The sequence below is a fragment of the Thalassophryne amazonica genome, chromosome 17 (assembly GCF_902500255.1).
Source record: "Thalassophryne amazonica chromosome 17, fThaAma1.1, whole genome shotgun sequence".
Taxonomy (NCBI): Eukaryota; Metazoa; Chordata; class Actinopteri; order Batrachoidiformes; family Batrachoididae; genus Thalassophryne; species Thalassophryne amazonica.
Genome location: NC_047119.1, coordinates 42581264 through 42641703, shown reverse-complemented (window position 1 = coordinate 42641703; position 60440 = coordinate 42581264). Strand labels below are relative to the sequence as shown.

Below are 60440 nucleotides of genomic sequence, written 5' to 3'. Positions count from 1 at the left end.
ACCTCCACCGCTCTCGCATGCTTCTCTGCCACTCCAGACTACCTCATACAATACCACAACATTTTCTCTTTCCACCCTGTCATCAGCCTTTCTCTAAATCCACAAACACACAACGCAACCCCTTCTGACCTCTATACTTCTCCATCAGAGCAATATTGCACATTGCATCTGTGCTGCTCTTTCTCTTCATGAAACCATATTGCTGCTCACAGATCTTCACCTGTTTTCTAGCTTAGCATGCTGTGGCTGATCAACTTTATACTTCTGTAGTTACTGCAACTATGCACATTACCCTTATTCTTAAAAATCAGGACCAGCACACTTTTTCTCCACTTCTCAAGCATCCTCTCATTTTCCAAGATTTTCTGAAGCAATATGATTAAAAACTCCTCTGCCATCTCTCCTAAACATGTCCATACCGCCACTGGAATGTCATCTGGGCCAGCTGCCTTTCCAGTATAGTTTTCCTTCTGACACATCTCCTACATGATACTTAACTCTGAACTTCAACAACTAGCTACTTTAATGGCTTGTCCTGGTTTAGAAGACAACAACAATGGTGTTTGAGGCTAATCAGCTTGCAGGAGTTAGTGATTTAAAAAAAAACAACGAAATAATTCGCCACATTTTCCGAAAATATTTGTATATTCGGGAATTGCTGTTGACTACAAATTGCTAAATACATCCAAACTAGCGGAAGGGAATTCATTAAAAAAAAAATCTGGCAACTTGGCAGTTGTTATGACGACACAGCTGACTCGATCCGTGATTTGTGAAAATGCTGTTTTGTGGTGTTGCGCCAAATTCTGTGACTCGTCAGATTCTGAGACCTGATAGTTTTTTTTAAATAGCTTTTTGTTTTTAAACTCATTTAAATTCGTTTGAAACACAGAATATTGTCTCACATAGGGGAAAAATTAAGTTTATTTACTCATTATTTTACTGTAAAATTTCATGCAGTTTCTGTGATGTTATGATCAAACGTTTGAACGTATAAATGAAATAAAAGGCCAAAACAAACGTCTGTAAATCTTTGTTAAACAAACAAACAAATCAATAAATGTTTTCGATACATAAACAGTCCTGAGAACTCTACAGTCATATGTCTAAAATATTAAGTCATTATTATACATCTGGAAGTTGTTAATATCATAACAGAGCAGTCATAATTAAAAGATACATTATGTTTGAATTATGTTCAGCAGTTTATTCTTTAAAGTACATCATAGTTAAGCACGGCTAAGTCATTGTTGTAAGTCCTACATTTTAGGATGTTAAAATATTTCCAAATAGCAAAATAAACCTCAGTATCTACCACAGTCTTTGAACAGTTGACCTCAAGTGACAAATTCCATCTATCTGTAGAGATCACAGATTGCGACGGTCACAGAATATGTTGTAACACTGGCGTGTGATTGGTTAAGCCTCTGCGCCCCGCGCCACTGGACCCGGAAGCTGCGTCTTGTGTGTTTGTGTCTGTGCACACATGTTGTGCTGCCGTGTTTGTGCGTGTGTTTTATGTTTTCATCGTCTAAAATGAGAATGTGCGTCAAACTGTTCGTGTTTTCTGCGGTGGTCGTCCTCACGGTTCTGCTGCTGCGTCACTGGATGGAAACCAAGGAATATGTTTTTAGCAAAGAAGACGTGATGAGAATCGCTAAACAGTACGCAGGTTAGTGTACCAGGTTAACTCGTGCACGGGTCAGCCTGGCAGAACTAAGTTGTACCGTTGCGTTTCTTCGACTTTTAAAGCTGCATACGGCACTTTAATAACTGCAGCTCAGTGTTCTGTCAAGTCGCACGCACACTGGCATTGCAGGGAAACACTTCAAAATAAAAGCAATTCCGCGAAGAAGGCGGCGAAAATTTTCATCAGTCTATAACAAACTGGTTTAACTAACCCATATACGAATTGTTTGTGCATTATATATTTTAAAAGCATGGAAATAATTTTTCCTCTGTAATGTTAAAAAATACTTATTTTCAAGATGTGCTCTTGTTTACCCCTGTCTTTATGATATTTAGGATTTATTGTGTTTGTTAAACAGTTTTTGCAAGGTAAGGGTGATGGCCAAGGCAGGGGTTGTGGCGAAGTGATTAGTGTACTTGGTTTCAGTGCGGAAGGTTCCTGGTTGAAACCCCACCCCTGCCACATTTCTCCATATAATGTGGAGTTGCTTCAGGAAGGGCATGCGGTGTAAACCTTGTGCCAAATCAACATCCAGACCTGTTGTTTTGAATTCTTGTTTCTTCCTTTGGAAAAACCTTGTAACTGTTAGAATGGCCTAAGCAGTGGTTCACCCCTCTGAGTCTGGTCTGCTTGAGGTTTCTTCCTTTTATAGAGGGTTTTCATGTGACGTATCGGTCACGTCATTTTGTGTCCCGCGCCCATTCTGGATTACGACGCGGTGGCCGCTGTAATATGCTACGTGCATTTGGCAAACAATTGCAGAAGCTTCAACGTCAGTGTGAAGAAGCCTCAGGGCACAGTGGCGCTGAGAGAGATCTGCCGCTAACAGAAATCCACTGCTACCAGAATTTTTTTTTATTTGGCAATAAAATTATATAAGAATACATAAAAATACTGCCGAGGATAACACAAGAAAGCTTCCAATATGGATGCTTATTTACATTGTGGTCCTCGAGCACCGAGCTGCTGATCCACAAGCTGCCCTTCTAGCGCCTGGTGAGAGAAATCGCTCAGGACTTCAAGACGACTTCCGCTTTGAGCTCCGCTGTGATGCTCTGCAGGAGGCCGGCGAGGCTGACCTGGTCGGCAGCTTCCTTGTTCACAATATCGCAGTGTGACACTGTCGGCCAGTTCACTAAATTCATTATCTGGTATAAAATACAGATCCACTGAACCAACTGCTACACATCTATCACGATAAATAGCTTTATCTCAAGGATTTAAAGCATCATAATAACCATACATTCTCACCATTTTTCTATCACGCGCCAACCTCCTTGTAATCCAGAATGGAGACGGCACCTGTCCTGCAGCAAATCGGCCACGTGATTGAAAACCCTCTATATTATCAGAGGGAGTTTTTCCTTGCCACCGTCACCTGTGTCCTTGCTCTAGATTAGTGGTGTCCAAAGTATTCCAGAAAGGGCCAAGAGAGTGCAGGTTTTCTTTGCACACACTGACTCCAGCAGGTGATTTCACTGATAAACTCATCCCATCTGCTCAAAGTGATGTTCATCAGTGAAATCACCTGCTGGAGTCAGTGGGTGCAAAGAAAACCTGCACTGTCTTGGCCCTTTCTGGAATACTTTGGACACCACTGCTTTAGGGGTTGTTAGAGGTTAGACCTTGCTTGTGTGAAGCCCCTTGAGGCAGCTTTATTGTGATTTGGTGCTATATAAATTAAATAAATAAATGAATGCAGACCCACCTTGGATCTGCTGTGGTGACCCCCGAGTGAATACAAGGGAGCAGCCAAAGGGACTTATTATCAAACAGTTTCTGCAAAAATCACAATTGTCCCAGGTTTGACTTGACGGGGCCTATTTCTGCGTACATATTAACTCTCTTTGATTTGCCATGGGTATAATTTATCTTGCGACCCAGTGTAAGATGAACACAAAAAACAAAGACAATAAAGTCTTGAAGAAATGTTTCTGTTTTCAGGTCAGGACCATGAACAGGCCTTCTCTAAAGTGGTGGTGGAACTCAGAAAGAGGTAAGATCATTAAAGAAATAAAACCTGTTTAAATCAGTAGGTGGTGAAGCTGAGTGAGGCCTCAGTGTCCAAGTTTGTGATGGTCCTGGATCAAGGCCCTTGTGTCTAGCTGGAATGCCTTTGTGTCATGAAGGATTACTAAGGGAGACTCAAATGAGAAGGATCACTGACACGGTGAGGGAACATCAGCGCCAACATTTTGTTCATGTGGTGTGTTTCTCTGTGATCCAGCCTGCAGGTGCCACCTGGCTGTGTGCACGCCCATGTTTCACCTGGCAGCCACAGACAGATTGTTAATTTTAGAGAGGTGAGGATGGATGGGTTGTCTGTCTGCTTGGTTGCCATCCAGAACTCAAGGTGGTTTCTGTAGTGTGATGGGTGCAGCAACATGTGGCACCAGCACAAGTCCAAAGCTGACATGAAAATGGTAACAATTTGTGGTGTTGTTTTTACGTAAAAGTCTTATTCGCTGGCTTCACTTCTGACCTTTTTTTTTTTTTCCATAATAAATATGGTTGCACCCCCTGAAGGCTGACATTTTGCCATGTAGTTCATAGTTTTGTATCACACACAAAAGTTTTTTCTTTCTTTTTTTTTTCCCCAGTGGCAGTGTTGGTTTGTTAGTCCAGTGTCCAAATGACTCAAAAACCATTCAGGTGATCACCTCAAATGTTGATCCATTGATCTGTCTTTTCAGGATAAAGATAAGGGCACGTAACCACAAAGCATTATAGACTAAATGTAGCTCTTAGTGATGTTTCTAAGAAATTTCTCAGAATTCAAGGAATTCTGAAACTTTTCTTAGAATTTTCCCTTAGTAAGATAAAAGTTATTCACAACGCATCTCTTAAGGCATAGGCCTTAAGAGAGCTCCTAAAGTGCCAAACTGTTAAGAGGAGGGATGAGGACTTTTTAAAAGCCTAAGAGTGTCTTAAAGAGACAAGACAGCAAAAAGACAAAGTATATTGAATGGCAGTGATTCAGTGATTTTGGGGGTGGGTTTATGCCGGGGTGTAGATCCAGGATTTTCGACAGTATGCACATTCTTGATTGAGAACAGCAGCTAATGCGGTGCTCTGTCTCAGGTATCCTGGACACATCTTGCCTGATGAGGACCTGCAGTGGGTGTTTGTGAACGCCGGAGGCTGGATGGGTTCAATGTGCGTCCTCCACGCTTCGCTCACAGAATACGTGCTGCTGTTTGGGACCGCCGTGGACACAGTGGGACACTCGGGTGATGTTTCGGAGATTAATAGATGTCCGATCTGATAATCTTTGTCGTCTTTTGGATCACAGCCTGGCTAAAGGGGTGGAGCCAGGACATCTTCAAATGATTTAACATTGTCTGATAGGTCATTTAATGAGCTCTGGTCCAGAATGATCAAGTTACAGTTTGTGGCAAGTCTCTATCAGGGAAGCAAGAATTTAGAAGGTGTTTTCTTTTGTTTTTTTTCCCCCCATAAATTACTGCTTAAACTACAAATTTTAAAGGACTTAAATCCTGACTCTCAAAGTCTGTGTACAAGAGAAATATTACATTATCTCAAGCTGCCTGTTACCAAAGTCATTGACTTAACATAACACTGGACTTGTCACAATTTGTGGCAGTGAAACTTTAAAAATTTATGTTTGTTTTAATGTGGCTCTTATTGCCCCCTGGTGGCTCTGCGGAAATTTTAACATTTGGCAGCCCTTCCTGGTTGTTTGAGGCATTTGAATGTTTCCTGTCTCTTTGCTGCAGGTCGTTACTGGGCTGAGATTTCAGACACCGTTATCTCCGGCACTTTCAGGCAGTGGAAGGAGGGGACAACAAAGAGTGAACTCTACTACCCCGGTAACGCCTTTAACCAGCATTACTGTTGTTTTCTACTCATGATGGTGTTCTCAGGAAAAAATGTCTTCTTTATAATCCAGTGATACATCACTCCACCTCCTAGATCTGGAAGATTTGTGTCCCGGTTTTAGCAGTACTAAGGGAGATAGCCTGAGACTAAGTCTTCATACTCACAATTTAGTCAAAGACAAAAAATGGCAGCGCTATGGGGACAGACAAGGCAAGTTACACCTGTCTAGCTGTAGTCCAAAGGTCTAAAATCTAGACCGCCCATTTGAGGGGGTTTAAGCCTGTGAGTCCTGTTCTAAGGCCAAGATGGCAGCGATTGTTGTGCTTCAAGACTTAGATAGGAGGCAACGCTAACTTCACAGTCACATTAGCTACAAATGACAGCGCCATGCAGTTAACTTCACCACTTGATTGACATTCTCCGGCATGCACGCTTACATCCGTAAGTTGTCTTGTAAATCACTTCAGAAGTGATGTCTGGTTACCAAAAACAGCATGTTTACATTTAAAAGTGTTTATATCACACAAAGTTTTGCAAATTATATGAGAAAGGTTAGATTTATACAGAATCGTGGCTGTTTTGGATCATTTTGTTTGCGCAAACAACCAGCTGATGTCACGCTGCTTATTCACTCTGATTGGCAGTCACCGTGTCACATTGCTTAGCATTTGCATAAAATAGACTTCTGGGGCCTTGTGTACGAAGACTTGCGTGGATTTCCTACTGAAACACGGCGTACACCAAAACTCAAACTGGTGTAAGCACAAAAATATTCAGATGTGTCAAAGTGTGCATACACATGAATCCAAGCACGTTCCGTTTGTAAATCCCACTGAGCCTGGAATTGAGCGCACCTCCACATGTACCAAGCTCCTCCCTTTCCACACTCCTATTTAAATATGCAAATTCATGTAAAAAGGCCCTTGGAGCTAGGAATTGGGCAGCGCAATCTCATGTGAGAGCGAGCATTAAAGGGTTAAAATATGACGGAATTATCCTACATATGGGGACAGTCCTCGTCTGTCCTCATCAGCAATATGGCACTTTTTCTGAGTTTTGGGGGAAATTACACGGTAAATGTAGTGAAAATACAAAGAAAAAGTGACGATGCTGTGGAAAGTGGACATGGGTGGCAGTTTGTTTATGACCCGGAGCTCAAACATGTCGAGGCGGTTGTGCAGACGAGAGATCACAGCTACTCTGTCAAGGTGTGTGGGCTAAAACTTACCGACACAGCCTCTCCCATTTGCCTTGTCTTTCTTCCCTTCTCCTCTGGGAACCAAAAATAAACTGCAGTTTTTGTGACTGCTTCGGCGATTGCAGCCAAAAACAAAAGAGTACGCCATTTTTCGATTAGAAGTAATGCTGTGTTTGTATTGCGCGACGGCAGGCTGTCCTCGGAAGTGGTCAAATCCTGCAGTATCACACGGGTTCAAACGAGACTGCGCTGTCCTATTCCCCTCCTTCAACATGAACACAGAAAAGAAATTATACCCAGTGTTACTGAGTGTGTACTACAGATGATGTGGAGACATGCATGGATAGTTTATTTGGTACCACAGAGCCGTATATAAGTACTACAGAGCGCACTCCAAATGCTGCCTACTAAAAGCAAATGTCCCTTCATGGAGAGCGACATGCCACTTTGTAACTGGGCAAAATATTGACGAAGTGCTGGATATGACATGTTTTCATATGCATTTTCAATGCAAATACGAGAGTGAACACACACAAGAAAAAATCTTGCAAAATATGTTAAAATATCTTTCTGACCTGGATATTGAGCCAGTAAAATTAATTTACATTAAATTGTGTTAGGAAATTAATATTAAAGTACCTTGACACTTACACATTCCGAAATCTTAGTGTTTGAAGTTACATGGATCCTGTCTGTTCCAGTTGCATTTAATTGAAGAATCTTGATTGACTTTTTCTAAATAATCTTGTTTTGTTCAGAACCCACAGATATTCAGTTTACTGCCGGAGAGAACGAAAGAAACAAAAATAAACCAGAAAATATTCACATTTAAGAAGCTGAAATCAGCGAATTGATTTTTTTTTTTTTTTTTTTTTTTTTTTTAATTCCACAAAACGATTGGTCAATTTTCAGAATAGTTCTTGATTAATTTTTGGCTCTATATGGCTGCTTTTTTTAATTGTATTTTTGTGCGCAGCGTGACGGCATCAGATCCATTTGCAATCTGAATGTTTATCTGAAACAAGTTTTATGCCACAGAATGAGACACAGGCGGCCTTGAACCCTGGCCATTCTGTCTGAGAGATAAGAGCGTGGACTGTTTGCCCCAACCTCACCAGATGTCTGTGTGAGTGTAAGGGTCAAAGTTCATCAATGCTGCAGTCAAAGCTGTATATCCACATGGATTATTCACACCTATTTGATTTCCCAACTCAAAGCCAGGCAGTTTGTGGTGAAAATTTGACTTAAAAAAAAATGTCCTGCAGTAGAATTCATGAAGAGTTGGAACCACTTGCAACATTTAGCCCTATGTCTTTTGTGGTATCTCCAATTTTCTGTACAAAACTCGGGGACACATTCCCAAAATAGTGTCAGAGGATCCATGTGGAGAACCTGTCATTTCTCTTGGTATTAGTTCTGAGGCAGTGATCCAACTGAGGAGGTGAGGTTCTGCTATCCTTGAATGCTGGTTTCCTTTTGTCCCTTTCCTGCAGGTGACACCATCACTCATGGAGCAGGGGAGGCCGCAGCCGTGCAGTGGAGCTCTGGGACGTGGATGGTGGAGTACGGCCGAGGTGTCATCCCGTCCACACTGGGCTTTGCCATGGCCGACACTCTGTTCAGCACACACGACTTTATCACAATGTTCTACACTGTCCGAGTCTATGTCAAGGCTCTGCTGCTGGAGGCTGCAACACTACTGACAGAGGCTGAAGTTTTCTGAGGCTCACATCTACGTACAAGGACATCAGACTGTATCGCCACAGGACATTTTGCCCTCGAAAACGAAGCCTGTGCTGAGCGACTCGGGCTTCAAATGTTTTTAACCTGAATGTGCAAAGTACCATTAAAAGTCCTGCCCCTCTGATTGGTTGCTCAGAGCTCTTTGTCCTGCTGGAAAGATTCACTCATTCATGTGAGGAGTCATATTTGTGCCTGGATGAATCATGGAGTGATTATGTCACTAGAACATTCATTTTTACCAATCTTGTTTAGGGTGTGAAGAAGACTGAGGCATACAAGGATCAGAATTAGATTAAGTAGAACTTTATTAATCCCTTAGGAAGACTCCCTCAGGGAAACTGAGGTTCCAGCAGCATTGTATAGCAGCACACAGAGTATCAAAAGTAAAAAAACAATTTGCAAATATAAATACCAGAATTACTGCTCACTGCTGGTTTACTGGCTACTACTGTTCCTCTCCTTTCCGTCCTCTGTCTTCCTGTTATTCCTCCTCCCCTTGAGTGAGGAGTTGTACAGTCTGATGGCCTGAGGGACAAAGGAATTTTTCAGTCTGTTGGTCCTGCACTTGGGAAGGACAGTCTGTGGCTGAAGAGGCTCCTCTGGTTGCTGATGATGGTGTGCAGAGGGTGACTGGCATCATCCATAATCTCCACCGGTTTGTCCAGTGTTCTCTGTCACTGTTACCAGAGAGTCCAGTTTCATGCCGAATATTTGTCTGCGCTTCAAGGCTTCACTTAAATATTGGCAGCAAAAGACATTTTTGAGGTACCTCAAAATTAAATCCATCGGGTGTGACAAAAAATTGTCGGACTACAGTGACGTCGTTTTATGACATTTTAGTGACGAACCATGTTTTCGAGAGCATAAGTCACATTTTATTTTGTATAAATCTTTTTATATTATTATTTTAGGATTTTGTGCATTGTTGTAGTTTCGTTTTTCTTTTATTATTGCCATTTATTCACAACTGTAAGTTGTGCTTGTTGGAAAAAATTGCATCCTAAAACCTCAAGAATTCTAAAACTCTCAATCTAAACTTTGATACAATAATACTGGAAGGTCAATTTATACATTTTTGACATTCATAAATTCCTTTATTACAGAATTTTTGGGTTTCAAGTAGGATATGTACCAGAAGCCCTGAAATGCTCATCGCCCGCTAGATGGCGAAAAAAGATGCTCAAATGTACAGCAAGGTCGTGACTGTTTGAGAGGTCCATTTGTTTGAGAAGTTACCTTTTTGATTGAAAATAAGATGACAAAAATCAATTACAATTGTGTCCCTGCTCTTATGGGCAACTTACCATATTTTCTAGAGAATAAGTCCCGTTTTTTAACAGGTTTGGGCCCTGCAACTTATACATAAAAAACAAAACAAAACATGCATTTCTTATTTATCATAATTGTAGTAACTATATCAGATTTTCAAAGGCATCAAAGCAATAAAATAAACTCTAATAATAAATGAATAAATGCCAATAATGAGAAGTACAAGTCAACAATGCCCAAAAATTCCAAATTAAGGTGATAATCCAGAAAAAATATGTGTGCGTGTGTTGGTTTTTCTCTTCAAGAGGCATTTTTTCTTTTATCAGGTGCGACCTGTACTCCAGAAAATACAGTACTTATTATTGAAGTTTATTTTGTTAAGTGGTTTGATTCCTTGGAAAGTCATCCATAAATAGCTATTATTATTAAAACTGAACACATATAAGTCACAGCATGTCACAAAATAGAAATACATGTTATACACCAAAGTGTAATCATGAGTTTAATTATACCATATAATGGCAGTTGATTAGATGATTGAAGGAAGCATTGGATAATTTTTATCACCCCACAAGTTGTGGAGATATCCTGGGAAAAGTTTTTCACAAAATTAACGGTACGCATAATGTGTGACGTCATTTAAGTCATCTTTACAGCATCATAGCAGCACTCAAACCATTTGACAACTACAAATTATTTATTGATATAACTTACAATGGTAAATGTTTTTTTTAATTATATTTTGACAACCTTGATCTCGACATGGATTAGATTCTGTAACATTATATACAGTTGAAGATTGATTGAGATTAAATTGCTTTTTCGCTTGGTTTCACTGGATGTGGCAACATTGAGTATTTTTTTAAACACCTGTGTCGGAGGCATATGGTCAGAAGTTCAGAGAAGAACCGAAACCAGAAAAGGGTTCATTTATTGCATTTTCACTTTTTTTTAAGTTATGGAGGAACTGTCATATCAGTCGATGAAAATTTCTCATCAGATCCGCGAGGCGGTGAGTCGGTATTTTATTTGATTTTATTTTGTTTTTAAATACTTATGTGAAGCACTTTTAGCTAGTTAGCTAACAGTGCTGGTGTTATTTTACACAGAACTTCCCAATTTTGCACGTTTAATAAAGCAGTTAGACTTTAAGTAATACCGTTGAAGGCTTTAACATATCGTTTATCTTATTGTTATAATTAATTTAATCTAAAACCGCTGATCGCTGTCAGCGTCCTCTGGTTGCCTGGAGATTTAGTCACGTGGTTTTCGTTTTTCCTTTTTCTTTCCTATTTGAATCTTTGAAGCAGCTTCAGAAAATGACTAATTGCTTCGAAACGATGGCAAAGTTACACAATATTGCCATCTAGTGGTCAAAGCGTGTATGTTTCACAGGGAGACCAAATTGCAAATAGTGCAAAGGCACACATTTTACAACACAATAATTAATAATAATTGAATTAATAACGTTTGTACAGCACGTTTCACACAATACATGAAATTCTAAAATTTCACAGCAGTCAAAGTGCTTTAATAATGATAAAATACACAACTAAGCATTGGTAATCAGACAGCCACACAGATTTATTGTGAAGGGTTCAGAAACTGTGTGAGTTTTGTGTGAAGCTGTCTCTCTGGATTATCCGGGTTCTTGAACACAACCGATAGAATGCACCATAACGTGTCAGTGTTTGTGTCCAACAGGACGAGCTGAGGACTGAGACAAGGAGGAAGAGCCTCCTCATCCTCATCTACCACCACCTACAAACACTAGGGTTAGTGTCTGAGTGCACGTGTGAGTGTGCATGTCATGTCCAAAACTTGTCACATATACCCAGTGTACATATGAGTGTGCTTTTACTCAAAATTGCTGAAAGTATTTTATTTATATTATTATTTTAATTTTATTTTTAATTATGATTATATTTTGAGGTGGATCTGTGAAGAGAGATGAGGCCTGCACATTTTAAAATGCTTTTTAATTTATTTTAAATTTAGCTATGCTTTTTGATGATGTTATTGCAGCGCTCCCTTTAGAATTAAAAAGGGGGAAAATTACCCTAAGAATTATTTTAATATTCACCAGTCTTTATAGCTATATATATATATATATATATATATATATATATATATATAAATAAATAAATACAGACTAATGAATCTTAAAATAAAGACTATAAACTATAACTTAGAACCAGAATAAAAATTAAAATTCTGTAATCTTTTAACTCAGTGGGTACATTATTTAAAATTAATTTAATTATTAAAAAAAAAAAAACATCAAACTCATTGGGTGTTTGATATTTTTTTAGTCCAAAAATTGTTTTCTTCAAAATTAAATGTCATCTTACTCATTTAAGTTTTGAAATAATTTCCCAAGTAGATGACTGCAATTTTTTTAAGTGGCCACACAAATGATTGATTGAATTTATTTAGTAAAATTCAGAGCACATCTCAAACTACGTACATTAAAAAAAATACATGGATGACACAAAAAAGTGAAAAAATTTATTTCGATTATAGTCCTTAATATAAAAACAAATAACTAAATGTGTACAAATAACAATGACGATCAATACAAGATAAATGATATTAAAATAATTTAACACTAGTGGTACACAAAACTAATGTAAAAAAAAAGTGTATAATGCGATAGAATCGATAATACATTTAAAATATATAACAACAACATTTGAAAAAGAAACAGACCCCTTTAATCCCTGCATAAAAATTTATAATCGGTGCATCAGTGAGCATGCTGATGCTGATTTGAATCCAGGTGTGGATTTTTTTTTTTTTAATTTAAGCCCATTGTTACATAGTGTTATTGGGAATTTCTTGACATTTCGTTCTCTAAATGCAATCCTCTGATCTCGATTAAACCGGACAGTTATGCTTTTCTTGTAACACACAGTTTATCAATGGTGCTGCTGTGGACCAGCATCTGGATGTGTTCTTAGTAAACATTCACACGGGGGTGACATTAGTGAAGTAGGTCTGTTACAAACATACAATAATGCAAAAGTCTGTCACATTGGTGACACATTTAACCCAGCTGTCTCTGGGTTAAAGTCAAAACCCTCACAGGACAGTTGACCTTCTTGTTCTGTTGCTCCTCCGGCCTCCAGCTATATGGATGCCGCCGTGGCTTTGGACCAGGAGACAAATGGAGGTGTGAGGAAGTTTGAGGTTTGTGACAACATCGATCTGGAGATGGTGCTAATGGAGTACGAGAGTTATCATTACGTCAAGTTCCAGAAGTACCCGAAAGTCATCAGAAGAGCAGCAGAACCAGGTGCAGGACCACTGCAGCAAAACCAGGAGCTGAGCAGCCAAATTCATACCAGATCAATTAGTATCAGAACTCTGGAGTCCATCAGTTAAAACACACACACACACACACACACACACACACACACACACACACACACACACACACACACACACACACACACAGTATATATATGAATTCTCATTTTCTGAGGACACAACAGGAGATATTTGCCAGAAAATATTTTGAACACATTGAAATTAACATTTGTCTCTAGAATGTAATGATAAACATTAAAATGTTAATGTTCAAAAAATACTGAAAGAACAACTGATTTTTAGAAAATGTTCATTCTTTCACATAGACATGAATTCCTGTTTAATTGGTCACACTTACATCACTTCCTAATGTCGTATGTAGTGCATCTGGTCTGTCTGGTGTTTCCCAGTGGAGAGTAGAGCTGGAAGAGTGCTGGAATGAAGAGGTGAGCGTGTTTGTTCAGTCCAGTACTTAATACCGTATTTTCTGGAGTATAAGTCACGTTTTGTTTTTGTTTTTTTACACTTGTGTAGGATTTGCTGTGACTTATACACTGGTGCGAGTTATATACAGAAAAATCACACATTCACGATTGGTAATAATAATTACAGTGGCTTGCAAAAGTATTCACCCCCTTGGTATTTCACGTATTTTAATTTGTGTATGGCATTTCAGATACAAAAAGTAAATCAAGCTTCTCAATATAAACATTTCAAAAATTGTCTTCCTTAGACTCAAACTGAAAGTAAATCTCTACAAGTTGATATAAATTAAGTCAAAATATAAAGTTAAATATAAAATAAAAAATGAAAGATATATTCAGTGACTTAGAAATGTTCATGTATCCATCCCCTGACTTGTCGGAAGAAAACTGGCAATTAAACTAATCATTTACAGGTATTATACCAAAGGGGCTGATTACTTATGCAACCCATCATCTTGGATTTTATATTTTTGATTAATTTATATCAAGTTGTAGAAATTTACTTTCAGTTTGTGTCTAAGGAAGATAATTTTAGAAATTTTTATATTGAGAAGCCTGATTTACTTTTTGTATTTGAAATGCCATAAACAAATTAAAATGCGTGAAATACCAAGGGGCTGAATACTTTTGCAAGCCACTGTATAATGACTATTTATATCGGACCTTGCCTAGGAATCAATACACTAAACAAAATAAACTTTAATAATAAATGGATAAATGCCAAAAATCAAAATGTATGACAACAACGTACCAAAATCCCAAATTAAAGATCTGATGATACAGAAAAAAAGTGTGACTTTTATTTTCCTCTTCAAGAGGCATTTTTTAACTTATACTCTAGAAAATACAGTATTCACCCTGCAGCCACACACACCACATTCAATAAACCAGAAGAGCACTATTTAAACACATACTTCCACTAACAATCATTTGATGATTAAAAACGTGGATACGTCGACTGAAAACTGTGTATCCTGAAACCACACATTCCACTAAAGGCCGCTAGGAGGCCGTCAGTCTAAGAGGTGTCTTTAATCCAGATATCAAGCGTGTGAGGAAACACTCTGGCGATCAGACTGATGGCTGCTCTGACTCTTTCCGTCCCTCAGGACTCCGTGTTCCACTGTGAAAACATCTTCCGAAAATCAGTCTGCCTCAAGCATCACAGAGTGGAGGCGGAGCAAAGCGGGCCAACGCCAAGGCAGTGAGTAGGAAGGATCAAAACACCTGGTTTTCATGTAGACATTCAGCAGTGAATCTAGAACTGCACTGGGCAGATCAGTTATTAGTCCGTTACTCAAGAACAAAGTAAAAGTTTAGTGTTTTAATCATCAGCAAATTGTCATTTACCAGCAAGTTTCATAAATATGAGAATTTCTTCTCTTTTTTTTCCACTAGACTGAACATTTCAAATTTGGGGCGCTGGATGATTTTCATGTTGTTATGGAGTTGGATAAATGGCGTGTTGTATATCAAAGTGGAGTCAATGAGCTGGATTTCTTTGTGATGTCATAGTGTGAGAAAAGTGAAGAAAGATAAAAGTTTTTTTTAAGGTAAACTTCAGACCACCATCAGAACATGCTCAGCTTGTGACACAAGGACCGTCTGTCCACAACGTGTCCTAATTATGTTCTCCTCCATCTTCTGTTAGCCACTGAAGCTAATCAGTGACATTTTGTGCAGAACTTGTTGTTGAAATGTAAATTCAGACGTTGAATGAATGCAGTCACATAAATCCTGGGGTTGTTGGACTTTGGTAGTATGCACTCTGAATACTGCTGTATACTCTGAACGGTTGTCTGAGAGGAAATGGAAAGACACATTATTTTTTCCTTTTTTAAATACACTTTTATGAAAGTAAGTAACACAGAAATTGATTGCAGACCAATTCATTGCTGTTAAAGATTCCTTTTTTTTAACTGATTAATTTCCCAGGAGAGCGGATCCACTGTGTGTCCGGAGGTTTTCAGAGTTTGGTCTCATGTTTTGTCTGCTGTTAGAAGTGGATCGGTGGGGAGACGGAACCATCAACAGGAAGGTACTCCTGAAATGATTCAACTGAGTCATGATGCTGAATTTTACTTTATTTGAGCATCATTAGTTTTCATCCAGAGCAAACAGGAAGAAACAGAAAATGTCTTCAAACAGCTCGGAGCGCGCGAATAACTGCAGCGATATTACTAATAATTTTACTTGCTTTAAAGAGACCGTATCACACGAGATCGCCATATTTCAAGAACCGCCTTAACTTTGGTGACAAATTACATGCAAGCGACAAGTTTCTGCAGACTCCACTGAAACATTTAGTCAAAAACTGAATCGTTACCACAGTAACAGCCATGGTAACATAAGCCAAGCTTGGATCTCTCTTCACTGAGTCCATAGATCAGATTTTGACACATTAAAAAACTTTCAGTTTGCTCGAAATGAATTTAATTTTTTTAACATTGATGAGGAACTGTTAGTTTGGATAAAGTGGGTCTGGTCTGCTTCAGGTTTCTTCCTGTAATCAAAAAGTACATCACTGTCAGCAGTGTGCTTGCTCATGGGCTGGGTAAGGTTGGTGCTGTGTAAATAAATTTAATTCCTGTTTTGACCTTTGAACCTATAACCTTTTGAAATGATCTGTCACATGAGAGAGAAATTTAACAGAATGGAAATAACCAAAGTTTCTGTATCTTTCCGCTAATGATGACATTTTTTAGGGACTAATTTGACACCCAAATACAGACGGACAGCCCAGACCCAAGTGCAGGGACTCTTGATGCTTCAGTAAAACCAGACCTGGTCTGGAGGTAACAGTTTGAGTTTCGTCACTTCAGCCACATTGTTGTTGTTTTAGGGTCAGCTGACTGACTGCCGAGGTTTGATCCAAGGGACCAGCTGTGAATCAGAACACATGGTAAGAGGAGAACACAGACCCACACCCCTGCTGCTCCTTTCCCTGCTTTAAGACATCACATATTTTTAAAGTTATTATTTTGTTGTGGATGCAGACTGTTCAGGACTCTGGATTAGGATCCTCCTCTCCACATTAGCGATGAGACTTTCTGTCTCTCAGTTTGGCATCAGCTCTTTTTGTCCTGCTCTGAATATTACTCACAGTTTTACAAAAATGTAAACAGATTTTTTTTGAAGAAAGAAAGGTCATTCTTGCTTTTTAAACATTGAGAATTTTGGGAAATATGTGAAATGAGCCAAGTACTTTGATACTGAAACACATGTTACTGGTTCTCAGATCCATATGAATCCTTTGATTTGGATCATTTCATGTAGTTTTGTAGAAATTGATGAGGAGGATGTTCCCAGTAATCCATACATCACTGCGGACAGAAGCCAAGTTGTTGACTGGCGGTCTGATTTAATTTTGATATTCTGGGAGCATCCATCTTGGTGGTGAGACACGTGTTAAGTCTTTGGTTGTTTGTTACAGGAGCGGCTGCTGAAACCTCTGAGTGGGTTCTCTGGGTTGGACAGTGAGATGAGGGAATTGGCTGCGGTCATCAGCAGGGTAACGCCCACTTTTAACCAGCTAACGCATGCATGCGCAATAATGCCGTCAGGTCATTTCTGATTTTCAGTTCTCACTAGCAGCTCACATTATTCCAGACATGTTTTTCACAGCACGTAATTGAAACTGAACTTTTATTAAATTTGTGGAGAGGCCACAAATAATGATCATTTTCATGAATGATTCATTTGTTAATTATTTTTATGACTTCTACCAATTACAGTTTTAAAGCTAATTAACATAATAAAACTGAAGTTGTGACAGTATGTGATTTTTATATATTTTGGATGAAAACTATATTAAAGATAAATCTAAAATATTATAATATTAAAATATTAACTAGCATGCCAATTCTGGTTCAGATTTGAATTCAAAACCAATACATAGAGATGCTGAAAAAATTAATATATTGAAAAATAATTTTTCAATCAATCAATTAGCACTAATAATAGTAATAACACTATGTAACACAATTTTTGTTCCTGGCTTCTAAGTGTTATATTTCAACTGCTTATGTCTAAAGTCTATGGAAAAATGACTACATTCAGCACAAACTTTGATTTTATTTTATTGTTTTTAATGTTCTAGAAAGTTCTAAAAGTTTCTTGAAATTTCTAGATAATTCTGGAAACTTCTAGAAAATTCTGGACAGTTCTAGCAGTTAAAGAATATTCTAGAAGACTACTCAGTAGTAGTGAAGGCGAATCGAGAATATTCTTGAAAACAGACAAATTTCAAAATATCATTGTCCTGATCACAGAAGCAAAGTTTCTGTGGAATAACAGCTATTTTCTATTTATTTAAGGCATAACAGGTTAGGAAAACACACTGTGTACCCAGGAACAAAACAAAAATAAAAATTTGTTACATAGTGTAATAATTAATTCATACATTTTCTATACCAGCTTACTCCAATAATTACTTAATTCATACATTTTCTATACCCGCTTACTCCAATAATTGCTTAATAAATTGATACATTTTTATTCCTACTTACTTTAATAATTGCTTAATAAATTCATACATTTTCGAGTCCTGCTTACTCCAATAATAATGATAAAAATAACAATAAATTCAAACATTTTCTATGCACGCTTACTCCAGTAATTACTGAATTAATTCATACATTTCCTGTATGCGCATACTCCAATAATGATAAAAAATAATAATAGCAATAATAAATTCATAACTTTTCTATACCCATTTACTCCAATAATAATGATAATAATAATAATAATAGTAATAATAAATTCATACATTTTCTATACCCACTTATTCCAGTAATACTAATAATAAAACTGTTGTGTTTTGTCATTTTATATTTTTCTCATGTTATAGTTATATTTCTTAATTGTTTTTTTTACACTCATTCTGCTGATTATTTACAACACTATTCATAAATTCAAAAATTAGGCAGACACGCATTTTCTGTTTCAGGTAAATCAATTATAGAGGATAAATGCACCTATAAAACATAATATAGATGCAGTAAAAGCAGAAATGACACATAAAATAACAAATTAATGGCATGTGAGTATAGCAGGAGTTTAATATTCAGAGGTATGTGGGGAAAAATTCATAACAGTTGAAAAGCTTATTACTGTTTTTATTATTGTTATCAGTGAATGTGATTTTTAAAATAGAGAATTAATGTCTATAAGAAAAGCTACTTTCAGTGCTCAAGCCTCTGAAATACTATATTGATGATGTCATAATAATATGAATGTGATGTCAGCAGCGAGTTCTTATGTTTTAGTGTCATGTTGGATTGTGTTACTAAGGTCAGTGATTTCAAGACAGATAAACACACATCAGTCATTAAATCACGTGCACGTGAAGGTATGAGGGACAATCACTGTAATCAGACGAACCAGCCACAAATTTTAAGACACAAACTGTTCCTGCTTTGACTGCTGCAGAATGACAAACGTTAATCTGGATCCTGATCCTGATTAATGTAAAACCCTGATCACCAATTCTACACATCCGTAAATCAGAATAATTATTTCATAATTTCACATTCTCATTGAAAAATTTGATGACTTTTTTTTTCCACAATGAATTTCAAACGGTAACTCTTGTGAGTCATGTTTGAAAAACTGCTGTGAAGACGTATCAACCTCCAAAAAACAAAAAAGGATATGATGATATTTAACAAATGATGATATTTAATAAATTAAAAACAGCAACGTGACTTGATCAAACCAATATTAGATTTGATCAGTTCTGTTTCTCTGTGTAAATAAACAGGAACGTTTAGTGATTGGTGTGATACTGAACGTGTCCATTAGAGGGCACCATCCTCTGTGTTGTAAAAATGAATTGATCAGTTGCGTTCATGAAGCTGAAGGTTCTATCTGTTTCTCTTATGGGCCATTTTATTCTGAAGGACACCTTTTATCCAGAATGATCCATTCCTCACTGAATCCACTAACGTTCTTTGTGTTTGTGTTCACCCCAAAAGGACATCTATTTGCACAGCCCCAATGTCCGCTGGGAGGACATCATCGGCCTGGGAGACGCCAAGCGATTAGTCAAAGAGGCCGTCGTCTATCCCATTAAGGTTGGAACAGGCTGGTATTTGAGCGGCGCTCGGTCGCCTTCGATTCTGAATACGTCTCCTTTAATGGATCGAAAGAGGCGGAGGGCAGGAGGTCACACCAGTCTGTTAGCCTGACGTTAAATCTATACGCACCTAATATGCTAACGCACATGCTACACGTGATACATCATCAGCAGACCTTTCTCGTGAAATCAGCTTGTCTGCATCCTCTTGACATTTCCAGCAGGAGATGAGGACAGATGTTTGTGGCCTCTCTTCTGTTGGCTCTTTTTATTGAATAACACCTTCTGTTCTGGCAGCATCCGTCCACCTTCTCCACCAGAACATCTGCCTCCATTAGTATTCATTCTGTCATGTAGAAGGTCAGGTTTTTACAATTCCATGAAATTGTGTTGCGTGGTGTTTCCCACACTGATTTGGATGTAAGTCCACTGTGGGCACAGTTCTGGTGGTGATTTGTTCATTCAAGGTTCAATTAAAACGGCAACAATTTCAGTGAAAATGCAGAAAGAAAGAAAGATAAATCAGTCAGTGGGCCAAGCAGGTTTTTGGTACCACTTAAAGGGACTAAACAACACTGAAAATCCAGCCTCAGTGTACCATGACCTACAATATGTATGGTGGCCATCCCGGGTGGCAGCTGTAGCCAGGTAGGGGTCAGTAAGAATAACGCAGTGGTCAAAATTGAAAAAAATGCTCCAGTCATTTTGAAAAATATACCACATTATTATATGGCTACAATGCTACAGACACTCTGATTGGCTGATTTCTGGTTTGATATTTTCCCATATCAGACCATAACTATGATCGGTTCGGATCACGTATTACATTTTTTCCAAAACAGACAGCAAAAAAAAAAAAAAAAACAGATTAGAAAATCCAAGTCCGACATGAACATGCTCCATAAATATCTAAACAGCATCTAACGACCGGGCCATCTGTTAGCAACTTCTTCATGGAGGTGAAGCAAACAGGTCGGACTGTGAGCCCAAAAACGTCAGCAGCTTTCATATTCGGGTGATACCCTAAGTTTGCGTGTCTCTATTTATATATAATAACCATATAATAAACGAATTATTAACCTCACGCTCAGTTAATAATTCTTTATCTGATCGTAATGATCCCAAAAACCCCTATCCAAACTGAAATTGACATTGTCACCATTTTTACCTCATAACCCCAGAACATTCAGTCATAGATAGGTTTAACTATACATTTTTGGAACCTTTATGATCACACAAATAATGTGGTATATGTTTCAATATGATTGAATAAATTTTAAATTCAGCTGTCCCACTGGGATGGCCGCCATACATTTCACGTAGGCTGTGTTATACCAAGGCTGGATTGTTAGCACCGTTTGGTCCCTTTAAGTGGTACCAATTAGGCCAAAGTTGGCTTCAGGCTCATATTGGAGATAAGACATCACTTGAAAGCCTGTTATAAAGATCATTAAGTGTTGGAAAAGTTGAATGAAATTTCGACATCTACAACTCACCCGCGAAACCACAAAACTGAAAAACCATGAGAACCTTTTACGCTTTAGCTGCTCTGAACACTGACCTGGTGAGACCTTTGGTAGGAGTTTTTTAAAACATGGCTCCAAATCTTTATCAGGTTAAGTGTGAATCTTTTGTCCTCTGCAGTATCCACAGCTGTTTACAGGCATCCTGTCTCCGTGGAAAGGTCTGCTCCTGTACGGTCCTCCAGGTAAGAGCCTTCACTTGGAGTGCTGACGATGAACAGTCAGGAGCAGCAGATCCTACTTTTAAAGTGTCCCATGCAGGAACAGGTAAGACGCTGCTGGCCAAGGCCGTGGCCACAGAGTGCAAGACAACCTTCTTCAACATCTCAGCCTCCAGCATCGTCAGCAAGTGGAGAGGAGACTCTGAGAAACTGGTCAGGGTGCGTCCTCAAAATCTCTCAGCATTCCCTTTGAGTAGAGAAGGGCTGGTTGTCATGGTTACATGTCTGCAGGTCCTATTTGAGCTGGCCAGGTACCATGCCCCATCCACCATCTTCTTGGATGAGCTGGAGTCCGTGATGGGCCAGAGAGGAACCAGCCCAGGGTGAGATTTGTTACATCGATAAACAATTATTGATGACCAATGATTGTCAAGCATTCAGTGATCTGGGTAGCCACCAGACCTAGACTTTAAACATTAAAGAAATTAACAAGTTCATGTCAAGCCACATGTAACACAAACCGTGTTGAGTACAACGGCGAGAAAGAAGTGTCTGCTTCAGCGGTTCTTATGAAATCCTTTCTGTAAGGTTATTTCAAATGAATTAAATATCACTTGGAAATGACACATTTCCTATAGAAGTTCTGTCTGACGGACAACCACACCTGCTCCTAATCCATCATCAATCCTGCATGCACGAATCATCCAGCAGGTGGCAGACACATCCTTAGGATTTTAACTTTTATTGCTTTTTCTCTTGTCCTCATTGCCTTATAATTTGCTTGGAAATTAATTTCCTTGGAAAAACAATTTAAGTTCAAAGTCCTGTTAGAAGTGGCTTTGCATAAGCTAAAATACGAGTATAATACAAAATATAGATCAAAAGGGCTTTTTAAAAATCAAATATTTGCTAAATCCGCAGTGCGGATCAGATGTGGATCAAACCTAGTCTGTTCATTGAGAGTGCCAGTTTGCGCCTCATTGTCACAAATGAGAGTGACTGAGGCACTTTTGATTAAGATATAATTCAAAATGTACACCAAATGAACTTTTCAATATTAAAATCAAATGTCTGCAAAATCCACAATCCAGATCAGATCCAATCAAACTTTGTCAAGCGATAGTGAGTGCCAGAATGACTGCCAGTCTGCACCTCACTTTCATATATGAAAGTGATTGGGGGATGTTTAATTAAGATATAATGTAAAATCTATATTATAATAGCCAAGTGGCCTCTGTGTGTGTATGTGTGTGTTTGTGCGTGAGCATGGCTTCGATCACACAAAAACTGGGGAGAACTGACACTTGCTGTTTGGTATACTTATGTATTTTGGGTCAAGGATGAATGCTGCAAAAACAGAAAGTTGGACAAATATTTTTGGAGAAATTAGCAATTTTATCTAACCAGTAAACAATGGACATTGTGCTGCAATGCACCATGGGAGTTTCAGGTTTAAATGTTATTGTGCTTCATGTTAGTTTGAAATTGTTATTAATTTATTGTGCTTTTGTAGTTCATTTAGTTTAGTTTAGTTAAGTGTTATGTGGCTCTTACCATGAGTGCGTTAAGTCTCATGTTGGTAGCATGAGTGAAATGTGTAGTGGTTTTAATGCCTTCTGCCACCGTCTTTTTTTTTTTTTTTGTCAAATTAAAAGCACCCGTTCACAGCAGTTGTGCGTGTGTGCAGCTTCGATCACAGACATTTGCCGTTTGGTATGCTTATGTATTTTGGGTCAAGGATGAACACTGTGAAAGTGGAAAGTTGATGGGACAAATATTTTGGGAAAAGCTACAGATATTAGGTAAAAACACTGAAGAATCCCTTACCAAAAAATAGTACTGATAAGTATATAAAAAGTAAACTATAAGTATACTTGAAACATACTTGCATATACTACTTTTTGGTAAGGGATGGATGTTGCCAACTACGTTTTGGACTCACATGCCATTCCAGCATGGGGTGACATGTTATCTTTATATTAAAAGTATTAGTAACTGAGTATGTAAGTTCAATGTAAGTACATAAGCTAATTGTAAATACGTTAAAAATAGATGGATGACACAAGAAAGTGAAAACACTTATTTCCATTGTGGTCCATTTAAATATCAAGTGACAAAATCGAAGTAAAAAATAAAATAATAGTATGTATATGATAACAAGAACCTAAACAATTTATAAATATACTAATACAGTAAATTTAAAAAATTACATAATTAACAGGAAATAAAAGGGTTGAGGTCCTCTTCTAAAAATTGAGGTATAAGGTTCTAAAAACATTCTGGACTCACATGCCATTCCAACACATTACACAAGCTTTGCTTAATTTATTACCACCCTTGAAAAATGTCAGCTACCTATTTTATAAACACTACCCAATGTAGAGCCCGTGGATCCCCATGGGCAACACACTAGTATACATTAAATGGGGGTTTCAATGTTAAACTTAAATGGCCACAAATTTTGTAATCTGAACCAGATCCGGATCAATTTGCCAGTTGACAAAGCAGAGGTGGGATGAAGTCACTGTCAAGTCATCAATCTGCAAGTCCCAAGTCAAGACTCAAGTCAGCTTGCAATCAATTGGTGGTCATTATGACTTGAGACTTGCTGATTCATGACTTGAGAGTGACTTGATAATGACTTTGTCCCAGCTCTGCGACAAAGGATACCATCCTACAGAACACTCTCAAATATGAAAGACATTTGATCTTTTCTGACAGTTCTGAATTTTTGACAATTTGTTCAATGTTAAAGGATAGGGATTTTTCCTGACTTTGACCTATGACCTTGAAAATTGAATCACTCTGTTCATTTGTGTCATTCAGTCTGACATTTCAGTGGTTTGAAGGGAAGACTCAGGCACTTTTGTTCAGTGTGTGTGTGTGTGTGTGTTTTCAGTGGGGAGCACGAGGGCAGTCGCAGGATGAAGACAGAGCTGCTGGTTCAGATGGACGGACTGTCAAGATCCGATGACCTGGTGTTCGTGTTGGCTGCTTCCAATCTGCCGTGGTAACGCTCCAAGATAAACAGACTCATGACTGACCGGTTGCTGTGGTGTTATTAAAAACTCGCCTCTAAAAATCTCACTTGTAAAAAGATTTCAAGTCTTTTCATCTCATGAAAGTTTTTTTTTTATGTTAAAATGAAGCCAGAAAGGGACATTTTTAATATCTGATGTTTTAGTTTGTAAATTCTGAAGCCACCTGTCACCTGCTTGGTCAGGGAACTGGACCACGCTATGCTGAGGAGGCTAGAGAAGAGGATTCTGGTTGGTCTTCCTTCCCTGCCCGCTCGCCAAGCGATGATCTCTCATTGGCTGCCATCTCATAGTACCACAGGAGGGGTGGAGCTACAAACAGAGCTGGACTACGAAACCCTGGCGAAGGTTTGTTACAGCAACTCTCTTTCCGGATTCATCAGAAGAAACACTTCAGAGCGGTGATCGTAATGGCTGACGTGCACATTTCTGTGTTTCAGGCGATGGACGGTTACTCTGGTTCTGATGTCAGGCTTGTGTGTAAGGAAGCCGCCATGAGGCCAGTCCGCAAGATCTTTGATGTTCTGGAGTCACATAGTGATGGTATGACATCATAAAGCACGAGCAATGGATCAGTCTTTTATGCCTCCAGTGGTCAATGTGGGTATTGCAGCTTGTGGTGTCGTAATGTTGGAATCCGTGCACAGAAACAATTGAAATGAGCGCTGTAGCCACATCATTTCTAACAACAGCCTTGTGTCGTGTGATTCCTCCTCCACAGCACACGCCGTCATGTCCGCCATTCGGTTGCAACCCGTGACCACTGTCGACTTCCTGGAGGTGATCGCTCACACCAAACCATCGGCCCGAAACCTGATAGACAGATACACCGCCTGGGAGACAGAGTACGAGTCTGTCTGACACATAAACACCGACTGCAACCAAAAAGGTTCTGGACTGGAACACTGCAGCTCAGGTGATACAAGGCACTGACCAAAGGGTTGCTGGTTTGATTCCTCCAGGGAAGTACTGCAGATGGAAGCTGCTGCTAAATGGATAAATAACATAATGTTTATAATGTCCTGGAATCGTACTCACATTTTGAACATTTTTGACAAATTACAGAGTTTGAACAGAGTGGGCACAGCTAAAGTTGGGTAAGAAATCCATTGAATAAACTCAGTAACTGGTTAACAGGTTGATATTATCCAGTGACGACCATTAGAATCTACTGTTTACAAACAAGCTTGTTTTTCAGCCTGTTAATTTGTCAACATAACTAGAAACTAGCCTACATTTACTTGAAGGGAACATTTGTCATTTCCAGTCTTGTATTAAAATTAATATGAACAATATCAGTGTGTCTTTGGAACAGAGAAGTCATAGACAATGTGTTAAAATCTACAGTAGTTACTGTATTATAAATGAGCTTTGTTTCTGTGATCAGACACCGTGAAGATAACAGTGCATTAGCGTGCACAAGGTTCAAATGTCATGCTGCATTCAATAGGAACTGGGAAAATAACATGACGATGAATCATCGGCAGACCAACTAAAAATGAAATTACAACTAACCAGTGGTGGGCACAGCTAACAAAAAAGTTAGCTTCGATAACCATTAATCCGATAACTGAAAAGTTATCTTTTATGACGCTATTCCGATAAACTGCTAAAAAAATGTATCTTTATTACAGATAACCGATAGCTTTTAGTACTGATTCGGACGCGGCCACATTAGATTACACTGTTGGCTTCTGATAAACCAGTTTCACTTTAAGCAGCACAGGGGCTGCTGGGTAAATTCAAGGATCACAAACACAAAAAGAACGCATGAAAAACTAGAAGCATTCAGAGAGTGCAAACCTCCGCCAAGGCCATGGGGTCACTGAAGCCATAACATCTACACGCCGTGGAATCATTGAACCTAAAAAAGTCTAACAATGATGTTTGCTCACACTGTAAAAAAAAAAAAAAAATAGTTGAGAATACTTCAAATTTGCAGGCAACAGGCTGCACTAAGACTTTTATGTTGTGCCAATGATGAACTATTTTTTAAAGGATTCTTCACCATTGCGGGATAGGGGGAATTTTGACATTCTAGTTTCTAACTCCACAAAAACAAGGCAGAAAGGCTTGAAAAAAATTAAGGTGTAACATAGTCAAATGTTTTATCAAACAATAAAGTTTGGTGATGATCGGCTTCGGTTTCCGGACCTGGTGATCCAGAATATACAAAAACATAGGGAAAATAGAAAATGTGTCAGTGTGAGGTGACAAATGAAGCTAGAGATGCACAACTAACACCAAATTGTAGCTGAATCTGTACTGATTCAGTAAGGTGTCATCAGATTTGATGTAGCTTCAAATGTTATGGAGCTAGTTCCAGAAGAAAACCGCCATTACTGAAAAATCATTTTTATACAATAACTTTTCAACTAATAAAGACATAAAAGTGATTCCAAATTCTAGTGGTATGTTTTCATGGTCAAGGATGTCAAATATACAGGAAAGAAAAGTGTATGTATCATAGTTTTGGTTGTAACACTGAATTGTTGAATAGATCACTGTGCCAAGGAGGGAATCTCTTTAGGGTCAGTGACCCTATGGCCTTGGCGGAGGTTTGCACTCTCTGAGTACTTCTAGGGTTAGGGTACTGCAAATTTGATGTATTCTCAACTATTGTTTTTTGTTTTTTTTTTACAGTGCAGTAGTAAAAAAAAGTTTCATCTGCTGTGACTGGATAGCATGTATCCTTAGCGCTTCGCATCAGTTTATTGCATCTTGCACCTTTCCCAGAAGCTACTGTCATCTGGGCACTGATATTGATATTGCATGTGCTTATAGACAAAAACAAGAGACAAAATTCAATTTATTATTCAACTAAACTGCAAATATATGAATTTTTTAACATTTATGAAACACTTCTCTAAATAAATAACAGTAAATTCTGAAATAGAACTATTTTTTAAGTGTTGCATACTGACCCTATGGCCTTCTTTCCTTTATATTTGACATCCTTGACCATGAAAACATACCACTAGAATTTTGAATCACTTTTATATCTTTATTAGTTCAAAAGTTATTGTATAAAAACAATTTTTCAGTAATGGTGGTTTTCTTCTGGATCTAGCTCCTTAACATTTGAAGCTACATCAAATCTGATGACACCTTACTTCAGTACAGTCTAATCTAATCAGTACAAATTCAGCTACAATTTGGTGTTAGTTGTGCATCTTTAGCTTCATTTGTCACCTCACACTGACACATTTTCTATTTTCCCTATATTTTTCCATATTCTGGATCACCAGATCCGGAATCCGGATCCGATCATCACCAAACTTTGTTGTTTGATAGAACATTTGACTATGTCACACCTTCATTTTTTCAAGCCTTTCTGCCTTGTTTTTGTGGAGTTAGAAACTAGAATGTCAAAATTCCCCCTATCCCGCAATGGTGAAGAATCTTTAAAAAATTCCTGGATCCGGATCGTGATCCGGATCACCACTAAAATTTAATCACTTGTTCCTCTTGTCATTTCCAACCACTCCACAGAATTTAATCAAAATCCGTTCAAAACGTTTTGAGTTATCCTGCTGACAGACAGACAAACAAACAAACTCCTTGGCGGAGGTAATAAAATGCCCTGTCCTAACCTTTTTTCTTGGAAAACGCTACAGGCCTCAAATGTAGGAATGGATATATATTAACAAAAAATAAATAAAAATAAAGCTGATCTCACAAAAAATTAAATATGTTGGTTTCATACAGTCTGCAGTTACAGAAATAGAAGACAAAGTAAATGTCAGGATCATTGTTTCCATCACCACATTTTGAAAAACTATAAGACCACAGGCCATGCATTATTTATGTTTTGTGTCTTTTAGTGACTTTTTTTATTTTTTAATTTGGATTAAGGCAATAAGTACCTCCCTGTATTACCACAGATGAACTGTGTCTGTTGCCACATCTTCTGAAATAAAATTGCAAAATTTTACCACCCACACAGGAGAGTGACAGTATTAACTTTTTCATGAAGTGATACGAGGTCTATTAGATAAGAAACCGACACTTTTTTTTTTAACTATATGGATTTGAAGGACGTGCGATTACACCAATCATGTTCCAACTTGTCCGTTGTTTCCAACAGAGGTGTTTTTCCTGTCGCGACCCCCCGCGGTCGGGTCCGGCCCGACATGCGACTCTGCCCGCACGTTCTTTCATTACAAAATGTCCGTTAACAATGGAATGTCTGAATAAACTCCTCATGCTGACTTCTTCTGAAAGTTCTCTGTTCTCTGACGACTTACTGGGTCAACAGAGCCTGAAATGTGGAAGTTTTCAACTTGAAACGGCGAGATGCTGCCGCCTCGAAGCGCAGATAACCGTCAGCCGTCCTTATGGCGACACTACCAGACCAAAATCTCTCATCAGCTGTTAAAGTTTTTACAGGAAACCAGCTGAATTTATCGAATGGTGTCCACTCAGTTGTGCCTTACAGTTTTGAAAAAATTTTGATCAAACAAAGCAGCAGTCGCTGAGCCATTCCTAAACAATGAAGAAAAAAAAAAATCGACGAGAGGGTGGGCCACTCCTCACTCAAAGACTGCCCACAGGCGAATGACGTAACCGACAGGCGTGAAAAAACTCTCGCATGCCCATGAGGGTTCAAGCATGTCTGATGTAATCACACAATTCAAATCCATATGGTTTTTGAAAAAAATAATGTCGGATACTTTTCTAACAGACCTTGTATGTCACAGCAAAGTAGATGTGATAAATATTTAATCTGAATCTCAGTCCCAGAAAATGTTGAGATGTAATGATTTTTCTATTTTTTTTATTTTTCTATTTCTATTCTCTCGTATGTTGGAATATTAAAGTTAAAGTACTTACAAACAAAAGAAGTATGACAGGTTTTTATTAAGTGACAAGTCAGAGCAAAGTACAGTGACGAAAATAAGTATCTGAACACCCTGCAATTGCTCGCACCATTTGACAGTAAAATGTTTAATGCCTGCATTCCAGCAAATACTTTTACTGTGAAAGGCATGCTGTCATTGTGTTCCTTGTGACTTGAGTTTAATTGACAACACTGAGAAGACCTTAGTTACAATTAGATTACATTAAATTAGATGGAATTTTATTGTTGCCTTGGGAAAACTTCCTCAGGGAAATTAAGGTTCCAGCAGCATTGTACAACAGCAAACAGGGTAAGAAGCACACAAAGCATCAAAAGTGGAAAAACAAAACAGTTTGCAAATATAAATACAAATGCACAATACAAATACCAGACATACTAACCAATAATGGTTTACTGGCTACTACACAGTAAATTCACTAGTGTAAAACTAACACTGACAGTGTTAAATTAACACTGCCAGTGTACATATGGTCCTACTCAGTGGGACCATATGTGCACTGGCAGTGTTGATTTCACACTGGTGATTTTACTGTGTATTTTGCCTCTCCTTCCCGTCCTCTGTCTTCCTGTTACTCCTCCTCCCCCTGAGTGAGGAGTTGGACAGTCTGATGGTCTGAGGGACAAAGGAGTTTTTCTGTCTGTTGGTCCTGCACTTGGGAAGGACGCAGCGACATTTAGTGCTGTTGTGAACACATCACAGGAAGTCGACAAGGCTGTACGTGATTGTCTGAGTAAAGGAGTACAACTTGCTGAATGCAGTGCATGCAGTGTAGTTTGTCTAAATTTTTAAGAACTCCAAAAAAGTGGAATGAGAATGACAGCAAAAAGCTAAGAGTCAAAACAACAAGCTAAGAGTCAAAACAACAAGCATATGCTGATTATTGCAAAAACATTTCACACACTGTTTTGTATACATGATTTCATTTTATTTCATTGTTCCTTGTCCAGATGTCCAGTTCTTTCTCAGAATGTTTGATTAGTTTGTCAGTACTTTTGCTGTAACAAAACCAATAAGAGCACATGCACCTCCAACAATATAAACCCATGAGCGGTTCGTCTTGGATTCCATCTTTTTGTCAAAGCTGGCTTCCTGGTCTTCCAGCTGTTTTCTGAATTTTGCTTCTTGTTCGTTAAGTTTGTTTTGGGCTTCGGTCTTCTGAGCCTCCATCTGCTGTTGGAAGTTTGCTTCCTTTTCTCTCATCTCTTTGTTGTGCTCTTCCCTCAATGCTTCCAGCTGTTTTTTAGCATTCCTGCTCTGAGCTTCCTTCATTTGGTGGAATTGAGCATCTTGATCCTTAAGCATTTTTGCAGCAGTGGTCTTCTGAACCTCCAGCTCTTTTTGGAAGGTTGCCTGCTTTGCTTTGAGATATTTCTGGTGCTCTTCCCTCAGTGCTTCCAGGGCTTTTTTGGCATCGCTTTTCTGTTCTTTCAACATTCGCCGGAATTGAGCTTCTTGATCTTTCTGCTCTTTTCCGACGTTGGTCTTCCAAGCTTCAAGCTCCTTTTGGAAGTTAACCTCCTGTGCTCTGATGTCTTTGTTGTGCTCTTCCGTCAGTGAGTCAAGGTCTTTTCTGGCTGCACTGCTCTGAGCTTCTTGCCTTTGTTGGTACTGGGCTTCTTGTTCTTTCAGCTCTTTTAAAGTGTTGGTCTTGTGATCTTGGAGCTCCTTTTGGAAGCATGCAGCCTTTGCTTGGAGTGCTTTGCTGTGATCTTCCCTCAGTGCTTCCAGCCCTTTTTTGGCATTACTGGTGTGAAGTTCCAGTTGTTGCTGAAATTGTGCATCTTGCTCTTTCAGCTTTTTTTCAGTGTTGGCCTTCAGGTTTTTCACCTTTGCTAAATACCTTGCCTCCTTGGCTTGCAGCTCTTTGTCACGATTTTCCGGGATAGCTGCCAGCTCCTTCTTGAAATTAATTTTCAGAGCTTCCAGCTCCTGTGTCAGGTGTGCTCGCTCTTCTCTTATTTCCACCAACTCCTTTGGAGGCTGTTTAGTGATCACTATCAATATCTTGGGAGGTTTAACAGGCTGTTCAGCGTCCATCTTCACTGTGCTGTCCTCCACCTGAGGAGGACTCACAGGTGGTTCAGCAGATGGTGTTGGTGTGCTGAGTTTGACCTGACCAGGTTTAACAGGCGGTTCAGCGGCCATCTTCACTGTGCTGACCTCCTGTTCATTGTCCGGCGTCTGCCTCCATGAAGGTGCAGTCATCATCAACTCATGCTTTTTCTTCTTCTCTTCATACAACTGTGTAACACAAAGAAAAAAAATAATGCAGTGTTTCATTTTCATCTGATTTCTGAGCAGCACTGAAGTACATTCATTCATTTTCTGACACTTATTCAGGTCCATGTCAAGGTGGCAGTAGGCCAAGAAGCTCACCCAATGCTTCCCAATCATTGGCTACATTATCTAACTGCATGTGGGGAATCCCGAGATGTTCCTAAGCCAGCTAGGAGATATAATTGTGCCTGTAAGATGACCGGGGGCAAACAAAAACCCACCTCCCAGTGTTTGACAGTCTGCTGAAATGTCTGATAAAAAACTTTTTTTTGAGAAGTTTAGACTCACAACATGTAATGTCATTTGCTCAAAAATGGGCAACCAGACTCACCTTCTCCTTCGGGTCTTTATAACAGAGTTCGGGTTCAGTTGCTGCAATGAAATCATATAACGTGGAAGGCCTGGCAAATTTCGGTGGTGGCCCTGCATTACCACTGCACAGCTTTGGAGCACCATTCTTATTCTTATTCTTCTTCTTCTTCTTTGTAGAAGGTTCAGGTGTTCCCAGCCCTAAGGTCTTCTAGAATTTTGTGAAGGAAGAACATGAGAACATAAACCTTCCATCCCTGGTTCTCAAGAACATGCAACAAAATGTGTCCACATGCTAAACTCTGTGTGTGTGTGTGTGTGTGTGTGTGTGTGTGTGTGTGTGTGTGTGTGTGTGTGTGTGTGTGTGTGTGAGAGAGCGAGAGAGACAGAGATGCTTAGATTCTAACAAAAAGTAAATGTTTTGGTTGTATCTACACCACATTTGGTGTGCTGATGGCTCGGGGTCCCTGGGATCCATGCGTATTCAAAAGAACATTCACAATTTCATTTTTACAAGTTAAAATCAAACACGAATTCAAATGACAAAATTAGAAAAACTTACCTTTGATTGTGTTATGCAAAACATTTTACTTGTCTGATGATCAGTTTCCATGAAAAGTCGTCTGGTTAATGATCAGCTTCTTTTAAAGTGAGTCTTCTTGGTTGCTGAGAAAGATTAAAGTATAAATAGATTAAAGCACAAAAACAGACTATCAGTGATTTACTTACTGCCTTTAATATCTGCTATTGATAACACCTGCCCCACTGTACATATAACAAAGCCTCCTTATGTGAACTGCATGGCCTTTGTGAAATTACAAAGCCTCATCCATGACCACATGCCCTCTGTGACATCACAAAGACACTGCTGTCAAAAAAAGTAAAGGCTATGTTGCTACCAGTGTTGCCACAGTTACTTTATTAGGAGCTGCTGACAACTTCTAACTAATAAGTAATGTAATAAGGTAACTAATAATCTAACTTGGTTACTCTTAAGACTGAGTAATCAGCAATGTAATTAATCAGCAAAGTAACTAATAGTTACATTCAGCAGCTGCCGACAAGTTGTCCTCAGCTGCTAATGACGTAACTGTATAAATTAAGTGTAAAATGTAACTGTTTAACGTAACTAATAAAGTCGCTTTCAAAGTTACTGTGGCAACACTGGTTGCTATATAAAGATTTTCATAATAATATTATCAAAAGTAAAATGTAATGGAATCTATTTATTTTAATCTTGTTCAATGATTACTCATAGCAAAGTTAAACAACATCAGATAGTTATTGTTGCTCGCACCATTTAACAATAAAATGTTTAATGCCAGCATCCCAGCAAATACTTTTACTGTGAAAGGCATGCTGTCAGTGTTCCTTGTGACTGAGTTTGACTTGACAACACTGACAAGACCTAAATTAAAATTAGATTCGATTATATTAGACAGAACTTTATTGATCCCTTGGGAAGACTCCCTTGAACTGAGGTTTCAGCAGCATTATATAGCAGCACACAGGGTATCAAAAGTGGAAAAAAGAAAAACAGTTTCCAAATACAAATACACAATACTAGAAGCACTCAGAGTGCAAACCTCCACCAAGGCCATGGGGTCACTGACGCCATAACATCTACACACCATGGAATTATTGAACCTAAAAAAGTCTAACAATGATGTTTACTCAGTAGTAAAAAAAAGTTTCATCTGCTGTGACTGGATAGCATGTATCCTTAACGCTTGGCATCACAGTTTATTGCAACTTGCACCTTTCCCAGAAGCTACTGTCATCTGAGCACTGATATTGATATTGCATGTGCTTATAGACAAAAACAAATAGACAAAATTAAATTTATTATTCAACTAAACTGCAAATATATGAATTTTTTAACATTTATGAAACACTTCTCTAAATAAATAACAGTAAATTCTGAAATAGAACTATTTTTTAAGTGTTGCATGTGCTACATAATGAAGTGCACCTTCTATATATTCAGTGAAGTGCACCGAAGCAGAATATATGCGACAGTAAGGTGCTGATGTCAGCCTCTGGCTTTTCTGGATCCTAGGCGTGATTCATCAACACCTGGGAGTGGGTTTTGCACCTTGTGTACTTTGTTCAGTGATGTGCACTGAGCCAGAACTTAACCACTGCTGAGTATACTGCTGACTCATCACTTTGCTTTTGCTAAGTGAAGTAATCAGGATAGTGATATTCATTGCCACTAAAATATAATAATGCCAAATGATAGTCCTTCATCTAATAAATTCATTGTGCTCCCCAGCCCTGTATAGTTTGTCATGAGGGATTTCCTCTTTGCAGTGTGTTGTATTTGACATCGTTTACTAACAAGGCCATAGGGTCACTGACCCTAAAGAGATTCCCTCCTTGGCACAGTGATCTGGCCTCAGCACCAAGAAGCGATCACTACACCTAAAGTAGTCCCACAGAAATGAATAACTGCACTGCAAAACAACGCATGACTTGCTGATGTAATAAAGTGACAATATTTTAAGTCACACGAATGGCAAAAATTCTAACTAAATCACGATTACTTATCCTCTCACTGACGCATGCGTGTGGCTTCGCGCCATGTTGGATGCCTTCATGTTTACATCCGTGAAACCTCGAAAGTAGTCCGGCAGCCCCACAAGCTTATCTTGCAGCGATGACCTGCCACAGTCAGTCAGAAGCTGCAGGCAGTGTGCTAATTTCCGCTAACAAAAACATTAGCTTTGATAATTATCAGTTATCAGATTATCTGAACAGTGCCCACCACTGCAACTAACGTTATCGACACCTGACAGAGCAGACTTGTGTGAGTTTTATCCTGCTTGTCCAACAAACATCCACTAAAACCTTTGCGTAGAATACAGCCAGATTTTATCCAGAGTTCTTCCCACCAGGATTGCTGGTGTTTATTAGCTGTGTGTTATGCTACATTTTATTTATTTATTTTTGATGGTGTTTTCACAATTGATGGTCTGCCATGTTTCTTCATCTCCACAATGCTAACACTATCATATGTATTGTCGTAAATGGCATGCTGGGAAACTGTCACTGCATCTTGTTGCAATTTTTGCCCATGTGGTTCAAAATTATAAATGAATTCCAGGATTTTTTCTTTTTTTTTTTTTTTAAACAAATTGGGGAAATGAGATTGTGAATCCTTTATTTGAATATTTTGGAATAAAATTATTGTGCACAATAAAAATCTGTTTGTTACTTCAAGCATTAAATAAATGTAAAAATTTTTATGTATCCAGTTGATGTTGAACTCGACACAAAATGTGTGTATTTAAATGTTTTCCCTCCTTCAGTGGCTAAACTAGAAACCAATAATAACGAAATTCATTTAAATTTCATCATGACACAGCGGCGTTTATCACTGTCATCACTTAAAATCCAGTCAGGTCCAAAAATATTTGGACTTTTGTTATTTTTGATCCTCCTGCTTTAAATTAACAGGAATCACATAACATTTTTAATGGTCCAGAAGTAACTAAATGAATCCTAACGAGTCAGTGATGAGTTGATTGTGGATTAGAGGAGGTTCTTCAGGATGTGTTCCACAGCATCTGGGAAACTGTCACATGTCAGGTGTGGAGGAGGGTGGATTTTATTCTCGTCTCCTTCTCTGTATTTGCCTGAGAGAACACAAAGACAAGGGGAAAAGCACACAGAGCGCACTCTATCAAGGCTCAAAACATTTAGGCACCAGACTGAGTTAATCCTCTCCCTCCCAACTCTTCTGTACTTTGGTGCACGTGAAACCATCTGATAAGACCGATGATTAAGTTGTGCACATATCATTCATCACAGAACCTACTGTGGACAAACTGTATCTGCATGAATTACCGACCAATTCCTATTTAAGTCAAAATGGGAGCCTTGCTACTGTCAAGACATGAAGTTTGTAAAATGTGTTAAAAAAAAAAAAAAAAATTATAATTTTGCCTGGGAGGATGAAACGTACTCATGGGTCAACCTTAAACTCTGCAGTTTGAAATTATTGACAGCCATAACATGGCATTTTGCCTGGAAATAATTAAAACACTGTGACTGCTGGGTCCTAATGAGATCACAGAGGAAATGAAGAAGTCAGCTCACCGGTTTTGACCAGAATACCCAGCATTCCTGCATTCTGAGCTCCACCCACATCATCTCTGGCATCCTATGAGAAAACGAGCAGACCAGCTTTTTAATAAAGTATGGTAAGAAAGTTTGATAAGAACAATCATGATCCAGAAACTGTGCTGCAGGTGGCGCTCACGATACGAGACCTCTGGGTATCCGTAAAGGACAAGTTCACTCCATCCCCCTATACAGTGTTCCCAAAAAGTTTTCACACATTTGAATTTTGTAATAACATATTAAAATAATAATAATAATTTAGGATTCTTCACACAACAAAATTTATAAAACTATGCTCTTTAAAGTCAAAGTGAAAACTAATCTCTACAACATGATGTAAATGAAATAAAATTATAAAAGCCAAAACAATGGCGTGCATAAGTATGGATACCTTAAGTGTAGCAACTCAATCATCGTTTATACAGGCAGGTTTCATTCAGTAATTCAGGGGAACAACACGTGAACATCTTCTTGGAGTTCATTTATATCAATCGTTAAGAAATACAAGCAATGTGGTGCTGGACAGTAAATCTGTGTGGAAGGGGCAGTTCTCAAAAACTGAGTGACTACACAAGAAGGAGACTTGTGAAGGAAGCCACCAAGACAGAAATTAGTGGACAGTGCAGTTTTTGTTTGTTGGATCACCAATCACAACTTCATCGTGGAGCAGAGAAGGACTTTCATACAACAAAATGAATCAAACCTAGGCTGGCATCTCCCATGTGCCTTCTAGCAAACTGTAGCTGAAATTAATGCCAAGTTTAGAGCAGAGATGGATGGATTACTTTTCCACGTATTAAAAACTTCATTTTAAGAAATCAATATACTTACATCTCCAATCATGACAGCTTCATCAGGGTGGCATCCTAAATCACACAGAGCCTATTTAAAAAAAGAACAAGTTTAAAAACTGTGTCTCTTAATGAAATATGCAGCGAATTTCAACTATTACAAAATAAAAGTCTCGTAATCAAAGTATTTTTGATGAATTACAAGAGCTGCTTAAAGGGCTAACCTGTGAGAAAAAAGCCTTTTCAGGTTTTCCTACAATAGTGGCTTTACAGTCTGTGGCGTACTCCAATCCTGCCACAAAGGGCCCGGGTCCGAGGGCCAAACCATCCTTACGCTTATAGTACCGGGCCTTATGGATGGCAATGAGAGGAGCTCCTTCCAGAACCATCCTGAGGACAAATGGAGACGATTAACAGGCTGTTAACAATCAGGAGAGAGGCACTGACCCAACGACACTACAGTTAAAAAATTAAACATTACAAACTATAATACTGTAGAGTAACAACAGGATGCATTTGTACACAAATAAACACTGATACGGAAATCACGGTGTTTGAAAAACAGATTAAATGGAAAAAAAAGTCAATTGAGATTTAAAATCTAAGAGATTGAAAAGCAAAAAAAAAAAAAAAAAAAAAAAAAGATTAAAAGAAAAAAATGCATTCAATAATCGCAAAACGGTTTAAAATTTTCACTCTCAGATTTGAAATACAAAATTAAGAGATTAATTGTGATATTGGTAACCACTGCTTGGTTGGCAGAGCGTTCACTGACCACACAGAAAAGGGTTTGGTCCCTGTGTGAAACTGAGCGTCTAACTGCTTGACCTCCGTGCACACTGACTGACGCAAGTGTGAGAGGAAATAATGAAGAAAAAGAAGAAGAAAGAATAATCTGTCAGAGGGATGAGGTGTCCTTCATGAGACTGCTCACACTGTCACGCAGGAAAAAATATTAAAATGTTTGGTGTGAGTGAGTTCACACCTGAACGCCTCATTGAGGGTTCGGTAGTTGAAGTGTTCTGGAGCGAGTCCAATGACAACGGCGTTCGGCTCTGATGTGTCAATTCCTACAAACAGGACACACACAGAGTGGATTATTTACATCATCAAAATTAAAGCAAAAAGGTGCACATTTTCTTCATTTTTATCACTCACTCACCACTCATCTTCAACCGCTTTTCCGGGTTCGGGTCACGGGGGCAACAGCTCCAGCAGGGGACCCCGAGGCGTTCCCAGGCCAGTGTGGAGATATAATCTCTCCACCTAGTCCTGGGTCTTCCCAGGGGTCTCCTCCCAGATGGATGTGCCTGGAACACCTCCCTTGGGAAGTGCCCAGGAAGCATCCTTACCAGATGCCTGAACCACCTCAGCTGGCTCCTTTCAACACGTAGGAGCAGCGACTCTACTCTGAGCCTCCCACAGATGACCAAACTTCTCACCCTATCTCTAAGGGAGACACCAGCCACCCTCCTGAGGAAGCCCATTTTGGCCGCTTGTACCCGCAATCTAGTTCTTTTGGTCATGACCCAGCACTCCGTAGGTGAGAGTAGGAACGAAGATTGACCAGTAGATCGAGAGCTTCACCTTTTGGGTCAGCTCCCTTTTCGTCACAACAGTACGGTAGAGCGAATGCAATACCGCCCCTGCTGCGTCAATTCTCCGGCCAATCTTACGCTCCATCATCCCCTCACTCGTGAACAAGACCCCGACGTACTTGAACTCCTTCACTTGGGGCAAGGCCGTATTCCCTACCCGGAGTAGGCGATCCATCGGTTTCCAGCTGAGAACCATGGCCTCAGATTTAGAGATGCTGATCCTCATCCCAGCTGCTACACACTCGGCTGTGAACCGCTCCAGTGAGTCTTGGAGGTCACCGGCCGATGAAGCCAACAGGACCCCATCATCTGCAAAAAGCAGTGATGAGACACTGAGCCCACCAAACCGGAAACCCTCCTCCCCCCGACTACGCCTCGATATCCTGTCCATGAATATCACAAACAGGATTGGTGACAAGGTGCAGCCCTGGCGGAGGCCAACCTCCACCAGAAATGAGTCCGACTTACTGCCAAGCACCCGAACACAGCTCTCGCTTTGCGAGTACAGAGATTGGATGGCCCTGAGAAGGGACCCCCTCACTCCATACCCCCACAGTATCTCCTGGGGTACCCGATTATACGCCTTCTCTAAGTCCAAAAAACACATGTAGACTGGATGGGCATACTCCCAGGCCCCCTCCAGGATCCTTGTGAGAGTGAAGAGCTGGTCGGTTGTTCCATGACCAGGATGGAACCTGCATTGTTCCTCCTCAATCAGAGGTTCGACCATCGGCCGAACCCTCCTTTCCAGCACCCTGGAGTAGACTTTACCAGGGAGGCTGAGTAGTGTGATGCCCCTGTAGTTGGCACACACTCTCTGGTCCACCTTGTTAAATATGGGGACCACCACCCCAGTTTGCCACTCCTTAGGCACTGTCCCAGACCTCAACGCAATGTTGAAGAGACGTCTCATCCAAGACAGTCCCTCGATACCCATTTATTTTCATTTATTTGCAAAATGAAGACTTTGAATGTTGAATGAGATATTTTATTTTACTTCCTTTGGCCTTATTTTGACCTTTTACATGCTAAATAGATACGAAATTTGCTGTAACCAAAATAGATAATCTCTGCAGTTATAATAATAAAAAATAAAATCAAAATGAGGTAAACGAGCCAGTCAAATGTCCAATTTAGAAAGTAATTAAATATATTTTAAAATTGTTTTATCACATAAGAGCTCGTTTCTGATGGAAATAACACAGATCAGCACAGATCTAAAAAAAAGTTTTTTAAAATTAATAAATTGTTTTCAAGGAATTACAACTTTAGTCTCAATTTCAATGTTTGATTCATTAACAAGTGACTATGTAACTCAAAAGAAATTTAAAAATGTATCAATATCTCATGCTTATACTTGTCCTATTTTTTTTTTATTTTGCTATTTTATTCTTTTGACTAAATTCCTAACTAACTGATTTATTTAAATATAATCTTTAGATAATTTATAAAATATTTTACTTTTATCCTTTCATCCTGGCAAATGGTTTGAAAGCTGCCACATAAAATAATCCATTTTGAATTAATAGATAAATCTCTACGTGCACACTCAGCTTTTTACCTGTGAAGTCTTCCAGCGCACTGTCATCTACCAACAGCAGGGGGCGGTGTCGCTTCTGCTCTAACAGACTCCTGGCAGCACTTAGAGAGGTGAAGATCTCTTTTTCCTGCAGCAAACCATGATTTAATATTTAACATTTCTCTTATAATAAAAAACGATTGAGTATCTGTGACACATTTACAAATTAATTGTTCACGGAATTTCATTCTAATTACAACGTTAGAGGTGATCATTCAGGATCTTATTTTTCTTTTTACCTGGACAGCGAAGTTGAGACGGTGCAGTCGTTCCAATAAGATCTTTTTACTCTCTTTGGTCGTGTTGGTCACAAACTTGACAGCAACAGACGTTTGTCGTAACCTAAAAACACCAAAAACAAATACGATGTTACATTAAAACCTCACTGATACAAATAAACAAAAGTGTTGTTTTGAAACCGCTAAATGATGTGTGATCAGGATCAGACTTGCCTGGTGTAAATCACGGCCAATTCAGATCATCACCACTTAACCACACATTTACTCACCTGAATAAAACCTATAACAGAGCTGAAAAAACCCCTAGAGGACAGTAACAGCATTTCGGGTGACATTACATCATCAGAACAGGTGAGGGGGCGGGGTCTAGTGACATCAGCAAAGCAAAGGAAGAAGCAGCAAACAGAGGCACAAAAGAAAACTGGACCAGGAAATTGAAAACATACTTCCATTTTGGAGCCAAAAAATAGCAGAACCTCACATCAGACCCACAGTGACTCTTCAGTTGGTTCTGCTGGGAAATGTGACTTGGTGTTGTTCCCCAGATTTGAGCACCAGAATTTATATTAATATGAATGGGCGTGGCCCCATTTAGTACTTAGTAATATTTATCAGTAGCAACAGTTTGCCTTAATTTTTTTAAATTTGCAAAATTCCATCCCTCAACCACAAATTTAATGCATCAGTCATAAGTTTTGTACGAGTGCTAGTACTCATAGACCCTGCGCTGTAATGCAGAATGTGCTTTCTTCACATCCACTGAGCCACCAGAGTTTGGGGAGGGGCACTGTCAGGTGGGATGGAGGAATTTTACGTCACAAATTTTACACAACATCCACTTTAACATGCAGCAGGATTTGCTTACAGAATAGATCTGCCCAGCCTGCTGGAAAACTGTGGACCTGGCAACTCTGGAAGTGACTTGGGCTGAGTGCTAAGTCCTTATGAAGATCTGACCTTCCTAGACCGTGAAGGCCAAACCAATGGTTCTGAAATTAGATGTCGATCTGACTGAGCATTTCTGAAATTGCATCATTCGCATTTTGGCCCTTCCCCCTACTGCCTAGCAACCATGACAGCTGCATGCGACAAGCTAGCGTAGTGTGCGTAACCCTTAGCTTAGTCATTATTTTTCTTATTTATACTTACTTGTTTATACTTATTATCTATACTATAGCAGGAGTTGCCTCTTACTTGTGATTTACTTACATCTTTTGCTTGCGATGGACTATGAAATGCGAGTTATGCACTGCAGGGGCTTCATTGTGGTACGTGCTACTTGAAAAAGCAGAACCTGATCTAGGAACTGTGATAAAGTTGTGAGTGGATGTGGATTCTAACAGCTGCCAGGTTCACACTGGTAGTGCAAATACAAACAGGAAATAGTCCCAGGATCTGTTTAGTCCAACCAGCATTTGGTCCACAGGTGCTGAACAGACATGAGCTGAGAACTGGAACTTCTGACTCAGGCACACTGACTCGTAGTGAAACCAGCTAAAACCTCCGGGTTCTTGCGCCCTGTCGTGGTTCTGGTCCCACTGTAGCCTACCTGTTCAAGGCTTCCTGAGCCCCGGGAATAGCCGTGTCATCAATGTGCAGCGTTCCGCTCAGGTCGATGAGCACGGCCTTCAGTGCTCGTCTTCCCGCCATGCCAGCGGAACTGCAGAGGACCACACCTGAAAGCGAACCAAGCGTTGGACAGCATGCATGATTTTGAAATTCACTGATTGAACGACAGGAAGAAGGTGGAGTGTAAATGCAGCTCAGGTCGGTTTTTAAAAGCTTATTCTTTGATTTATTAATTTAGAGCTTAATGTAATCATGATCATAATCGTGCTTCACGTCGGTGGGATTACAGCATCAGGACAAATCGAGGAGATTACTAACCCAAACGTGGTTGGTCTTCTGCCTGGATCCAGATTTTAGGATTGTAGCCTCCCTCATTATTTATAAATGCTTGAATTTCTGTCATGTATTTATCAAAGTAAGGCTACAATTAATGCTCTTAATGCTTCACGAGGAACAGATTAAATGCACATCACAACATATTATATGTATTTAGCTCAAAGCTAATAAGAGTTTTCAGTTAGAACAAAACTCAAGCTAACTCTGCTCCAGGCGCCATGTTGACACCCAAATACATCATCAGGTTCCATCAATCCTCAGTGTTCTTTAAATTTATCTCACCTCCGTCCATAGCCTGTCTCACCTTCAACCATAGCCTGTCTCACCTCCGTCCATAGTCTGTCTCACCACCAACCAGTCCGTCTGCTCTCTATCCAGAGCCTATCTCACCTCCGTCCATAGCCTGTCTCACCACCGTCCAGAGCCTGTCTGCCCTCTGTCCATAGCCTGTCTCACCTCCATCCAGAGCCCATCTTCCCTCTATCCATAGTCTGTCTCATCTCCATCCCGAGCCTGTCTCACCTCCGTCCATAGCCTGTCTCACCTTCAACCATAGCCTGTCTCACCTCGGTCCAGAGTCTGTCTCCCCTTCTCCTTCCCACGAGTTTTCTTCCTTCACTCTCTTCCCCTTCTTCACCTCTAAAGTCATCCTCCTGCACCTCCTCCACTGATTTTCTTTTCCACACAAACACTTCATAAAGTCTGAGTCACACTACTGTTGTTTTAAACGTACAAACAGAATATTAAGTACAGCGGTGCACAAAATCCTTAACAACTCTTCTTCTTCTTCGTGTTTAATGGCGGTTGGCAACCAGCTTCAATGGAGCATTACCGCCACCAACAGGACTGCAGCATAGGTCAGGAGTCTAACAGCCCCAAAACCAAAAAAAACAAAAAACATTGACTCATATCCTGTGTAGTAATCCGGTATTCCTCAGATAGTCACAAAAGTATATGAAGCAGCTCCCACCAGACCCTAGCTGAAGCATGTCCTGTAAACTGACAACTACTTGTCTCCCCAGCAGCCGACTGGACAGTAGTCGCTGATGCTGTTGGTACTTTGGACACCGTAGAAGAACATGTTCTACGGTCTCCTGAGTGTCACCACAGTCGCAGGTTCCATCAACATGTTTACCAATCTTAAACAGTGAGCTATTCAGTCCTGTGTGACCAAACTTCAGTCTCGAAAACACATCCTCCTCCCTTTTGTTCCTGAACGTGCACCTGCCCCTGCCAACAGTACGCTGAACAACATAAAAGTGGTGCCCCGTGTGCCCTGCATCCCATAGATGCTACCACTTGCTGATGGCTTTAGCTTTGATCAAACTCTTTAGTTCAGCTCTACTGTGCCTGATGTCAAGATCTATAGTGGACATCCCTGCTGCCTGTTTAGCAAACTTATCAGCCAGCTCATTCCCTCTAACCCTGATATGAGCTGGGACTCATACAAATGCTGCGAGAGTGCCCGAGTTTGTGAGATTATTCGCCGAGGAAACTATGCCATATACAAGGTCCTGTCGAGTGTCAGACTGTATGTTTTTAATGCTGAGTAATGCCGCACTGGAGTCAAATGCTATTACCGCATTCTCCATGGTATGAGCAGTCACCGAGTGCAGTGCCAGCCATATTGCCAGTAATTCTGCTGTGTAAACAGCAAGGGCGTCCATGATTCGTTTTGCTACCACAACAGATAACTGAGGAATGACACAGGCTACTCCAACCCAATCCAATCTGTGTATTTTGAAGCATCAACATAGATTACAGTAGCCTCACTGTACCTTTCACTCAGAAAGCACATGACCCTACCGTTATCCACCACACCCTCACGCTCCTCCAGCAGCCCCAAGTCAACTGTTGGATCTGTAATGAACCACGGTGAAGGCACCGAGAAGACTACAGTAGGTGAGACCTTAACTGTGGCCAGGTTCATATCCTCCACTTTCCGCTTGATCAACCATCCAAAGCTTCTGACAGCAGCAATCCCCCTCTCCTGACAGGGTGCCAACACTGACTGGGTCATATGGCTAGCATCATGTCCCTTTACAGTTTCCCAATACACTAGAGCCAGTTGATCTCTCCGAAGGTGTAACGCATCTCACCCATCTCAACCTGGAGGGCTGCAACTGGAGTAGTTTTCCTGGCTCCGCAGCATAGACGAAGGGCTTGATTTTGAACTACATCCAGCTGTTTCAGTGTAGTCGTAGAAGCTGACCCATACACCATGCAGCCATAGTCCAACACCGACCTTATAAGACCAGTATAAATGGCCTTCAGGGCCGACCTGCTGGCCCCCCAGTCCACACCACACAAACACCTCATCACCTCATCACATTTAACACCTTCTTACACTTAGCAATCATTTGGTCCACATGGACAGTCCATGACAATGTCCTATCCATCCACACACCCAGGTACTTAAATGACTCAACCTCCTCCATGGTCCTACCAGCAAGTTGCAATCTCAGGTTCGGCAGCTTTCTTTTCTTAGTAAAGATTTTGTTTTATCCACCGATATCCTAAAACCCCATTTAAGAGCCCACTCATGGACTGCATTTATGGCTGCTTGCATTGTATGCATAATGTAAGGCACATTCCTCCCCCTTTTCCAGATCGCCCCATCATCCGCAAACAGCGCCACACTCACACAGCCTTGAACGTCAACAAACATGCCGTCCACCATAATAGAAAACAATAATGGTCTGATAATACTCCCTTGTGGAGTACCGTTGTCCACATGATAGCAGGTACTCAAGGCCCCATTTACCTTCACCGTAATCGATCGATCAGACAGAAACACCTGCACCCACCGAAACATTCGCCCCTCAATGCCCAACTGTTGTGATTTAATGACAAGGCCATCCTTCCACAACATGTCGTACGCCTTTTCGATATCAAGGAAAACAGCTATCACAGATTCTCTGTTGTGCCTTTCTAATGTCATCCTCCAAACGAAGAAGCGGATCCATTGTCCCTCTGCCTTTTCTGAACCCGCTTTGGTAACTCTCCAGTTTACTGTTGCTTTCAATCCAGTATGCCAGTCTGTCATTTATCATTTTTTCCAGTCTTCCCCATATGAGACGTCAGGGCAATTGGCCTATAATTGCACGGCTTCGTAGGATCTTTACCAGGCTTCCTGATGGGAATAATAACAGCCATCTTCCACTCAATCGGAAGCACTCCTGCCTCCCAGATTTTATTATACAGGTGCAGCACCACATCCCTACCTCTGCCAGTCAAGTTCCTCAACATAGAATAGCATATGCCATCCCGTCCTGGTGTGGTGTCACCCAAGTTCCTCAGAGCTCTACTGAGCTCAGAGCTGGAGAAATTCACATTAAGAGCATCAGTTGCCCCACCTTCATCCCCAAACTCAAACCGATAAGACTTAACAGCGCACTCCCTACTGCTTCTTTCGGCCTGGGTCAAATTATCCATACTATGAACTTCAGCAAGTGTCCGTGCAATAAGCTCTGCCTTCTCTCCACTGTCAGTGATCACTTTCTGGCCATCCATCAGCACTGGGTACCCATACGCTTTCCCATCCCCCTTCATTTTCCTTATCATTCCCCAGATCGTCCCCACTGGGGTCGTCCAGCCGATCGGGTCACAGAACTTCCTCCAACAGGCCTTTTTTACATTTTTAACAGTTTTCCGCTCCAGTGCCTGGGATTTCTTATAGTTAATCAGGTTTTGGAAGCTGTGTGTCCTTTTCAAAAGCCTAAATGCTCTATTTCTGTCTTTCATAACCTGCTTGCACTCCGCCGTCCACCATGGAACAAGTCTACTCAGCAGTTTAGGCCTAGCCTTTGGGATTGCCAATGCAGCCGCAGTAAGTATACCACAGCTGATCTCCGTAACTAAAGTAGCAATATCCAGACTCGTATCCACCCTTAGCAACAAGTCTTCACTGACTGTCCTAAATTTATCCCAGTCCGCCTTGTTTATAATCCACTTCTCCCCTCTCACCCCAGAATCACATACAAACCGGACTCCTATCCGAGTGACAATTGGATAATGATCACTCCCAACAGTATTCTCTCGCAGGATGTCCCACTCACACTTATCAGCAACGTCCTTCGTTACCACAGTGCGGTCAATAGCTGATTCAGTACCCCTTACTATATCCACCCTCGTACCCGTTCCATCATTCATACAGATGAGCTCCTTGTCGCCAATAAACTCTTCCAAGGTTCTCCCATTACCATCATCCCTCCCTCCCCATAGTGTACTATGGGCATTAAAATCTCCACACCAGACAACCTTCCCTTGAACTCCCTTCCACATCTCCTCCAGCTGTTGACCTTTCACCACTTCCCTGTACTAAAGGCCGTTTCGTATGAAGGTGATCACCCCCCTCCCACCTTTACCCTCTTTCCTATCCAATCTCACAGCCGCGTATCCTTTAATTGTAAACTCCAGCTGTGGTATCAACCACGTTTCTTGAACACAGATGACATCTGGGCGGACATCAAAACCCTCTATGAATTTTTTAAATTCCTGCCCATTCGCAAGTAGACTCCTCGCATTCCACTGCAACAAAATAAACACCATCAGGCTGAACCAACCCATGCATGAGACTGAGACAGCTGGACATCATCATATAAAGTATCCCTCACTGTTTCCCAAGGAAAACCTGTAATATCCAAGTATTTCTCAGCTGCCTTGACAATAATTTGAATTCTTTCAGTCCGGCTTGCAGTCTGCGCTGAACAGTTAACTTCCACCATGAAGAGCACAAACGCATTTTTAACCACCACCAGTATTTGGCCAGTACATTTATCACAGGTTTTACATCCAACAGCATGTACCCCAGCTTTCGGCACCAGCACCGGTGCTGGCACCACCTTTGGTGGACTGACCTTCCTCGCAGCTTCCGCATAAGATAGACCCTGAGTCACTCGAACTCTGCACCTCCTGCATGCACTTGCTCACCTCACACCCTCGGTACGCTGAGCTGTGTTCACCTCCACAGTTACTGCACTTCAGTGCAGCCCCCGCGTCACACTGCCCATATTCATGTTCACCACTACATTTACTGCGTCGTTGCTTCCCCTTACAGACGGCCGCAATGTGCCCAAATTTCTGGCACCTGAAACACCGAAGAGGCGGTGGGATGTAAACCCTCACAGGAAAACACATACAGCCAATGAACACCCTGTCTGTGCGGATGCATCAAATGTCAGTACAAGTGAGAGACTGTCAGTCAACACTTCACTCCGACGAGTTTTCAGCCGTTTAGCGTCTTTTACCCTCACATTGGTGATGCTCTTCAACACACTGTCTATTGGCACACTTAATGGGACGTTAGATATCACACCCTTCACCAGTTGCTTGTCAAAAGCCACTGAACACTTCACTGTGGAACCGTTCAGTTGAGTAACTTTGGTCGCCTTCTGTTGCTGTTCCACATCCTTACACACTACCAACAGACACCCGTTTCGTAGTTTTTTAGCATACTTCACCTCCCCAATCTCCTTGTGTAACGCTCTCGTAAGGCGTATCAGACTCCAATCCGCAAACGTGGCCCCTGCCGGCATCTACCGAACAAACACTTTGCACTCCTCACTCCTGTCCGCCACACTAAATCTGTCGTCATCACCACTGGCTCGACGTGTGTGATTTTTCTTCCATTTAGTCCCCCTGTACTCAACCCAAGGTGCAGAACACCCGCTACCGTACATCTCCTCATCCCCACTTCCGGACACGTCAGTCTCATCCCCCTGCTTCTGACCACCCACAGTCCAGGTGTTGCCAACAGCCTCCACTTGGCCGCCGCTCGACGCAGACATCCTCCTCCAAGCCACCCCTACCTCCAACAGCTACTGCTAACGCAGAGACCGAAGCACAATATCAAACCAAGGTTTCCCGCCTCCTGAACAACTCTTCTTCTTCTTCTTGCAATTTATTGGCGGTTGGCATCCAGAATTTTGCATTACCGCCACCAACTGGAACTTAAACACAAATCTCCAAGCTGATGGCACAGAGAAGGAAAGTAGTCCCTCAAGAGAGAGCCTGGTCTCCCCCAGTTCTCTGACCTCTTCTAGCAGAATACGTCTTTCTATGCTGTACGCTCGGCAGGCTAACAGAACATGATGAACAGTCTCCATGTCCCCGCAGTTAACACACTGACCCGTAGCATGCTTGCCAATAATGTGGAGATTATGGTTCAGCCTAGTGTGCCCTATCCTAAGCCTTGTTATTACCTGCTCTTCTTTACGACTCCAACTACACTGTCTTCTAGTGAGAACCCGTTATTAAATCCTGAACAACTCACCAGCAGAAGCTCCTTTTCTGTTTCCTGAAACAATGACGTCATCTTCTTCACTCACATCTAAAATAGGCTGATTTTGTTACCTTGATACTCAGTGCTGCTCCTTACAGGTGAAATTGTGTAACTACATATGTGCTGTCATTTTACATTGTTTGAACCACTTTGACGCCAACCTCAGACGTTTTTGGACAATTTTCCAAACTCTCGATAAAAACCCGAGCACAGATCATCAAAACAGATCATTTTAAAAGCTCTAAAAACGTTCAATTGCATGGATATGAAATGACATTTAAGTCATTTGTTCACTGTTCAAAATGACACGTTAACATCAAAGTACCACTATTTCAAAATGGAATACATACATTACATATGATATGACTGTCTTTCCATGTCATTAAAAGCATCCAACTATCAATGAATACAACTACTCAAAATGATAAGAAGGGTACCACTGGTTAAACAAACAAACAAACAAAAAAGTATAGTTCCTAATGCACAGATTATGGATATGAATTTCCTGCTTGTAGTAATGACAACTGAGTGACTAAAATTACTGATGACTGATTTCACATTGTGGTAAGAGTGTATACGTAAGTGTTTGTACCCATGTGCTTCAGCACAGCGACAGCATGGAGCAGGCAGATCAGCTGAGAGGACAAGCAGTGAGAGGACATGGACGTCGATGTGGAGGTGAGGGAGAAAGATCTGGTAGAGGACAAGGATCCCTTCATAGAGGTGGCTGTAGAGAAGCGGTAGAGGACAAGGCCAGGGACCAAGACAGCAACAGTCACAGCAAAGAGTGTCAAATAAAGTCAGAGCAATAGCTGTGGTTCATGTCATTAATTGGGGCATGATGATGAGTGAGACCGCTGCCATGATCCAGCTAAGAAGATCCACAGCGGCCTCAATCATCAGAACATTCCGCAATGAGAACCAGTCTTCAGCATGGACTACGCATTACATAAACTACAATAAATTATCAAATTGCTGTATAGTGGGAAACAATTTATAGTACTGTAATACAGCCCGTGTCTTACAGTATCTTACCAGTGGACCACTGTGTAGTGCGTGCAAATAGATACCACACAGTAGGTGTTGTGCCTCAATGTGTTCTTTGCTTTCCTTGTGTAGCGGAATGAAGGTCCCGGGTCCTGATTGAAAAGACGTTCCCGCTAGCTTGGCTAACGGGGAATTCCCCTTTGGCTGACGTGGTAGGGGAATGGTCTTTAGTGCAAGCCGTCTGGGGTTCGATCCCACCGCCGTCCTGGCCACAAAGGTCCTGCGGTCACACTTGCAGCACTGAGACAAGGCCAAAAGGGGAGGCAGGGGCGGAATTTTGACTGACCAATAAAAGCTTTAGTTAGGGCCAGGAATGATATACGACCAAAATCCGGCAGCACATCATCAACAATATCAATCTAGTCCATAATGAGGAAGCCATTAGTCTGCCGACTATTGCCGCATCCTGAATAGGCACCAGGTGTCTATTAATCAGATTTACCGGGTGCCTTTTAAAAGAAATACAGATACGGTGAGGCAACCGCGGGCAGAGTATGTTCAGGTGAAAATTCAGGTTAAATCTACATTCTATAGCAGGGGTGGGCAACTTGCTCCAGAAAGGGCCAAGAGGGTGCAGGTTTTCTTTGCAGCCATTGATTCCACCAGGTGATTTCACTGATTAACTGATTCCATCTGCTCAAAGTGATATTAATCAGTGAAATCACCTGGTGGAATCAATGGCTGCAAAGAAAACCTGCACCCTCTTGGCCCTTTCTGGAACAAGTTGCCCACCCCTGTTCTATAGGATAATTTCCTTGCTAATTTGCTTTTAAAGGGTCATGGTGGATGCTGCAGAGGACTACCACAAATTCCTCTACATAGATGAGGCAGGCTTCAACCTGGCCAAATCAAGGTGGAGAGGGTGGAATTTGATTGGCCAGCGACCAACAATCCAGGTACCTGGACAACGTGGCGGGAACCTCACCATGTGTGCTGCCATATCTGAGGATGGTGTGGTGGCACACAGACCTGTGCTGGGATCATACAATGCAGCCCTTCTTCAGGATTTTTTAAATGAACTAGAGCAGCTCTGTCAAACAAATAAAATGACAATATTCAAGCACCTAAAGAAAAAACAGTCAAAAGAACCTAAACCTTGTGAAGTATGATAGATACATTAAATAACATGCATTTTGTTATAATAATTATATATAACAAAAATTATATACAATATTATAATTATCTATAGACTGAATAGTCTGTAAGATAATGATAATACTGACAATGATTATTTATACAGTATATAAATTTATTTTGTGATTTTTTTTATAAAGTTCTTGCAGTATAAAAAAGTATAAAATAAGTTTTAAAGCTTATAAATTAATTTTATGTAATTTACAAAGTGCTCAACATAATAAAACATTAAAGTACAATAAAACAAAACTGTATCCATAGCAACTGTTAACATTCAGAGTTAAGTCCAAATGAAACATATCAACAGCAGATATAATTAAAATAAGATAAAACTAATGATGAACTGAAGGGAAAAAGTTTTAAAATTAGAATCAATAGATTAAAAGATCTTGCCCGAATTGTCAACTTGGAATTCAGACTTGAACAGCAGTTCCATTGCACTTTTTCAGTTTGGAGCTCTTCTCCCCCCCAAGTACAGTGGAATGCGAGAAAGCAGTATAATTCATACCACAACAACCAGTAAGGGCTGCTGAAAATCATGGTGTTCATATTACCAGTAGGGGGCAGTAGGTGAGTACGAAAATTAAGACTGAAAAATTTTGTGGCCATGAATTGTCAGTGTGCCCACTTTCAAAATGATTTGAAACATGAACGAAAGCCACCAAATGATCAGTGAGATTTTGAACAAAACACTGAAAAAAAAAATCACATTCATGTCTCTAATTTTGGACATTTTCACATTTTGATATGACATTCAACCATGTTAACATCACAGCAAATGTGAATAAAATCACCTAATCCTGTCTTTCTGAAGAATGCGGCGTGGACTACTGGTGGTCTGTGAGTGACCCCTAGTGTTCTGTGAATATATTGATAAAAAAACTCATTTTGTATTTATATCATATCCTAACTTAAAAGTGTTTCTCAGACTTTTTACAAACTATTCCAAAGCCTAATACATAGATAGATAGTACTATACTGTTGGAGTGGTAACCAGATGTATGGTTTTTGGATATTTGGTGGTGATATTTGATTTTTGGTGGTCTGCGAGATTTTATATTTTATTAAATTTTTATATGTAATTATTATTATTATTATCATTATTATTTTTATTATTATTATTGGTGAAGTGGTCCTTGGTCTGAAAAAATTTGAGAAACTGTTCGAAAAAACTTCTGAGATCTAGCTATACGCACACACGCACACGCACACACACACACACACACACACACACATGAAAAAACTTCTTGAACTTTAACAAGTGGTGCTCTGGTAATTTATTGTGGAAAACATTTGTATTTTCATGCTGATATCACACTTTGTTGTTATTATTATTGATCTTATAATCTGGAATGAGTTGAGTGTGTTTTTCTGATGCACTTAATCACTCGTTAGAATATTAAAAAACATATGTGACTCTAACAGCTGACAGATGGGGCGCATTAGTCTGTCACTCAGATTTAATATGATGGCAGGAATTATCTAAATGATAAGAAAAAAATCTGTCTGCACGCAGCCAGAAAACACTCATCAAATCCTCTTTTTTTTTCCATCCACATCATGAATAACATCGATTTTATTTTAAATTTTTTTACACATATGTTGGAGCTCAAAACTGTTGGAATTAAATCCATTTGAAGAGAGTTTTCAACACAGTAATGTTCTTTGTTAATACTTGTTTTGTTTTTTTTGTTGTGTGTGTGTGTGTGTGTGTGTGTGTGTGTGTGTGTGTGTGTGTGTGTGTGTGTGTGTGTGTGTGTGTGTGTGTGTGTGTGTGTGTGTGTGTGTGTGTGTGTGTGTGTGTGTGTGTGTTTTAAATCAGCGTTGGCTGTTTTACATCATTTGAGACAATCGTAGTTATTTAATTATTCAGTCAACAAGAAATTCAATCATGGATTCATTCTGTTTTTGCATGTTAAGAACAGTTAAAAAGGACAGGATAACAACTGGAAGGGTGCTCAGAGAACACAAACCTCAGGTGGGGTAATTATGGCAAACCATCCACCAATCAGAGGAGAGTTTTCAGACTTCTTTTATCATCTTGATGTCACAAAGCAAGAATATTCCAAAAGAACTAAAACAAAAGGAATAGGAAATTAGAAACAAACAACAAAATGTGCCACAAAGCAGATTCTCCACACAACTCAAAATGTTCAGGATATGTTTGGGACAGATTAGTATTTTTAGGGTCAGAAGGTCAAAGGTCAAGGCCACAGGAAGCATTTTTGAATGTAAAAAGAACAGCTTTTGACCACAGTAAATTCTGCTGTTGATTCCAGAGTCTGGGTCTTGGAATGTACATTTAACTTGGCGTGTGTGTGTGTGTGTGTGCATGGGTGTGGGTGTGTATATGTGTGTGTGTGTGTGCATGGGTGTGGGTGTGTATATGTGTGTGTAGCATCCTGATTGCAGCGGTATAATTCATTTGGGGCTGTGAGGGTCAAAGGTCGAGAAAATTTTGCTTTAGTCCTTCCCACAGATTGCCTGTGTGCAATAGCATCTGTTGTAGATACGTCTGAATGGATCTGTATGTTTTGTAACCCAACTCCAAGGACCTGAGTTTGAGCTCTAAAGGTCAAAGGTCAAGGTAACTGAAGTTGGTTTAACCAACAAATCACTGAGTCCTGTCAATGTTTAGCTGAGGCTGAAGGATATCGTGAGCACGCTTTTTGAGTTTTTGTGTTTACACACAGAGGAGGAGGGAAAAAAAATCACCAAAATGTGTTCCCTCCTTTTTAACATCTCGTCTAGTGCACATACATAAGTTCTGCCCTCCTCTGTTGTTTGGTGAATTTTGTGGCTGTTGATGACTTACCACCTTGCAATTATGAGATACGTTGAATCTAATCATGATGAAGTGTTTCAGAATTCTAAAGCATGTCTTATTTTCATTGGTCTAAAACTCATCTGTAAAACGTAAGTGAGATCCAAACAGCCGGCATCCTGACCCGTGAAGTGATCGCTTACAGGGTTTAACCTGAACCGCGTTAAACTGCCACTAATCACAGATCGGAGAGGATTCGCTGCACAAATCTTCCCGATGAACATATGCTGATAATTCCAGCAGATCCTCGTTTGGCCTTGCTGATAATTCACAACATACGGCGATTATTCAAGAGCTCACGGTCAGGAAACACCGGAACGCAATATCTCTAATCCATAACGCCAGAAAACAACTTCTCCATCAGAGGTTCTATTTTAATGACAGAACACTTTAAATCAAGTAAGAAACTTTATTCACATGATTCCTTGCCTGCAGGAAATAAGGTCACGACCTCTGCAGCATGCTGTAAACCAACGCTTAATGTTACATTAAGAAACCCAAACGGATATCATTGAAATAGTTTAGCTGTTCATGAGAAAGAAGAAAAAAATAGATTTAATTAACTTTTTTTTTATTTCAACCTTTTGGTGTCAGACCTATAAATAGGTCAGAGGTCACCACCAGCTGTGAACTCCTGGACATGAACATCTGCAGTTCACAAACTGTGTGTACTTTTGTCATCTTCACAGAATGGCACAAAAATAAATAATTAAATAATATAATTGTCAGTGAAATATTGTTGAATAATTAAATAAAAAAATTGCAGAAAGATATCCACATTCAGGATGATTGCAAAAAATAAAAATAAAAAATTAAATCATACATGTAGTACTGGTGAAAGTTGGATGGAACATTTTTACATCTTTCTTATGAATCCTAAAAACATGAATGTGTTTTGCTTTTTTCCTGAGTTAATGTGAATAAGTGTTTGAATTCATTTTCATCCAAAACTACATTTTATTTGAAAGAATGCTTTTAAAGAAGCAAAAAACAACAAAAAAAACACAACAAAAAAACTAAATAAAGCACCAAGACTTACCAAAGAATGACTGACTTATTTATTGCTCACTTTTTAAACATTATTCAAACATTTTAAACCAACAGTTGAACAGACACTAAAAAATGAGGCAAAAACAATGAAAAATAATAACACAAAGTAATACATTTAAAGATGCAATGCAGTCATGTCAACAGGAATCAACTAAGTTGTTTTTTTTTTTTAACCCCTTAATGCCTATTGTCGCATATACGAGGGCTGTCAATAAAGTAACGGTCCTTTTTATTTTTTTCAAAAACTATATGGATTTCATTCATGTTTTTACGTCAGACATGCTTGAACCCTCGTGCGCATGCGTGAGTTTTTCCACGCCTGTCGGTGGCGTCATTCGCCTGTGAGCACTCCTTGTGGGAGGAGTCGTCCAGCCCCTCGTCGGAATTCCTTTGTCTGAGAAGTTGCTGAGAGACTGGCGCTTTGTTTGATCAAAATTTTTTCTAAACCTGTGAGACACACCGAAGTGGACACAGTTCGAAAAATTAAGCAGGTTTTCGGTGAAAATTTTAACGGCTGATGAGAGATTTTGAGGTGATACTGTCGCTTTAAGGACTTCCCACGGTGTGAGACGTCGTGCAGCGCTCCCAGGCGCCGTCGTCAGCCTGTTTCAAGCTGAAAACCTCCACATTTCAGGCTCTATTGATCCAGGACGTCGTGAGAGAACAGAGAAGTTTCAGAAGAAGTCAGTTTCAGCATTTTATCCGGATATTCCACTGTTTAAAGGAGATTTTTTTAATGAAAGACGTGCGGATGGGTCCGCGCGTCGGGACACAGCCGGCGCGGTGCGGCAGCACAGGAAAAACACCTCCGTGTTGATAACCATTTGTAAAATCCAGGCGGCTTTTGATGGCTTTCAGTGGAGTGAGTATATGAGAAATTATTTAACAGCTGGACATGTTCCAACTTGTCCTTAAGGCTTCCAACAGAAGTGTTTTTCCTGTGGCGGAGCGTCGCAGCGGCTGCGAGCCGACGCTGCAATCCGCCCGCATTTTTCATTAAAAAAATCTCCTTTAACAGTGGAATATCCAGATAAAATGCTGAAACCGACTTCTTCTGAAACTTCTGTTCTCTCACGACGTCCTGGATCAATAGAGCCTGAAATGTGGAGGTTTTCAGCTTGAAACAGGCTGACGACGGCGCCTGAGACCGCTGCGAGATGTCTCGCACCGTGGGAAGTCCTTAAAGCGACAGTATCACCTCAAAATCTCTAATCAGCCGTTAAAATGTTCACTGAAAACCAGCTTAGTTTTTCGAACCGTGTCCACTTCGATGTGTCTCACAGGTTTAGAAAAAATTTTGATCAAACAAAGTGCCAGTCTCTCAGCAACTTCTCAGACAAAGGAATTCCGATGAGGGGCTGGACGACTCCTCCCACAAGGAGTGCTCACAGGCGAATGACGTCACCGACAGGCGTGGAAAAACTCACGCATGCGCACGAGGGTTCAAGCATGTCTGATGTAAAAACATATGAATGAAATCCATATAGTTTTTGAAAAAAATAAAAAGGACCTATACTTTATTGACAGACCTCGTATGCTACAATATTTGACTCAAATATGCAACATACCAAATTGACCCGTATGCCTGTTGTCGCAAATTTGCAACATACCATTATTATTATTATAACATAAATTATTACCAAAATACCAAAATTACTATTTATTTTTTGTGCAAAAGTGTAATTAATAATCTCAACATTATTTACCATCTACTTAAAGGCAAGAACACACACAAAACACTTTTTTTATATACAGCTATATAAATTCAGGCGTTACGGGGTTAAATCACTACCAAACTCCAATGTTGCAGTTACGTTTTACAGTTTAATTAAAGAGAAAATCTGCTTGAAATTGTGCACGAGCCCTTTGTGTTACACGTTACGTAATGGAATGTAGAAATTAACATTTGGTACATTTTCACATAACAACGTGCACGTGCACATCCATCAAAACACTTTCACTTCCTGTTGATTACAAACAGACCTGATTTTGTTTATTTGTGCTTTTCTGAATTTAAACATTAATTATCAACTTAGTTCAATTATTTAAGCACAAATAATAAAAAGGAAGATTTTACAACATTCATGTGAAAAGCATAACAATTTATAATAATCGGAAGTGCAAACTTTCGATTAGGTCACATGACCGAGTGTCCACAGTCCGGTTTGGAAGCTAATCTGGAATTTTGGCTTTTTTATGAGAAACTGCTCCTTTGATGACATCACAATGTGGGCGGGCTGTTGGTTCTCAGTGGAGTTGTGACCTGATGAACGCCGCTGTGGTTGCGTGGTTGATGTCCAGCTTCACTGTCACCCGAACAGCAGCAGCAGGACAATGCACACCGAATTCACCGCGATCAACGGCACTGAAGACAAACAATATAAAATTCACAACTCAAGAAATTTTTCAATGACTCACACAAAGAGTCAACGTTACTTTAACAAATTAAACAGGCAACACTGACAACAGCTTCACAGAGGAGGCGGGACAAGCTAATGTTAGTGCTACAGCACAAGCTAACTGCGGCCTCATAAGATGACATGCCAACGGAGAAAGATAACTTTGGCATTGCGCTCTGACAGAATGAGCTATGGTATCTCACAGCGGCAGATAACTCTGGTATCTCACTGCGACAGAATAAGCTAACTCTGCTATTGTGCGCCAAGAGAATGAGCAAACTTTGGAATCAAATGACAATAGATTAAACTAATTTTAGTGTCGCGTGCTGACAGAATGTGTTAACTCTGGCATTGCGTGCCGACGGAATGAGCTCACTCTGGTATCGTGTGCATACATGTCAAACCCTTTGAGTGTCCACCTGTATAACCAAGTGAGAAAATCCATAAAATCAACACGAAATCCTTATAACCTCCAAATCGCACCAAAATCAATTTTATTACAGTACACACAACCGCGTAGCGGTATCACATAACGGGTTTTGTCCACATATTAATAACTGACACCAGGGATCTCCATGGGCTCTTTTATGGTGGAAGTCCTCTTCCAGTTAAATCCTCTTGCTCCACAGTAAAATTGCTTGCTCTCAATAAAATCAATGTCTACAAGTACATTGTAGGTATTTTGTACAAACTCAATATATTTCCCGTGAATATAGTGTCACACAGCTGTTCTATTTTTACAGAAACAAGAACTCACAGAGTAACACATCACTGCTCCTAACAATCTTTGGCCCTACCATGTCAGACTGCTCTGCCCTACGATTGGATATTGGAAAACCATGTGACGGTGAACCAATTCCGATTGGACGCTCATATTGCGCACGTCAGCACACAGCTTCTATGAGGAGTATAAAGACGGCCGATGGCTGGCCAAAAGTCCGCGGAATTAAATTTTCAGCAAAAAAGTAAGCTTCTATCTCATATCATTAAAAATTTATTTATAATTTAGTAAAACTTGTCCTCAGCCATTCTATACGACGGCGTCGGCCCCAGAGGGTTAAGAAACAACAGTAAAATAAATTTACAACAGAAAACCCTGAATATCCGTAAGACTTTATTTGTATGTCCGTATAACTGAAACTCGGAAAAATCTGTATAATTTATGGACAATCCGTATAGGTTGACATGTATGCACGTGCCGATGGAATGAGCTAACTCTGGCATCGCATGCCGACGGAATGAGCTAACTTTAGCATCACGTGCCAACAGAATAAGATAATCTTAGCATCACCCACCTACAGAAGAAGCTAACTTTATTATCGTCCACCTAGCTTTAGCATTGCACACCGACAGAATGAGCTAACTTTCACTGAGCAAAGTGAAGCAATCACAGTGAAATTATAATTTACTGCTAAAATGATCACGTGATCATCGCACACAGTTTTCATGACGTCAGACGACCACATATCGTTATTTTAGAGATTTCGGTAAAATCACATTTCTGACCTCTCATGACGGTCCGGACTGAGCGGATCAGGTTCAGGACCTGAGCTTTGATTCCAGGGTCGTCTCCAAAACCTCCGACTCCCTGATCAACACCCCAGCCAACTGAAGAGAGAGAAAGCGAGCAAGAGAGAGAGAGAAACACAGAAAGAGAAAAGATGGAGTGACATCAGAGAAAGAGGAAAAAAGAGGTGAATAAAGAAAAAACTAATTATCAACAGAGCTGAACGTTGTGATTGTTAATCAATTCAATAACAGAAATTAATAAACCATTGTCACAATAAATGAATTGTTAAAAATGCCTTTTTTGTTTGCACTTAAGTTTTCTGTGACTTTTGCCAGACATTTTAACTGATGGTGTTTGATTAATGCTTTAATCATTAGATTAAGATTAGATCAGGGTGTGATGTCATAAAAACTCATTTTAAAAGACTCACTCTTGCTGAGAAATCTCTCCTCGTGCAGAACAGCGACAGCATTTATGCACAAAATCAGACTCTGCAGCAGAGAACAGAGAGAGAATGCCATGCTGGCAGCTTCTCCTGACGTCAGCACGCAGCGCACGGTGCGAAACCCGACCCGCATGACGTAACTCTTGTTAAAGCGCCAGACACGCTCCGTCATAAAGACGGCCCAAGATACAAATCACACAAAGTGTCTGCTTTTATTTTGTTTTTTGGTTGTTTGCTTGTTTGTTTTACATTAATCAGACAATGTACTCTTAAAAATAGACAATGCAGCTTTAGTTCTTCATTAAAAATTGCAATTTTATTTTAATCTAAATTTTAAAATTAACACTTTTGGACAAGAGCCTATTCATCACTTTTCTTTAGTTTTTTTAAAATGATATTATTTATTTTTATTTTATGTATTTGTTATGGTATACAAGTTCACAAGGAGAAATTCGAATTTTGTTAAATGTCTGGTGGGGGGTCGGTTTCCTTGCAGTTTTTTTTTTTTTTTAAATGTACAATAAATAAATAATGCCATATTTCAAAGTGTCTATTTTGTTTTTTGAGAACGCACTGGATCAAAGACTGAATGAGTCAATATTTCATTATAATAATTATTTGGTGTAATATTAAATAAAAATGTTCTAACAATTATAAATATTTGATGTAAATAAGTAAAACAAATGAAATAAAGAAATTAATTATATTACTATGTAGTGTTACTAACAGATGACGTGTGTATTTCACACTAATTTCTCTTTATTTGTAGTAATGATGTTTTTTATGTTATAGCACATTAAGTGAAGTGAAATGTTTCTTAAAATTCTCCAAAATGATTTTGTCTGCACAGTAATAAAACACACTCTGATTACTATATAGACTTTTAATTTATCCACATAAATAGTAGGCAAACTACAAGAACATATTTAAATACATCTGCATTAACAGTTTGGAATTATGTAAACGTAATCAACACTATTTTTTATCAGTAAATGACATTTTGGTCTATAAACAAGGAGGATGAGTTCTTTTAATTGTTCACTCTTTCATTTTAACATTTTAATAAATATGTTCACAGCCCTGATACTCAAATGAAGACAAACACATTCAGATTTTATATACAGTTTGGTGAAATTCTTTACACTTTTATGTACAACAGGAACCTTTTAGACTAAAACAAAACAAAACAAGTGCTTCTGAAGTCAGACTCAGTGACTGATGGTGGAAAGGTTGTGGGTTTGAGTCCAGAATGGAAAATCTTGGTGCACAATATAATATACTGTCAGGGTGCTGCTGAGGAAAGGATTCGAACTCCAGCTGCTCTTTTGGAAACATCTTCTTTTCACTGCAGCAGGTGGTAATGATCAGAATTAAAATGAATTTTAAAAATGCTTCAAACATTTTAGTTTATATGTGATGAGAATATATAATATTTTCTGAAATAACATATCCTAATAACCGATATTCTAATATTTTAAGATTTTATGATGCCTGTATTGTAAATAAAAATAAATTAAGCCCCGCCTTCTGGATACCTAACCAATCAAAGCATAGGATGGGAAGTTTTAAACCATAACTTTCAGTTAATTGTTTTCCAGCCTTTTCCATCCTGTGCTTTTATCACTTTCACTCACATTTCATCTGAATTGAACATGAGCATTTTGGGAAGTAGGGAGTCCTCGACATACAGTGGCAGTGAGGAATCAAACCGCTGAACCACCTGTACCACCG

At 39.8% G+C, this 60440-nt stretch overlaps 5 protein-coding genes and 1 long non-coding RNA gene across 6 annotated transcripts; 2 read left to right on the top strand and 4 right to left on the bottom strand.

Annotated features, from left to right (window-relative positions):
• Positions 1–1451: 1451 nt before the first annotated feature.
• Positions 1452–8595, top strand: sigmar1 (sigma non-opioid intracellular receptor 1). Its single transcript, XM_034192782.1, has 5 exons — positions 1452–1672; positions 3635–3686; positions 4772–4920; positions 5428–5520; positions 8222–8595. The coding sequence occupies exons 1-5, from the start codon at positions 1519–1521 to the stop codon at positions 8449–8451; spliced, it is 678 nt and encodes a 225-aa protein (XP_034048673.1). The 5' UTR covers positions 1452–1518; the 3' UTR covers positions 8452–8595.
• A 2121-nt stretch (positions 8596–10716) lies between these two features.
• Positions 10717–25841, top strand: katnal2 (katanin p60 subunit A-like 2). The gene is made up of 16 exons (XM_034192221.1): positions 10717–10752; positions 11445–11515; positions 12869–12929; positions 13460–13495; positions 14644–14738; positions 15470–15572; positions 16377–16436; positions 16968–17045; positions 19510–19608; positions 21255–21318; positions 21395–21513; positions 21586–21677; positions 24194–24304; positions 24518–24680; positions 24773–24875; positions 25054–25841. The coding sequence occupies exons 1-16, from the start codon at positions 10723–10725 to the stop codon at positions 25191–25193; spliced, it is 1425 nt and encodes a 474-aa protein (XP_034048112.1). The 5' UTR covers positions 10717–10722; the 3' UTR covers positions 25194–25841.
• Positions 24608–33131, bottom strand: LOC117529437. The gene is made up of 3 exons (XR_004566015.1): positions 33121–33131; positions 29712–29722; positions 24608–24723 (listed from the first exon to the last, which is right to left on the bottom strand). It is a non-coding gene; the product is annotated as an uncharacterized LOC117529437 (long non-coding RNA).
• LOC117529434 (golgin subfamily A member 4-like) lies at positions 29740–35322 on the bottom strand. Its single transcript, XM_034192220.1, has 4 exons — positions 35290–35322; positions 32343–32446; positions 31803–31991; positions 29740–31435 (listed from the first exon to the last, which is right to left on the bottom strand). Exons 2-4 carry the CDS (start codon positions 32391–32393, stop codon positions 30170–30172), a joined length of 1506 nt encoding a protein of 501 aa, XP_034048111.1. The 5' UTR covers positions 32394–32446; positions 35290–35322; the 3' UTR covers positions 29740–30169.
• hdhd2 (haloacid dehalogenase-like hydrolase domain containing 2) lies at positions 34848–48361 on the bottom strand. Its single transcript, XM_034192222.1, has 9 exons — positions 48292–48361; positions 41662–41788; positions 40113–40215; positions 39856–39961; positions 37682–37766; positions 36921–37086; positions 36737–36787; positions 35882–35945; positions 34848–35418 (listed from the first exon to the last, which is right to left on the bottom strand). The coding sequence occupies exons 2-9, from the start codon at positions 41760–41762 to the stop codon at positions 35315–35317; spliced, it is 780 nt and encodes a 259-aa protein (XP_034048113.1). The 5' UTR covers positions 41763–41788; positions 48292–48361; the 3' UTR covers positions 34848–35314.
• A 7774-nt stretch (positions 48362–56135) lies between these two features.
• ier3ip1 (immediate early response 3 interacting protein 1) lies at positions 56136–58862 on the bottom strand. The gene is made up of 3 exons (XM_034192884.1): positions 58695–58862; positions 58261–58362; positions 56136–56720 (listed from the first exon to the last, which is right to left on the bottom strand). The coding sequence occupies exons 1-3, from the start codon at positions 58840–58842 to the stop codon at positions 56665–56667; spliced, it is 306 nt and encodes a 101-aa protein (XP_034048775.1). The 5' UTR covers positions 58843–58862; the 3' UTR covers positions 56136–56664.
• Between the last annotated feature and the right edge of the window lie 1578 nt (positions 58863–60440).

Excerpts from the sequence above, each read along its gene's own strand:
- sigmar1 (XM_034192782.1), top strand. The coding sequence starts at position 1,519 with ATGTTTTCATCGTCTAAAATGAGAATGTGCGTCAAACTGTTCGTGTTT. Across the intron at positions 4,921-5,427 it reads GGACACAGTGGGACACTCGG|GTCGTTACTGGGCTGAGATT; the intron begins GTGATGTTTCGG and ends TCTTTGCTGCAG. Across the intron at positions 5,521-8,221 it reads GAGTGAACTCTACTACCCCG|GTGACACCATCACTCATGGA; the intron begins GTAACGCCTTTA and ends CCTTTCCTGCAG.
- katnal2 (XM_034192221.1), top strand. The coding sequence starts at position 10,723 with ATGAAAATTTCTCATCAGATCCGCGAGGCG. Across the intron at positions 16,437-16,967 it reads GCTGTGAATCAGAACACATG|GAGCGGCTGCTGAAACCTCT; the intron begins GTAAGAGGAGAA and ends TGTTTGTTACAG. Across the intron at positions 21,514-21,585 it reads ACTCTGAGAAACTGGTCAGG|GTCCTATTTGAGCTGGCCAG; the intron begins GTGCGTCCTCAA and ends ACATGTCTGCAG.
- LOC117529434 (XM_034192220.1), bottom strand. The coding sequence starts at position 32,393 with ATGGAAACTGATCATCAGACAAGTAAAATGTTTTGCATAACACAATCA. Across the intron at positions 31,992-32,342 it reads TTTGCATAACACAATCAAAG|AAGACCTTAGGGCTGGGAAC; the intron begins GTAAGTTTTTCT and ends ACAAAATTCTAG. Across the intron at positions 31,436-31,802 it reads ATAAAGACCCGAAGGAGAAG|TTGTATGAAGAGAAGAAGAA; the intron begins GTGAGTCTGGTT and ends TGTGTTACACAG.
- hdhd2 (XM_034192222.1), bottom strand. The coding sequence starts at position 41,762 with ATGGCGGGAAGACGAGCACTGAAGGCCGTGCTCATCGACCTGAGCGGA. Across the intron at positions 37,087-37,681 it reads ACCCTCAATGAGGCGTTCAG|GATGGTTCTGGAAGGAGCTC; the intron begins GTGTGAACTCAC and ends ATTTGTCCTCAG. Across the intron at positions 35,419-35,881 it reads GGGTATTCTGGTCAAAACCG|GCAAATACAGAGAAGGAGAC; the intron begins GTGAGCTGACTT and ends GTGTTCTCTCAG.
- ier3ip1 (XM_034192884.1), bottom strand. The coding sequence starts at position 58,842 with ATGCGGGTCGGGTTTCGCACCGTGCGCTGCGTGCTGACGTCAGGAGAA. Across the intron at positions 58,363-58,694 it reads GGAGAGATTTCTCAGCAAGA|TTGGCTGGGGTGTTGATCAG; the intron begins GTGAGTCTTTTA and ends CTCTCTCTTCAG. Across the intron at positions 56,721-58,260 it reads AGTCCGGACCGTCATGAGAG|TGCCGTTGATCGCGGTGAAT; the intron begins GTCAGAAATGTG and ends GTTTGTCTTCAG.